Here is a 71,914-nt window from a genome sequence, read left to right as displayed (position 1 = left end):
TGCCCATCTCTAATTACCCAGAGGGTGGTAAAGAGTTACACGAAGGCCAGACCAGGTAAGGGTGGCAGATCTCCTTCCCTGAAGGGCATCAGAGAACCAGATGGGGCTTCTCCAACAATCAGCAACAGACTAATGGTCAGCATTCGACTCTTAATTCCAGATTCCTATTGATTTATCCACCATCTGCCTTGGCAGGATTGGAACCTGGGTTCCCGGAATATTCCTGGGTCTCTGGATTAATAGTCCAGCAACTGGACCTTTGCCTCCTCATATCTCCCCATGTCTTTGCCAACCCAAGACTATGCTGATGCCACTGCAGAGATGAGAGAAAGAGTGAGTGGTGAACAAAGGGCAGAAGCTCATTGAGCGTGTGTTCCGAATGATGGATGAGCAGTGAGTGAGCAGGCAGCAGGGTTAGTATGGCAGGGGATTGGCGGGTGATAACCAGTGAACTTGTGTGCAGCAGTGAGAGAGATGGAGCATGAGCCTTGGTGGGAGGTTGGTGCAGTAGCTGAGATAGAGTGAGTGTGTGAAAGGTATTGGAGAGAAGGGAGAGATTGAAGTATAGAAGGATTTGGCCTTCTTCCTGATCTGCTGGGCATTTCTCTGGAGCATGGGTGGCAGTGTCTGGTGTCATAATTACCTCGGAAAGATAGAAACATCACAAACAGAAGCAGCTGTAGGCCATTCAGCCCATCAAGCCCGCTCTGCAATTCAATAGGATCATGGCTGATGGTCCAAACCGGTCCACAGTTCCCATTTGCTCCACAAACCCTTTAACCCTTTCAGCCCCGAGAGCTATATCTAACGCCTTCTTGAAAAGATTCTGGGTTTTGGCCTCAACCGCTTTCTGTGATGGAGAATTCCACAGGCTCCCCCACTCTCTGGGTGAAGACATTTATCCTCATCTCAGTCCAAAATGGCCTACCCCTGTATCCTCGAATCATGACCCTCGCCCTCCCTCCCCCCCGGTCCTGAACTCTCTCAGCCATCAAGAACCTCCTTCCTGTGTTGCCCTGTCTTAGTCCTGTCAGAACCTTTATTGGTTCCTGTGAGACCGATGACAGTTCTGGGGGAAGGGAATAGAACACCTCTGCACCCCTCCATCTACCTCAAGCGAAGTGTGGTGTCAGATACCCACTGTCTGGGGCAATTGATGCAAAGCCAGAGGGCAGCTGTGGACTCTTGACTGGGTGCACTGCGGTTAAGGATGGCACCCTTGCAATGGAGAGGATTTTGGGTGTAAGGTTGGAGAAGGACCCGATCTCTCTTCTTCTTGGCCTGCCCAGTGTGTTCCCTGCAGATGTGCACGAGAAAAAAATTTTTCAATAAGCTCACATTTTGCTCAAGAAAGAATATCTTGTTAGGTTGGGTATCCCCCAGGCCTGTCGGGTTGGCGGAAGATTGTTATGGAGCATATTCCCTTGGATTTTCTCCCAAGCATGGTACACCACAAAACTGAGAATTTCTATAAGACATGGCAGCCCTTTTTGGAATATCTGGACACAGATTTATCTGCCATATAACAAGGGCCTTTATATAGCCATAATGATTGTGTTTTACAGAGAGGGGGAACTGTCACTTTTGAGTGTCTTTTGGCTGAGTTGAGTTATTACTGTTTATTAGTTTGTTGTTGGCTATTATTTATCTAGTTAAATAGTTAGTTGGGTTTTTTTATTATATATTTTTCTATATATATTTATACATTTGTATATGAGGGCAGGTTGGGTGTTTTTTAACTGTTTTTTCTTGTGTTCTTTTTTTGTACTGTTTTGAATTGTATTGTTTTGTAGTTGTTGTAATATTTAAAAGCTATTTTTTCAATAAAAATATATTAAAAAAAAACAAGATGGCACCTATACCAGGAAGCTGGGATGTCAAAGCAGTGGTGAGGGAAGGCCATTATAAGTGGGGCATTGTGGGTAGTTAATGAGGTAACGGGTGAAGGCGTGCAAGTCCTCACTGAGAGAACCTCTCCATGAAACCCGCTGAAAAATGACACCGAGCTGGTATCCGGCGAAATTCCATGTTTTCCACAAGGGGAAAAGAACATCGCAGCCTGGAACATTGCCACATGAAAGGATCTTGTGCTGGGAAATGTTAAAATTCTATCAGCAATCTTTACATGGCTGTTCCAGTTCCTGCGGGACTGTGATTGGAAACCAAAGGGCAAAACATTGGCAAAAATTATCAGCAAGAAACACATTCAGGGGACCTATTTTTCACTTCAGTACTTCATAGTGAATGTATATATATATATTTAAATACTTATTAAATCAAAAAGAAAATCGCCATAAATAGATTTAAAGGTCAAATGATATTATTTTGTAATCCACCCACAATTGGTGTGAGTCAACTGATTAAATGTGCTTTGTTGTCACAATGCTCAAATTTAGGCACAACCAACCCTTTGTTACAGACCAGACCTAACCCCCTCAAAATACATCAAGAGGGTTACTGAGAAACTAATTTTACATTTTGTTTAAAGACAAGGTTAAAGGCTGTGTTTCACATCTAATTCGATTGGTCCACCACTGGGTTTTAAGTAAAGCGCACTTCAGTTTTGCGTCCAAGTTAAAATACAAACAAAAAAACAAGAATTAGCATAATTCTGCCTTTATTGAAATCCTTAATAAAATAATATATTATTTAACTACTAATCAGGGGCTTATGCTCAAAATGTCGATTCTCCTGCTCCTCGGATCATGCCTGACCTGCTGTGCTTTTCCAGCACCACGCTTTTTGACTCCAGCCTGACAGCTTGCCCCATAAATACACCACCCTTTGGATGAAATTGTTACCCCCTCAGATCCTTTTTAAATTGTTCCCCCTCTCACTCTAAACCTATACCTTCTAGTTTCGCCCCCTCCCCCCCCCTAGGAAAAATACCTTGGCCATTCACTCTATCCATGTCCCTCATGATTTTATAAACCTTTATAAGGTCACCCCTCAGCCTCCGACGCTCCAAGGAAAATAACCCCAGCCTTTTCATCCTCTCCCTAAAACACAAACCCTCCAACCCTGGCAACATCCTTGTAAATCTTTTCTGAACCCTGTCAAGTTTCACAACATCTTTCCGATAGGAAGGAGACCAGAATTGCACGCAATATTCCAAAAGTGGCCTAACCAATGTCCTGTACAGCTGCAACGTGACCTCCCAACTCCTGTACTCAATACTCTGACCAATAAAGGAAAGCATACCAAACGCCTTCTTCACTATCCTATCCACCTGCGACTCCACTTTCAAGGAGCTATGAACCTGCACTCCAAGGTATCTTTATTCAGTAACACTCCCTCAGATCTTACTATTCAATGTATAAGTGCTACCCTGATTTGCCTTTCCAAAACGCAATACCTCGCATTTATCTAAATTAAACTCCATCAGCCACTCCTCAGCCCATTGACCCATCTGATCAGGGTCCCATTGTGCTCGGAGATAACCTTCCTCACTGTCCACATCACCAGTTCGATGGGATTAGTGGCTGTCTTATATTGATACCAAGAAGGTGATTATTTTAGAAACGATTAGAGCTGTTGAATTAAACTCCTGCTGGAGTGAGAACTCACAGCCAGTAGATCACTCAACCAAGCTCGACAAATGTGACACAGCTCACAGCCTCAGCACAGTGCCTGAGAGTAAGATGAATTTTTTTTTGGTTTTATATCAATGTATTTTGTAGCTGAGTTGTTTTATTTTAAGAGCAGTGGAACAACCACAGATGCAATTCCAATTTCAGAGAATTGTATATCAAGTTCACCCTCAGGCAGGAACACAGAAGCACAGTCCACATTCAAACCACTGCCGTGATGTGGAAGAGCATTTGCCATTGGTGTAAAATTATCCATGACTGAAATTATCCGTTCATCTGGAGCTCAGTGGGAATATGGAACTTGCTATCACAGGGAATGGTTTGGTATGTTCCATAGAATCCCGACAGTGTAGAGACAGGCTATTTGGCCCAGCAACACCATACTGACCCTCCGAAGAGTATCCCACCCAGCCCAATTGCTCTATATTCCCCATGACTAATTAACCCTAACCTACACATCCCTGAACACTATGGGGTAATTTAGCATGACCAATCCACCCTAACCTGCACATCCCTGCACACTATGGGTAATTTAGCATGGCCAATCCACCCTAACCTACACATCCCTGAACACTATGGGCAATTTAGCATGGCCAATCTACCCTAACCTACACATCCCTGAACACTATGGGCAATTTAGCATGGCCAATCCACCCTCACCTACACATCCCTGAACACTATGGGCAATTTAGCATGGCCAATCCACCCTCACCTACACATCCCTGAACACTATGGGCAATTTAGCATGGCTGATCCACCCTAACCTACACACCCCTGAACACTATGGGCAATTTAGCATGGCTGATCCACCCTAACCTACACGTCTCTGAACACTATGGACAATTTAGCACAGCCAATTCACCCTAACCTACACCACCCTGAACACTATGGACAATTTTCGAGGAGAAAGTGAGGACTGCAGATGCTGGAGATCAGAGCTGAAAATGTGTTGCTGGAAAAGTGTAGCAGGTCAGGCAGCATCCAAGGAGCAGGAGAATCGACGTTTCGGGCATAAACCCTTCTTCATAAATGAGGAAGATGTGCCAAGCAGGCTGTTGCACATTTTCCTCTTTCCTGAAGAAGGGCTTATGCCCGAAACGTTGATTCTCCTGCTCCTTGGATGCTGCCTGACCTGCTACACTTTTCCAGCAACTCATTTTCAGCACTATGGGGCAATTTAGCACAGCCAATCCACCCTAACCTGCACATCCCTAAATACTATGTGTAATTTAGCATGGCCAATCCACCCTAACCTGCACATCCCTAAACACTATGTGCAATTTAGCATGGCCAATCCACCCTAACCTGCACATCCCTAAACACTATGTGTAATTTAGCATGGCCAATCCACCCTAACCTACATATCCCTGAACACTATGGGCAATTTAGCATGGCCAATCCACCCTAACCTGCACATCCCTGAACACTATGGGGCAACTTAGCACAGCCAGTACACCCTAACCTGCACACCTTTGGACTGTGGGAGGAAACCGGAGCACTCAGAGGAAACCCACGCAAACACGGGGAGAATGTGTAAACTCCATACAGACAGTCGCCCGAGGCTGGAATTGAACCCAGGTCCTTGACGCTGTGAGACAGCAGTGCTAACCACTGAACCACCATGCCGCCCCCAATTATCTTTAAGGGGAAGCCGGAGAAATGTCTGAGGGAGAAGGGAGCAGACCTTCAGGATGAGGAGATGAAGACAGGTGGTCTCAATGGAGCAGAAACGCCAGCATGGACGAGTTGGGCCGAATGGCCTGGTCCCTTCACTGTCCACGAGTTCTGTGCATGGGTGACGCTCCTCACCAGATGGCTTGGGCTTCCTTCCCGGCTGAGGATTTCTGCCCTTGGCTGGCCATGTCCCACAAAGCGAAACGACACTTCCACCATCTGGGCTCCCCCAAACAACCACCTCCCCCACCCCCACCCCCTCCCCCACCGACCATCCTCACACTTGGCCTTATTGGCACAGCCCAGACTCACTTTGCTTCTCTCGCTCTCCGTTGGTCTGATGCTGTCATCGCTGGCTATTAATCCAAAGGCCCAGGTAATGATCTGGGGATCTGGGTTCAAATCCTCCCACGGATTGAAGGCAGTGGCAATTGAATTCAATTCAATTAGAAATCTCTAATTAAGAATCTAATGAGGACCATGAAATCATGATTCGTTGCTGGAGAGGTGCAGTAGGGAGCCCATCAGGTGCCCTTTAGGTAAATCATCCTTAACCCCCCCCCTTACCTACATGTGACTCCAGACTCACAGCAAAGAATTCTTAACCCCGGGACAATTAGGATCGGGTGACGAGAGAATGGGAATTCAATCGAGATGGAAATATGAGGAGAGAGTCGGAGATTGATCCCCAACAGAGTGAGGACATGGCACTCCCACTCACTGTGGACAGTATCCATCAGTTCTGCAGTGGTCTTGTGATTATGTTGCTGGGCTTATAATGTTAGAAAATATGTGCAAATCTTAACCATTGGAGGATTATGATTTTTTATTTGTCATTCTTAAGATATTTATTATTAGTTTAAGATATTAAAAATTGTTTGTGAAGTTGTGGGCTGTATATCAAGGGACCAGGCCATTCAGTCTAACCCATCCATGCTAGTATTTTTTGCTCTATTGAAACCACTCGCCTTCATTTGCTCAACCTATCTGTCCGTTCCCATCTCCCATAAATACGACGCATTCCCTGTGTTGGCAAGATCCACATTCCCACCGTACCCCAGGTCATGGAGATCCTTCTGAGTTCGCTAGTGGATATCTTGGCGGTGGTTTTACACCAATGGCTATGAGTTCAGTGCTTCCACATTATTGCAAAAAAAAACCTAAGAGTTTCCCAAATGCTGTCCAAGGATGGAAACGCTGATAGATGCAACCAGTTATGGTCTCTGGTTGGGGATTTGGGCTTGTGCCTGAGAACGTACAACCCTTGCAGAGCTAGGGTTTGAGGGGAGTGGGTCAGGGGAACATTCCTGTTGTAACCCTGACATCTGAGGGAGCTTTATAAGACATTAGCCAAAGTATGCATTCATACGGAGAGATGTAGCCTGGGCCAGCATTCTGGAACCCTTGTTGCTTCCCAGTAACTTCCAAGTATTTATCTGATGCTTTCTGGGAAGAGTTTATCCCACTTCCTTCATGCCACTTCCGGGCCAGTCCCCTTCAAACCATCAACGGGAAGCAAAATGCTGGAGATCTGAAACTAATTCGCTGGAGAAACTCAGCAGGTCTGGTCAGCACCCGTGGAGAGAGAGAGAGAGAGAGTGAGAGAGAGACCGAATTATTTGCGAAGTCATGTTGCAGCTGTACCAGACGTTGGTTAGGCCAGTTTCGGAATATTGTGTGCAATTCTGGTCTCCTTCCTATTGGAAGGATGTTGTGAAACTTGAAAGGGTTCGGAAAAGATTGACAAGGATGTTGCCAGGGTTGGAGGGTGTGAGCTACAGGGAGAGGCTGAACAGGCTGGGGCTGTTTTCCCTGGAGCGTCGGAGGCTGAGGGGTGACCGTATAGAGCTTTATAAAATCATGAGGGGCATGGATAGGGTAAATAGACAAGGTCTTTTCCCTGGATTGGGGGAGTGCAGAACTAGAGGGCATAGGTTTAAGGTGAGAGGGGAAAAATATAAAAGGGACCTAAGGGGCAACATTTTCATACAGAGGGTGGTGCGTGTATGGAATGAGCTGCCAGAGGAAGTAGTGAAGGCTGCTATACTTATAACATTTAAAAGGCAGCTGGATGGGTTTAGAGGGATATGGGCTAAGTGCTGGCAAATGGAACTAAATTAGGTTGGCATATGTGATGGGCATGGACGAGTTGGACCAAAGGCTTTATTTCCGTGCTGTACATCTCTATGACTCTGTGACTTCATAGCCCTCTGCCTTCAACATAGTGAGGCGTCTCATCTTCAGAACTCAGGCTCTGAGTTCTTCATCCCTCTAGCATTTCTTAGCTAACAATTAAGCCAAGTCAGAAGTGTTCTCCACCCCACCCCCACCACACCTTAAGATCTGCCCCTGCTCCCTCCAAACCCTAACTCGGAGTCAGGGATGTATTTCTGCAGGGATACAGGTGCCAGGTAGTAGCCAATCGGAATTCCAAATTCCTGGGCAAATCCCAACTTCCAAGGAGGTCCAGAAACGGGACTGGATTAATTTAGGATAATTGGTCGGTGTTGGGGCGAATGGTCTGACTCCATGCTGTACATCTACATGGCTGCCTAATGCGCGAGGTGCACCAATCACATTCCAGACTGGGACAGCGGCCAAACTTCCCAATGAGACCCATTGGCTCGAGTCATTCCGTGTCTCTCAAAATGGTATTCCAATCTGACCAGTACACCTCTCTCCCGGTACGGCTGGCTTCTTATTGGTTTCTCCTCTCAGAGATCCACTTCCCAACTGTCCAGATACTGAGAGATCCGGGCCATTCCCACAGGAGGTTGAGGAGAACCACCCCAGGAATCAGAGGGTTCTGCGTCCTTACTAGAAGGATGAAGGGGGGGGGGGGAGGTGTGAGGGGGATCTGATTGAAGCTTCCAGGATACTGAAGGGCCTGGATGGCGTGGACACAGAGAAGATGTTTGCAATAGTACGAGAGATTCGGACGCCCAAGGGGTCAAGGTGACCCTTTAGATGAGGAGGACTGTCTTCAGCAAGTTGAGTCTGTGGAACTCATTGATGTAGAGAGCTGTGGAGGCCAAGTCATAGAAGACATAGAAGAAATAGATAAGGTCTTGATTAGAAAGGGGATCAAAGGTTATGGGGAGAAGGCAGAAAAATGGGGTTGAGAAACATTTCAGCCATAAACACCGAGAGAACTGGGGTTGCTGTAAATCAGAAACAAAAACAGGAGTTGCTGGAAAAGCTCAGCGAGTCTGGCAGTGTCTGTGAGAGAGAGAGAAATCAGTGTTCACATTCTGACCCTTCCTCAGAACAACCTGAGCTTTTCCCAGCAACTTCTGATTTTGTTCAACATTTCAGCCATGACAGAACGGTGTAGCAGACACAATGGATCGAATGGCCTAGTCCGGGCTACCTGCTGAGTCTTGCGTTGTGCGTTCTTCAGCCACAATGTGTGGAACTCATCGCCTCAGAAGAGTCATGGAGGCCAAGTCATAGAGTATACTTAAAACGGAGATAGATAGGTTCTTGATTAGTAAGGGGATGAGGGTTACAGGGAGAAGGCAGGGGATTGGGGGTGAGAAACACATCAGCCATGATTGAAAGGGAGCCAACAAAACTACAGATGCTGGAATCCAAGGTGGACAGGCAGGAGGCTGGAAGAACACAGCAAGGCCAGGCAGCATCAGGAGGTGGCGAAGTCAACGTTTTGGCTCCTGAAGGGTTACACCCACAATGTCAACTTCTGCACCTCCTGATGCTGCCTGGCCTGCTGTGATTGAAAGGGAGAGCAGCTTCTATGGGCTGAATGGCCTGATCCTGCTCCTATCTCTCAGGGTCTTTCGAGGTAACTCTCTCCCAAATCACGGTGCAGAGTGCACACCAACCAGTAAACATGAGGAGAAACTCTTCCACTGTACAGAGTGCAGTGTTAGAGTTCAGACCAGTGTTAACTGCTCGTTTTAATCCCAGAATATTGCACAAATCCACGAGGAGGTGAACACAGCTGCCGGCGACTGACAGGAAGTCAGGAACTCTCACTTTCACACATGCGGAGGCCATTCTGCTCAATTTCCTCTCCGGATAGCCCGCTCACTGCCCCTGCCCTCTCAAACTGACCCCCCACACCTCCCCCACAACAATGTGTCTGCCCCCCACCATTCCCCCAACCCCAATCCTCATGTCAGGGGAGGTAAGTGAGTGGGCAGAGCTGAGCAGCTGCATCTCTGCAATAACAAACCCAGCGAACACTGGAGAAACCCAGCAGGTCTCAGCAGCATCAGTGGAGAGAGGGAGACAGACACAGAGTTAATGGTTCATGTCTGTATGCAGCACTTCTTCAGACCCCTCCTCCTCCCCCCGCCTCCCGCAGACTTTCTGTGCATCTTCCCCAGCTTCTCATCTCTATTCCTCACCTCAGCCTACCTCCGATGGCTATTTGACTGCGTGGGGCTTCACCTTGCATGCCGTCCGCAGCCTGTTTGACCAGCACCTCCGAAACCTGCAGCGTTTGCTTCCTCCAGGGTTGGAGGCTCAGTCACAGCAATGTGTGCCATCTGCAAGGTGTGGGGGGTTGGCTGCAGAAACTCACCAAGATTTCTTAAACAGCACCTTCTCAAAGTGCCACCTCTTGCCCCCTCCACCCCCTTAACAAGAGCCGCACTCACATGGTCAAGCTACCCCCAGTAAGTTCCCCTCTGAGCCACTCGAACCTACTGACTTGGAAATACATAGCAACTCCTTCAGGCTCCCTGGATAAAAATCCTGGAACTCCCTCCCTCCCTAATGCTCCGACACCACGTGGGCTGTTGGAGTTCAAGCAGCTCCCCACCACCTTTCCAAGGACAACTAGGGATGGACAATAAATGCTGATCTAGCCAGGGGTGTCCATACTGCATGAGTGTATAAGAGCATAGTTATCCTTTGATACACAATTGTGGTAGAAAATGTTATTGAATAGATGCTGCACACTGATATACGATTCACCCTTGATGGGCAGCACAGTGGTTCAGTGGTTAGCACCCAGGTTCGATTCCCACCTTGGGTGACTATCTGTGTGGAGTTTGCACATTCTCCCTGAGCCTGCGTGGGTTTCCTCTGGGTGCTCCTGTTTCCCACCTGCCCTAGTCCAAAGATGTGCAGGTTAGGGTGGATTGGCCATGCTAAATTGCCCCATAGTGTTCAGGGATGTGTAGGTTAGGATGGATTGGCCATGCTAAATTGCCCCATAGTGTTCAGGGATGTGCAGGTTAGGGTGGATTGGACATGCTAAATTGCCCCATAGTGTTCTGGGATGTGTGGGTTAGGGTGGATTGGCCATGCTAAATTACCCATAGTGTTCAGGGATGTGTAGGTTAGGGTGGATTGGCCATGCTAAATTGCCCCATAGTGTTCTGGGATGTGTGGGTTAGGGTGGATTGGCCATGCTAAATTACCCATAGTGTTCAGGGATGCGTAGGTTAGGGTGGATTGGCCATGCTAAATTACCCATAGTGTCCAAAGATGTGCAGGTTAGGGTGGATTGGCCAATGAAAATACAGGGATAGGGTGGGCTGTTCTTCACAGTGTCAGTGTCAGTCTTGATGTGTCCACACTGTAGGGCCTCTATGGGGCAATCAATCCATTGGCATTTATCAACTGTTTAAAGGGGACCCGTTTATTTTGGATACAAAGATAACACCTTTGGAAAATTCCAATCCTAGAAAAATTGAGAGGAACTGCTCCACCAGTTATTATGGTAGAAATGAACTTAATTTCTGCTTGATTAAAGTTGAAGTGGTGAAAATTGAATCAAATTAATGCTTAGTATTTAATTGGAAAAACAAAGGAAGTCTTACTAATTAGGTTGATTAGCTTTGGAATAATGAGCTCTTTACTCATTAGAACTCAAGGATTGTATCATGGATCATGTGAGGACTCTAAGTTAATCCAAATATAATTCTCCCCTCTCTGGGAGACTTTGCTCGTTGCTCAGTACAGTTCCATGAAGGGGCATTACCTTCTGAATATGAATTTCTCAGACAGAGGCCATTTTTCACATGTGAATTTGAACAGCGTTGTGTTGCCAGTGTGCGTGAGGAACCCGGTTCTCTCCTGTTGACTGTGTTCCGATTGGTAGCTCTCGTTGCTGAGATCCAAGAAGTGGGATTTCAGAGCCCGAGCTCTAAGCTTTGAGCACAAACTTCTAGGTTGACATTGAAGTACTGAAGGAGAGCGGCCTTGCAGATGCATCGTTAAACTCAAATACCGAAAACAGTTCAGGTCCACGTGGAGGAGGAGGTGCACAGTATCCAAGTGGCAAGTAACATTTGTACCATGCAAATGCCAGGCAGTGTGACCATCTCCAGCAAGAGTGAATCTAAGCACCAGTCTTTGCCATTCAATGCCAGTGCTATCGCTGAATTCCCCCACTGTATTGATCAGGAAGTAAACAGGACCAGCCAGAGGTGGCTACAAGAGCAGCTCAGAGGCTGGGAATTTTGCAGCCAGGACCTCAACCTCCTGACACCCCAAGGTCAGTCCACCAGCTGCAAGGCACAAGTCAGGAGTGTGATGGAGTACTCCCCACTTGCCCTGGATGGGGGCACCTCCAACAACACTCAAGAAGCTCAACACCATCAAGGACAAAGCTTTGACTGACATCCCATCCGCCATATTCAACGTCCACTCCCACTACCATTGACGCTCAGTAGCAGCAGAGTATACCATCTACAAGAAGCTCTGCAGAAATTCACCCTTAGCCAGCAGTTTCCAACCTCTTCCATTCAGAAGAACAAGGGCAGCAGGTGCAAGGGAACACCGCCACCTGCAGGTTTCCCTCCGTCATCCTGACTTGGAAATACATCGTGGTTCCTTCAGTGTCGCTGGGTCAAAACTGCCCCCCCTCCCACCAATGCTTTCTCACAGCAGTGTCCAGGGTCCTACAGGACAAGATTGGAAGGCCAGCAACTCTAAGCTGGCCAATACAGGCAAGGAAGCTAAACACTGACAACCATTCTCGACCCCTTCCTGCGACTGAGAGGTCTACCGTTTGCAACTTACAGTCAATTTTTATTTTACCCTTGAGATAAACTTAGTTTAAAAACAGGAAGCAGTTTTGCCCATTTTTGGGAGGCCATATGCAACCACTGACTCCAGGTGGCAACGGCTTCTAGAGATCACCGATGAGACTTGTGGTGCTCTCTGACAGTGAGCGGGGCGACTCCATCGCTGGTATCAAGGCCAGGAGATGGGGTGGGGGTGAGTCCAGGGCTCAGTCAGACAATCTGAGACGGTTCACTCATCAGCAAATCGAAACAGGCCGGGACTCCGACTTAGAAAAAGGGAACAACTCAGAGGGATGATCAAGTCTGAAAGTTAGAAAGGTTGTTTATTTGGCCAAGCTCATGGGGCAACGTTTCAGCTCACCCTTAATAAAGCTGATAGGGAATTCAGGGTAAACTCCACTCAGCCAGAAGGCAGGTCAAATGTGCATGATCACTAGCACCTGGAGCGTGTGAGTCTCAGTAAGGAGCTAATTCATTATCAAAGAGTTTCGGGTTATCGTAGAGCTCCCAGAGATTTGGTCTCGAGTGTAAAGCGAGAGCAGAAAATGTTGGAGACACTCAGCAGGTCTTCAAAAGAGGAAGAAGGAATTACATCTGTCAGCTGTTCCTCTCTCTCCTCAGACACTGCTGGGTTTGCTGAGTTTCTCCAGCACTTTTAGTTTTTGTTTTACGTCCGATTTTCGTCGTATTCAGTTTCCATTTGGCCTCCGGTGGATCGGTTCGAACTCTCTTGCGAAAACGTAGACGTAAAGAGCTGAAGTGAGGGGAGAGTGATGGCCCTGGATTTCGCTGAAGCTGAGGTCTCCACCTGTTGATGCTGCCTGCCTTGCCGTGTTCCCCCAGCCTCCTGCTGCTCTAACTTGGATTCCAGCATCTGCAGGGTTTTGTCTTGTCTCTAACCAAGTTCCTGAGTGTGTTCTGCAGGTTCTATTGATCTTGTCTGAGGACAGAAGTTTCTATTAAGATCCATTCTGGTGATAATTGACTCAGGGTGAAGAAACAAGTGGCTCAGTGGTTAGCACAGCTGCCAGGGACCCAGGTTCAAGAGTCAAGGGTATCTTTATTTGTCATTTCTTCTATATACGGCTAATATAGTAAAAACGAGACAATGTTCCTCCAGGACCAGGGTGCTACATGGACAGCGCAAACTGCACAGTCATACACAGTTACACACAAGGCAGAACTTAACAATGTAATAAATCCATAACTGTGTGTGCTGGAAATCTGAGGCAGGCAGTGTCTGTAGGGAGAGAAAGCAAGGTCAATGCTTCAGGGCAGACGTCGATGTCCAGTGGAGAGTGGTCGCTCCATGACCTCCTGAAGTCAACAACCAACTCTTTTGCTTAGTTCGATCCCATCCTTGGGTGACTGTCTGTGTGGAGTTTGCATGCTCCCCCTGTGTGTGCTTGGGTATCCTCCCACAGTTCAAAGGCGTGTAAATTAGGTAGATTGACCAACATTTCGAATCCAGAATGGCTGAGGGTTCACCAGACCTGAAGCATTGACCTTGCTTTCTCGCCCTACAGTCACTGCCTGCCTCAGATTTCCAGCACACACAGTTATGGTTTTATTACATTGTCAAGTTCCGCCTTGTGTATAAATTGATTTATTAACACACTTAGGAACGGAACCCATTAGCAACCCAGGGGCTGTCTGCATGACACTGATGGGTTAACCTAGACCAGGTGTCCAACCCCTGAATAGGACTCGGCTCCAAAGCCTCCTGACTGTCTGTGCCAAGACCATAGTGCAATGCTACAATAACATCATTGTTTTGTTCATCACCATGATTATGAATGGTCTTAAACAGGCCAGCCAACAAAAATAACTCATTAAACCTTGTAAATACCTGCAAAGTCATTCCGGATTGAGACCATTCATTTCCCCATATTCCCTGCGCATTGCCAGGAGAGGCGAGATCCTTTTAAACTCTGACCCCAAAACCGGAACGTCATAATTTCGAGCCCGGTGCTTGGTGTTAAGTTAATCAGTGAGGGGACTGTTCAAGGCCATTAACATTTTCGTGTTGTTGATTCAGGTTCGAGCCCAAGAACAAATCAAAGGGGTGAGAGGATCCGATGGGAGAAAAGAGAGGAATACTTGGGAGTTTTCGCAAGGAAATGACCCCTTGTTGTATCAGAGAACATTAACTATATCCCTATATCAGAGTGAGTCTTAGAATGGCTACTTTTATAGTTTCCTGTCTTATTGTTTACTTTCTACCAGACACTGAGGAAATGAATAACAGAAACAACTGCCAAGAACTGATTTATAAAATATATATATTTTATCTTATACCATAGTCACTCATGGAGTTATAAACTAACTCTAGAGAGACTGAGACACTGGTCAGTAAAAATGCAAACATCTGTTGCAGTAAGTTTAAGAATTTTATTAAACATATTGGCAAAAAGGAATATCCTCCTCACTACGCTATTAAACATGCCCATAGTTACTGGTTTATAGTAATGCCATTTGCTATACTCGATCGATATTGAAACAGTCACATCCACCATCACCTTTTCTCCAATATAAGAACTGAGGTAGTCCTATGTAGACATGTCACGTCACAATTACGACCTCCCGCCAGTGGGGGGTGCTGCCAGGTGGAAGAGCGCAGTGAAAAGCTGACGAATGCACCGAGGTGACTTTCATTTTGAATGTAAGTGCGGGGATTTATACGGTAGAAACACATGCAAAAGGAAAGGAGGCCAGACTTTATCAGCTGAAATACATTAGTGAGCCCAAGTCCAAAGTTTCAACCCTTCAGTCCTCAAGTCACCTGAGGGCTACGTTGGTCTTGACCGCCAACTTGCAGGGTTTGGGGGAGTCAGGGGAGATTGAGACACCCTGGAGATGCCATTGGACTAGTAATCTCAGACTAATGCTGTCTGCTCCAAACAGCACTGAGATACAAACAGAAGATGCTGGAAATAATTGGTGGGTTTTGTAGCTTGTGCAGTGAAGCAGATTAATGTTTCATGTTTGCTCTGCTCTCAGCAAAGAGTTAACTATTTCTCTGTCCTCAGATGCTGCCAGTCTGACTGAGTCCTTCCAGCACTAAATAGCAGAACAAAGAGATCTGCAAGTTTCTTTGTGACTTGGGACGATGTTTGACAAAGTGAGGTGGATGTTGGCAATTGTTACTGACAGCTTGCTTCCTCTGAAGGAAGGTCACCCAGCCTTGAAGATGCATGCAAATGGAATGTTTAATTGACTCACTGTACGAGATTCAGAATGAGTTCCCCCCCTCTCCCTATAAATCACAATTTACATGCGGCATTCATAAGAGGGACATAATTGACTCACTGTCAACTCCTAGTCAAAACCTAAACTGGCAGAGGTCCTATTGGCTTATTTAACTCAATGGTGTTCAAGGACCAGACTGGACTTCAACTTTCACTTTGAAAGGAGAACACTTTGGGCCTGTAACATAAGGCTGTTCCATTCTGTCCTCTGTGACTGCATTTCTTGATTCTTCACTCCACCTCCCCGCACCCCCCCCCCCCCCCCCCCCCCCCCACCACCCTTGCCCTCCATCTCACACGAGTTTATTTGGGTACAGAGATAAATTCTCAACGCTCTCCCCCTCTCCGTGCCCCACGGGTCTCTCAGTCGGACTTCTTGCACCTTCATTGACGCCAGCGCTGCGCCATTTTCTGGCTCTGACCTCACTGCATCTCCTGCGTTCTCCCGGAGATCCCATTCCCCATTGCACTCAAACAGAATGATGGAGATTCAACCAGCTCAGCCATTCCACAAGATCACAGGTGGTCCAATAGTTACCTTCACTCCACCTTCCATCCTGACCTTTAGCATGACCCTGGCATCCCTCACCAATCAGTACTCTTGTCTAACTCAGCCTTGAATACATTCAACCGCCCAACCTCCACTGCTAGCTGGGAAAGAGATGGTCAACTTCCTGAGAAAGGAAATTCCTTCTCGTCTGTCTCTATTGCAAGACCATTTATTTCCGAAACTATGCCAACCTCGTTCAAGAACGACCCGCGATTGGAAGTTTCCTCACAGTATCATCTTAGCCTCTCAAGCCCTCTCAGATAGTGCACATGTTTCAGCTGTGCAGGGGAAGGAAGCTTCCAGACCAAGAAATGAGCAAAAATAGAGTGGTAGTGGGTGACGTGAGGGCATGGTGCCAAATGATGAAAAAAAAATCAAGTGTTCCCCAATTTACAAGTTCCCTTTTTTTAAACTGATTGACCAGGAGTGGTAGACCATTGAAACATTTCTCACAGTTAAGAGGGAGTCAGCATGGTTGTTAAATCATGCACCGAATCCAAACTGCAAGGCTGCTCTTGGCATCATGGACAAGGAAGCAGGCAGTGCCCACAATCCTGTGCAATGCCACAGTGGGGTGGGGTAGGTGAGACAGTGGGCGTGTCGGAGACAGCAAAGTGCATTTCAAGGAGGGGGTAGGGTTGCAAACTTCACTGCAAAACCTTTCAACCTACACCCTCCAGTAGCAAAATATATTTAGAAAATATTACATAAGGTTTCCAACAACTCCATAAAGAAAGCAAAGTATTCTGAGAAAGATTACCTCATCGTACAGATAGATGAGTCAGGAGGCCATTCAGCCCTTCCAGCCAGCTCCGCCATTGGCTGCAAAGTGACACTGAGTTAGCCGATGACACAGAAAAGCTGGAATAGCAAGCTGGAAATTCCGCAGAGGCACCCGGAATTTCCTTTTGCACATCCCTCATCATCCCATTGCCTTCTATACTTCAAGCAGGATGTTAAACAGAGAGTACGCCCTCAAACGGGTATGAATTAACATGGCGCCAAAACTGGAAGGAAAGCAGCTGAGTTTCTCCTGGTCTTGGCCAGCATTTGCTCCATAACATTTGTGGCAACGAACAGAAAGAGATCTGATCGTGATCACACCGCTACCTGTGGGAGTTGCTGTGTACAAATCGGAACATTTCCAAAATAATAGCGAATCTTCCAAAGTGTTTCTTCAGCCGCAACACACTTGGCAATTCCCTGACGTGGTGAAAAGCCTCTGTCTCTCAGCTCAGAAGGCATTCCACTGGCTTTCTACCTCTCACTGAAAAGATTGTCCATCCAAGCTCAGCGCCATTCAATACGAATGGTTCAGTGGTTAGCACTGCTGCCTCCCAGTGCCAGGGACCCGGGTTCGATTCCCACCTCGGGTGACTGTCTGTGTGTTGTTTGCACATTCTCCCCGTGTCTGTTTGGGTTTCCTCCCACAGTCCAAAGGTGTGCAGGTTAGGGTGGATTGGCCATGCTAAATTGCCCATAGTGTTAGATGCCTTAGTCATATAAGGTCTGACTGGGTTACTCTTGGAGGGTCAGTGGGCTGAAGGGCCTGTTTCCATACTGTACGGAATTTAATCTGATATGGACAGGGTCAGTAATGACGAGGAGAAAATGAGGACGAGAGACAGTAATGTCACACACTATACAACACGCTGCTCTCGTTTCATCCACATCCAGCACAAACTAAATGGGAGCGGCTAAACCCAGGGGGGCATGGTTTAGGTCCCCCTTTTTAAGACAGAACGTTCCTCGTTTCTCTCCGAGGGTCAGGAGAGTATGAAGAAGGCATTGGAGGCTGGGTTGTTAAACTTATTCAAGGTTAATTCAATAGATTTTTGATTGATTGTAGGCTTGAGGAAGCTGATGGCATTGAGACCATCACCAGATCCGGCGTGATCTTATTGAATGGTGTAGCAGGTTCGAAGGGCCGAACGGCCTACTCCTACCTCAAAGTCTATGTTTCACCCCTCCCTATTAGCCAGTCTAGGGAGCAAGCACACTAACTCTGTCCCTCTCTCCTCACAAGTGCTGCTGAGTTTCTCCAGCATGTTGTGAATGTGAGGGGCTCGCCAACTCTGTGCCGAGGAACGTCTATTCTGGCTCAGGGCTGGAAAATCAAAGCTTGCTGAGTTTTGATGGTCGCCTCTTCGACTTCCTCTTTTTTTCTCTCTATTTTCGTCTTGAGGGAGCCGAAAATGCTGTCGTTACATGTGGGAGACCAGCCGAGAAATGCACTGGGTTCCACAGACACAAACACGAACAGGGCGCTTTTGTTTAATTTCTATGTTTTTTTTAAAATGTGTTTCGGAGGCTTTGCTGCAGTAAAATCATCAAAGCAAAAACTCATTTCTGTTCAACTTCAGGTGAAAAGCATAAGCTTCACAAGTCTATGCAGCTCCTGAAAGCTTTATCGAGTCCGACAAAGACAATTTGCATGTAGATAACAGCTGCAGTTGCCAAGTGGCCTATCCCTGTGTTCTCAAGAGAGAATCTAACTGACTCCCCTTGGTATTACCATCAGTGAACTTTCCAGGCATCAGAAACACAACAGGACCATGTTGGCAGGTTAGACATTGGCGAAAATGTGTTGCTGGAAAAGCGCAGCAGGTCAGGCAGCATCCAAGGAGCAGGAGAGTCGACGTTTCGGGCATGAGCCCTTCTTCAGGATTCCCGAAACGTCGACTCTCCTGCTCCTTGGATGCTGCCTGACCTGCTGCGCTTTTCCAGCAACACATTTTCAGCTCTGACCTCCAGCATCTGCAGTCCTCACTTTTTCCCAGGTTAGACATTGGGAATTCTATGCCAACTGACTCAGCCCGTGACCACCCAGAGCCTGTCCAAGGTATAAGTCAGGAGTGTGACAGAATACTCCCCACCTGCCTGGATGGGTGCAGATCCAACAACACTCAAGGAACTTGATGCCAACCAGGAGAAAGGTGCCTGCTTCATTCTGTAACTTTGACATCACCGCACCCCACCACTCGATGTCCAGTGGCGGTATTGTGTAGCAACTTGGGAGCAACTCACCAAGGCTCCTTCAACAGCATCCTCCAAATCTCCGTACTGTGGGAGAGCATGCATGGGAACACCACAACCTGCAATTTCCTCTCCAGCCCTGACATGAAATATTCCGCTATTCCTTCACCGTCACCGGGTTAAAGTCCTAGACTCCCTCCTGAACAGCAGAGTTTGATTTGATTTTTTTAAAAATTTATTCAGCTGAGATGTGGGAGTCAATGGCTGGGCCCAGTATTTATTGCCCCCGTCCCTAGTTGCCCCTTGAGAAGGTGGGGGGTGAGCTGCCTTCTTGAACCGCTGCAGTCCACCTGCTGTGGGTTGACCCACAATGACCTTAGGGAAGGGAATTCCAGGATTTTGACCCAGCGACAGTGGAGATATATTTCCACATCAGGATGGTGTGTGGCTTGGAGGGGAGTGTGAAGCTGGTGGTGACCCCATGTATCTGCTGCCCCTGTCCTTCTAGATGGAAGTGGTCGTGGGTTTGGAAGGTGCTGTCTGAGGATCTTTGGTGAACTCCTTGTAGATAGTACACTCTGCTGCTACTGAATGTTGGAGATGGAGGGAGTGGATGCTTGTGGATGTGGTGCCAGTCAAGTGGGCTTCTCTGTCCTGGATGGTGTCAAGTTTCTTGAGTGTTATTGGAGCTGCCCCCATCCTGGGAAAGTGGGGAGTATTCCATCACACTCCTGGACTTGTACCTTGGAGATGGTGGACAGGCTTTGGGCAGTCAGAAAGTGAGTTACTCACCACGGTATTCCTAGCCTCTGGTTTGATTTATTGTTGTCACATGTACCAAAATACAGTGAAAAGTGTTGTTTTGTGTGCAGATCGTACCATACAAAGTGCATCAGAAACATAATCCAGAATACACTGTAACAGTGGCAGAGAGAGAGAGGGATCAGAATTAACATTTGAGAGATCTGTTCATTAGTCTGATACCAGCAGAGAAGAAGCTGTTCGGGATGAGAGGGGTCTTTGATGATGTGGCTGCTTTCCCAAGGCAGTGGGCAATAGAGGTGTAGCTGATGGGTGCAAGGCTGGTCTGTGTGATGCACTGGACTGTGTTCACGACTCTCTGTAGTTTCTCAGGAAGAGCAGTTACCATCCCAAGCTGTAAGGCATCCAGATCAGATTTCTATGGTCCATCCATAAAAATTTCTGGACATGCCGAACTTCCTTAGCCTCCTGAGAAAGGAGAGATGTGGTTGTGCTTTCTTGACCATCGTGTTGACATGGGTGGACTAGGACAGATTGTTGGTGATTGTCACTCCCAGGAACCTGATGCTGTTGACCACCCTCCCCCTCAGCCCCATTGATATGGGCAGGGGGTATACCCTCCACTCTGCTTCCTGAAGCCGATGACCATCTCCTTCGTTTTGCTGACATTGATGGAGACAGTGAAGGAGACTTTGCACCACACGGCTCAACACTCTAACTCTTTCCCATATTCTATCTCGTCATTGTTTGAGATCGGGCCTACAATGGTGGTGTCAGCAAACTTGGAAACAGAGTTGGGGTGGAATTTGTCATGGGTGTGTCAGGAGTATAGTAGGGGGCCGAGTGTGGAGCCTTGAGGAGTACTAGCGTTGAGGATTATGGTGGAGGAGGTGTTGTCATCTCCTCTTACTGATTGTGGTGTACAGTCAGTGTGAATGTCCCTGCAGTGCATGATTGCAGTAGAGCAGAGAGACAGCTCACCACCACCTTCCCGAAGGCAATTAAAGAGGAGCAAAAAATGTTAACACAACCAGTGATGCCCGACTAGTAGGAATGAAAAAAAATGTGAATTGTGGCTTGTGATGGTAGCAGAGAAAACTCGGAACACACAAACGATTATTAATACATGCCACTTACATAACATGTTGTAACCATTTGCCACATTCAAAGATCTAAAGGAAGAGGAGAGGTTATCAGATTGTGTTGGTTTATCCTGCTCAGCGTCTGGAAATATATAAGAATTTGTCAGTTTAGAAACTTCTGACACCAGGTTACAACTCACAGCAGAATTTTCATGTACAAATGCATCAGGAAACGAAAGCTCATTTAATTGATGCAGGAGCCAGAATAACAAAAACACTTGATTAATCTAAACAATCATGCTTGGTAAAAAGGGAAATCCTGGGTTTTAGCTGCAATGAGTATTAATTAAACTGCCCTTGAGCGAGGATGGGTACATTAATAGCAAGGTGATGTACAGTATGATGGAGCACCAGCATCAACAGTGACATTCTGAGGAGACTGGAGACTGTATTACAGAGATCAATACCATGTAAAAACAGTCTCTAAAAATGAGTTTGTTACAATCCTTGAGGGTTAGACAATAGTCATTCTTGGATAAGGTGGAGATCTAGTACAATGTGGAGGCAATGTGGAAAACTCTCAACAGTGCAGGACTGAACCCTGAGTCCCTAACCTCATGGCAGCCTAACCCATGACAACTGATCAACCAAGGAGTGCATCAGTAAATTCAGATCAATTTCTCAACAGGTATAGGGGTGGCACAGTGGTCAGCATTGCTGCCTCACAAAATCAGGGACCCAGGTTCAATCCCATCCCTGGAAGACTGTTTGTGTGGATTTCCTCCAGCTCCCCTGGTTTCCTCTCACTCTGCAAATAAGTGGATTGGCAACGCTATGTTGCTCTTTGTGTGTAGGTTAGATGGATTGGCTGTGCTTATTGCTCTTAGTGTGTGTGGATTGAGTAAAAAATGAGGTCTGCAGATGCTGGAGATCACAGCTGCAAATGTGTTGCTGGTCAAAGCACAGCAGGTTAGGCAGCATCTTTCCTGATGTGTGTGGATTGGCCATGCTACATTACCCATACTGTGCAGGGATGTGTGGATTAGCCTTTGGAAATGCTGGATTACAAGAAATAATGTTTGGGGGATGGGTCTGAGTGGGATACTCTCCTTTGGAGGGTTGGTGCGAACTCAAAGGGCTGAATGGCTGCTTCTACAGTTAAGGGATTCTATGAATTCACTTAACTGTAACTAAGACTTGAAGCCACAAAGGGACATTGGGATGATACATCGTCACTTGTACAATGCAATATTTATAACATTCTAAAATACCTAGGCTGGAGTTACCGTGACCAATCTGCGCTCGATATAGTATCAAAAGCATTTGAAAAGAATGAGCAGTCAGCAAAATCGACCTGCAAGCAAAGGGAAATTAACAAATTGCTCCACTTTCACCTCCTACTTGGTTTTTCATGATGCTGATGTGTCCACTGCATGCACAGATTGCAAGGTATTGGTTGAAAAATGATAAATTTGCAAAGCACTTCTTAAATATTCATGAGCCATAATAGGTTGTGTGACTTGAAATGTCTGAAACATTTTTGTCTTGCAGACCAAGTGTGGAAATGTAAATTGCAATCCTGGAGTGCTTGCAAATTTGAAGACGCATTCCCACAATTCTCAGTCCAACTGGGTGCCAGGAATTCCTGGGGAATCTCATAATTGACTGGCAGGTGGACAATTGACGAGGCATGACTGGGTTTGCCCCTGACTCCTCCATCAGAATATTACTGGGAACAAGAACCCACCAGGGACCTAATTAGAATGTCTTTGTTTGAATCATCCATCCAGACCAAGTAAATCCTACTTTTTCACATTTGCTTCAAAGTCAATAGGATTGTGTCAGGAATTGGAGATTCCAACAACTGCACCTTTCTCGGTGTTGCAAGATTGAAAATGGAGGGAAAGCTAGAGATTGGACACAAATGGAGGAAGGAACGAGTTGAATTCAGCCGTTACATTGTGAAATGCAAATATTGTACATTGTTGTTCTGGCTTTTCTGCCACTTCTCCACAGGTTTCTGCAACTGCTATAACTGCAGAAAATACAACATCATTGTCTTCAAGTTTAGATTAGCTACAGTGTGGAAACAGACCCTTCAGCCCAACAAGTCCACGGCGTCCCTCCGAAGAGCAACCCACCCAGACCCATTCCCCTCCATCTAACACTATGGATAATTTAGCATGGCCAATTCACCCTAATCTGCGCATCTTTGGACTGTGGGAGGAAACTGGAGCACCCGGAGGGTACCCACACAGACACTGGGAGAATGTGCAAACTCCACACAGACAGTTGCCTGAGGTGGGAATTGAACCCAGGTCCCTGGCGCTATGAGGCAGCAGTGCTAACCACTGAGCCACCCAAGAGAGAGGCTCTTCAGTCCTCTGTCAATGCCCAAGCATCAGTCATAGAGTCATAGAGATGTACAGCATAGAAATAGACCCTTCAGTCCAACCCGTCCATGCCGACCAGATATTCCAACCCAATCTAGTCCCACCTGCCAGCACCTGATCCATTTCCCTCCAAACCCTTCCTATTCATACACCCATCCAAATGCCTCTTAAACGTTGCAATTGTACCAGCCTCCACCACATCCTCTGGCAGCTCATTCCATACACATACCACCCTCTGCGCGAAAACGTTGCCCCTTAGGTCTCTTTTATATCTTTCCCCTCTCACCCTAAACCTCTGCCCTCTAGTTCTGGACTCCCTGACCCCAGGGAAAAGACCTTGTCTATTTATCCTATCCATGCCCCTCATGATTTTGTAAAACTCTATAAGGTCACTCCTCAGCCTCCCACGCTCCAGGGAAAACAGCCCCAGCCTGTTCAGCCTCTCCCTATAGCTCAAATCCTCCACCCCAGAACCCTTTCAAGTTTCACAACATCTTTCCGATAGGAAGGAGACCAGAACTGCACGCAATATTCCAACAGTGGCCTAACCAATCAATATAGTTCTGATCATCCTGTTATAGGAAGGACATAATTAAGCTGAAGAGATTCACCAGGATATTGCTGGGAATGGAGGGTCTGAGTTACAGGGGGAGGCTGGATAAGCTGGGACTTTTTTCACTGGAGCTTAGAAGGTTGAGGGGAGACCTTTTAGTTGTTTATAACACCATGGTGGGGGTGTGGGGGGTGGGGTGTAGATAAGGTGATTGGTGGTGCCTTTTCCCCTGCAGCAGGGGTTTCCGGATGAGGGGGGGGGGGGCATATTTTTAAGGTGAGAGGAGAAAGATTTAGAAATGACATGAGGGGATTTTATTTTTAACACAGAGGGTGGTTCATGTGTGGAATGAACATCCAGGGGAAGTGATTGATGCAGGTACAGTTACAACATAAAAGGCATTTGGATAAGTACATGAATAGGAAAGATTTGGAGATTTATGGCCCAAGTGCAGGCAGGGTGGGACCAGTGTAGTTTGGGATTATGGTCAGCATGGACTGGTTGGACCGAAGGGTCTGTTTCTGCTTTGTTTGATTCTATGACTCTACAGAGATACTTGGGTAAATTTGAAATTAGCCACAAAATTTCCTAGTATTTATAGAATCTTTTGCACATCAGAGACATTTCAGTCCATCAGGCCCATGCCATTTACAAGAAAAATTCATACCCTGAACAAATAAACATAGCAGGAATGAGGTGCACCCATATTAAGGATTTGTCTTTTGTCTTTTTTCATGAGATAGGGATGCCCCTGACATTTGTTGCCCATCACTAATTGCCCCAAACTGGATGGTTTATCATAGAATCCCTACAGTGTAGAAACAGGCCACTTGACCCAATACAATCCTCCAAAGAGTTCTCAAGGTTTGTAGCTCAGGTTGAGGTCACTTCACTTGGAGGTCACCACTGATGATGTTACCTAGCCAGGTAATGAAACATCTGGATATCAAACCTACACCCTCCGAAGAATATCTCACCCAGACCCATTCCTCTACCCTATTGCACTATATTTCCCCTCACTAATTGCACCTAACGTATACATCCCTGAACACTATGGGGTAATTTAGCATGACCAATCCACCCTAACCTACACATCCCTGAACACTATGGGTAATTCAACATGGCCAATCCACCCTAACCTGTACATCTTTGAACTATGGAAGGAAATCCACAGAGAGAATGTGCAAACTACACACAGACAGTTGCCTGAGGGTGGGATCGAACCTGGGGCCCTGGTGTTGTGAGGCAGCAGTGCTAACCACTGAGCCACCGTGTTGCCCCACAGCCACCTCACAGGGCAATTAAGAGTCAACCATATTGCTGTGGGTCTGGAGTCACGTGTAGGTGAGACTGGGTAAGGATGGCTACATAATATTGACAACAAATCATTTGTAGCTATCATAGTCACCATCACTGAGATTAACTTTATATTTCAGATCTTACAAAGTAAATTTGAACTCCACCAGCTGCCACAGTGGGAATTGAATCCATGGGAGGCCCCGGGATTGGGAAATCCAATGACATGACCAACCCTTTCCCATTCTCAGATCGTTATCCTTGCTACTTGTTAATGAGCGATGAACCAGTTGTCTGCTGTAGTATTTGCAAGGTGAGAGGTTTGATTCCAGAGGTGTGAACACAGTGTGCTCGGTGTGTGGGCACTACATTAACAGAGATGTTGCCTGTTGGACAAACACATGAGACCAAGGCTCTGTTTACCCTCTGATGTGGGCATGAGATGCAGTGACGCTATTACAAAGAGAAAGCACTCAGAGTCATGAATGAAACTTAAAACCTCACCCACTGTCACAGGAAAGCATGGTGGCTCAGTGGTTAGCACTGCCGCCTCACAGTAACAGGATCCCAGGTTCCACTCCTGTCTTGGGCGACTGTCTGTGTGGTGTTTGCACATGCTCCCCGTGTCTACATGGGTTCCCTCCCACAGTCCAAAGATGTGCAGCTCAGGTGAATTGGCCATGGTAAGTTGCCCATAGTGTTAGGTGCAATTTCTTTTTAGATTACTTACAGTGTGGAAACAGGCCCTTCGGCCCAACAAGTCCACACCGACCCGCCACCCACCCATACGGGCAATTTAGCATGGCCAATTCACCTAACCCGCACATCTTTGGACTGTGGGAGGAAACCGGAGCACCCGGAGGAAACCCACGCAGACACGGGGAGAACGTGCAAACTCCACACAGTCAGTTGCCCAAGGCAGGAATTGAACCCAGGTCTCTGGCGCTGTGAGGCAGCAGTGCTAACCACTGTGCCATCGTGCCGCCCTAAAGGGAAATGGGTCCAGGCGGATTACTCTTCGGAGGGTTGGTGTGGACTGGTTGGGCCGAAGAGCACATTTCCAAGCTGTAGGGAATCTAATCTCATACACGTTTGTTGCTATTGTGGGATCTTGCTGTGTGCATTTTCACTGCTGTGACTACACCAGAAAATATCTCATCAGTTAAGAATTGGTTTGGGATGTTCTGTGGGAAGCTATATCGATTCAAATCTCTGGTACGATTGTCTTCCTCGTGTTTTGACTGGGCTTGTGAAAACTTCATGTCTTCCTCAGTATCTTTCCCCTTTTTTAGTCATCAGCTAAAATCACACAAAAATGTCTACATCTAAAGATATACTGTGATCCGTAATCGCACTGCACATCCTTCCAATGTTAGGTTTGCTTTTGTGAGATCCATTTTAAAAATGGCATCATTCAAATGTTTTCGTTCTGCATCAGGGGAGTACCATGTGGGCAAAAGCATTACAGTTAGAGGGTAAACTCCAAACAGGTAGGCAAATCTCTCTTAAATTGCATGGCAAACCCTTATCTGCCCCCCTCTCCTGACTGAGGCAGCACTATGGAAAGGGCACGATCAACCAGATAACATTTATTTCCAATCCCTGACTGTGACATTTAGAAAACTGAATGCAAAACAGGTTCTATTTATATACATTTACATTTTGGGCAAATATTTAAAACGATTGAATAAGTGGACAATGGGAAGTTATCAGAATGTATTTCTGGTAAGTCCAGAAATAAATATTTTGCAATTGTCGGGGATTAAAATTAGATGATTGATAGATTCAATTTGACGTGGGGGGGGGGAGATTTTACTGTCAAAATCTATTGAACTCCCCTTATTTAACAATACCAAACTATAAACGTTAGAATAGAATTGGGGCCCATGGAATTGCAAATCCCAAAGCCTCAAATGGATTCCGTTTGAAAAAAAGAGTTGAGAGAGAGAGAGGGAGAGACAGCGAAGAGAGAGAGAAAAAAAAACACACAGCAGAGCTATTCCTGCTGTAATCGTTTCCTCTTCTGCTTAATAGAACAGCCAAAGAGGTTGGGCTGACCATGTTGCTTCCTTATCACTGTGCAACAGACTGTCTAGATCTCTTATCCGTGACTGCACCTTGCACAGCTACATCCTTTCCCTCTCTTTACATAGGAAATCTACACAATCCAGAGAAAAAAAAACTTTAAAAGCACACAAATGGAGGCTGAAGAAAATGGCTCTGTCCAGATCCCCTCAGACCACAGAGGGTAAGCTCGTTTTTTACCTTCCAAATTATTTTTTTTTAAAAAGAATCTAAAGATCGGGTTAAGATCTACTGTAGCTGCACCATCAGAGTGAAATGTACCAGCTTAAAACAAACGAGAGAGAATTAAACAACGCAGAAACTAAACTAAGACAATTGAAATATATATTTTTAATTATATGACTGAACGTGAAACGGTTTGAAGGCACCGCTCTCCTCCTGAATTTCAGGCTCACTGGAACTCTTAGGTTTTTAGATATTTTAAACTTAAATCAGCGTGCAGCAAATTGGCTAACCGATTTCGTGAACTAGGTATGCGGAAGCGTTAGAAAAAAAATTAATTTTGCAAGTGGTATATTGGGGGTTTGGGAGATTAGGTTAGAATACAACCAATGTGCTGGTTGGTGAAAAGGGAAATAAACGTGTTGCCCGATTCTAGGTTTCAAGTCTGAAGTAGAAAATAGAATCTATTCTCCAAGCAATAAATTTCGTCGGCTGGTGTGCAATTTTTTTTTTCTCGTTTTGCAAACTGGACACGACCCCGTTATTTTATCAACGTTAGAAAACATCATGTTGTGAAAGAGGCTGAACTTCTATAGAAATCCCAATCTCTTTCTCTCTGGACATTTTGATGCGAATTGGAAAGTGTATTCCTGGTGCTAAACGGGATTGGGAGCTAATTCCCCTCGTTTAGCCGGAGGAGTTAGTGATGGTAATTGTATAGCAAAATATTAATGTGAATTGTGTGGAGATTTGCCTCATTGTGATCCCCAGGGCGAGGGTTTTGATGCTAAAATTCAATGGATTTTCTTTTTTTGTTTTTCGAAATCTAATTCTCCTCTTACTTATTTAATGTTTGAAGAATTGGGGTTATTTTAACCCTCTGGTTAAATCCTGAAATCTCTCTATCATGAGGAAAACTGTGTTGCATTAATTTCGTTTTGATAACATAATTCCAAGCGAGGTAACACACAGTACCCTGCTACAAAAGAGGAATTGGGTATTTTGAAAACCAAACACTTTGCTAATTGAAGCATGTTGCAATTTTCACGCACAATAATTTACAAACACTCCTTGGTGAACCCCCCCCCCCCCCCGAACTTCAGGAGAGTCGTGTCTAATTCCAAATGCCTTATTTGAAACTAGACAGCGTCCCTGGAGAATCAGGAAGCGTTAGACCCGTCCAGAGCGAGAGAGATAGCACTCAGTTCAGTTCATCAGTTGTTTCAGAATGGATTAATTCTGGGTGAAATCAAGCTCCCCACGTGAGCACTAATCCTTGAGGTCAGAAATTATTAGGAGGACTGAACATCAGCGAGAATACATTTTCACTTTGTGTATTCATAAGCTACAGCCAATTCAAGAAATAAAGTAGGGAAACTGATGCTGTTACTTGGGAAAAATGAACCCAGGAAGCGGACCCCCCAAACATGTTCATGGAAAATTATGCTTGCTCCTGGAAACCTGGCTACAAACGATCCCTCTCCCGCCTTAGGAAGCAGGATCTGCTCAGTAAACTGGGACCTGAAATTTCCCAGTATTTTATCACCCAAGCCTGCAGATTCGTTGGATTTTTTATTTTTGCTTATTTGTCAGCAATGTTTCCAATGTTTCTACCTTTCCAGAGATAGAAAGCTACGTCTGGTTAACCTGGGGTCGCCATGGCTCTAGTGAGGGGGAGAGGTTGAGAAGGTGTGATCTTCTTGATAAATTCAGCTGTTGTGGGAATTGAACCCATGCATCGCTCTGCGTTCAAAGCAGCCCCTACCACCCCCTACCCAAGCAAGTCATGCAGGATCGATGTTGTGGCATTAAACTACAGCATGAACCTCGTCTCTGTCAAACGTTTGGAAAGTGTTTCACCCTCACAGTGGTATATATGTGTTACATTTAACCCGTAGCTAAATCCCACTGAATAAAAGGCATTGAATTCCATCCAGGGACTAAATTATTCCTGTGTCAGGTGGAAAAAGCCCAGGTTGGACCTACCCTATTACATTCAGTCTTCTACACAACACTCTATTTTGCACATATTTGTCCCCCAATCAACCTGCTCAGAGCTTTTATTACACATATCTGCTGCACATGGTTTCCAAAGGTAGCACATTACCACTGCACTACAAGAGTTCCCTCCTCAGAGCATTATATTAAACTGAGGGAGGAGTGCCTAGTTCATTTCCCAATATGATACCTGACCCCCAACCCCCACCCCTCCAACAAAGAGCCAGGTTGCTAGAAGTTTAATTTGAAAACAAAAACTCTGCAGTTTAGGAGGTTGACGTGTGACTCAGAGTCATTCTGCATAAAACCAGGCTGTTCGGCCCATCTTGTCTTTGCCCTCCTGTCCTTAGTTCCTAGCCTGCTATTACCTTGCTCATTTACATAGAGTCATAGAGATGTACAGCATGGAAACAGACCCTTCGGTCCAACGCCGACTAGATATCCCAACCCAATCTAGTCCCACCTGCCAGCACCTGGCTCATAAACCTCCAAACCCTTCCTATTCATATACCCATCCAAGTGCCTCTTAAATGTTGCAATTGTACCAGTCTGCGCTCATTCCATACCCTTAACACCCTCTGTGTGAAAAAGTTGCCCCTTAGGTCTCTTTTATATCTTGCTTCTTAAAAGAATCCACCTCCATCACCCACTCTCACAGTCCACTCCATATTTCTCTGGGTGAAAGAATTATTTCTCAAATTTCGTCTTAACCACCTGCTTGATCAAAGCGTGACAAGGGGAACAGGTAAAGTAAACGATAGACACTATTTCCAATTGTATGGGAGGAGACGGCATGGTAATTTTGAGGTTTTGCAAGCCAGATCTTTCAGGAGTGGATTAGGAATTTCAATGCTCTTTCTTAGAATAGTCGAAGATTGGAATTGCTGCACTTAATTGTATATTTAAAATTATGTTTTTTTTTTAAAAAATCAAATGGCTAAGGGCTATGGGACAAAGACAGAAATGGAGTTAGATCAGGGATGAGCTTTGAGGGTTGAAACAGTTCCTATGTTCCAGTGTTCAGTCCATGTACAAATACCATGCTACAGACATGTTCCAATGTAATTAAAAAAGAAAATGGCTCGCTGATCTATTGTTATCACAGTAATCGAAGTTTCTAATGAGGAACAGAACAAGTGCGAACTGCAAACGATGTAAGTAATTGTGGCCTGTCAAATAACTCCAGCCGTGTCTTGTGGCTTCCTTGTTTATTCGGCTTTGTTTTTATGTAGTTCAAGATTTCTTTTGTTTTCCTTTTGAGTTTTAATAGGGAGGGGAAGGGACTTGCATTTTTTCCAAACTGGGGTTTGCAAAACTAAAAATATAAACTGAAAATGAAACCCGGGCACTAAAGGCTGATGTCGAAAGTGCCTTACTTTGCAGTGTGCTTCGGCAAGCCTGCACTTTCCGGAATAATTGCTCTGACTAGGGATTGTATTGGCCACAGTGAAATGCTGGGAAAGGAAAATGCGTGCAAGTGCTCCCAGATTTGTTGGAAGTGGGGAGCTCACTGAAGGGTACAGAGAGAAAAAAACCCATCCTCTGTTTTAGTTGGGTCTAAAGCTTAGCTTTTAAGGAGGGCCTTAAATAAGGGGAAAGGGTGAAGAGGTTCTGCCAGTATTTATAGAGCCTGGGCAGTTAAACTCATGCAGTGGTTAAAATTGGGAGGGGGGAGGTAACAAGGAACAAGGAATGAGTCAAGGAATGGAGGTATAGAGAGGCCTGAGTGGGATATGAGGCTGGTCAAGATTGCCAGAGAGTAGGAAAGGGGCTCTTAAGGTGCAGTGCTAGTGTTCCTACCTCTGAACCAGCAAAGGCTTAGGTTCAACTCTCTCCTGCTGCATAGTATGTGATGATACCTCTGAGAAAGTTGATTAGAAAGCATTTAAAGTGCTCTTGGGGCGTAGTGCCCCTACCTCTGGCCCAGAAGTATGGGGTTAAGCCTGACCTGCTCCAGAGGTGTGTCATAACGTTCTTGGAGAGGCTGGTTTTCAAAGAAAACAAAACATTTCCAAAGACTCAGAAAGGCAAGGATGTGGAGGGATTTGAAAACAGGGTTGATCATCTTTAAAACTGAAATATTAACGAGGCACTTTGAGGATCTGTATATGAGCATGTTAATCAGTGAATTTGTGGAGGGAATGTAGCCACAGAATATGATTGTTTTATGACATTCCAGTATTGACAGGAGGAAGAGTCCTGAGCAGCTTCGACCCTAGAATAGCATTAAGACAAATTGACTTTTGTCCCACATTATGGTCACTTCACAACAGAAGGGAACTTAGTTGACCACTTGAAGCCAGCATGCCTAATCTAGGACATGATGTGTCTTTGTCAGATGTATCCTGTACTTTTAACATAAATAAACAAGTCAATAGATGCTTGAATTCTTGAGGAGTTGAGAGCAATGAGGTGTTGTGGCCTGGGACACATTACCCATGATCTAATAAAATGCCAGGGCAAATAAGAGGGGCTGGATGGCCAACTCTTAGTTCTTATAATCCTATGGTTGTGTCTGTCTGCATGTTAGAAGCGGCCAAAAATTGTGTTGCTGGAAAAGCGCAGCAAGCCAGGCAGCATCCAAGGAACAGGAGATTCGACGTTTTGGGGATAAGCCCTTCTTCAGGAATGCATGTTTGACGCATTCATATCTTCAGTGCATTCCAATGGTGACTGAACCTCAAAAGGATTTCATTGAGTAGAACACCAAGGAATGTTTCAGAAGGATCTACTCAATAGAGAAATTAGGAACATTAAAAGATGCAGAATTATATGTAATTGGTTTGGAGATTGGACACAAAGATTAAGAAGGGCTTAAGAAGAAGGGTTCCTGAAGAAGGGCTTATGCCCGAAACGTCGATTCTCCTGCTCCTTTGATGCTGCCTGACCTGCTGCGCTTTTCCAGCAACACATTTTTAAGCTCTGATCTCCAGCATCTGCAGTCCTCACTTTCTCCCACAAAGATTAAGAACAAAGGAAAGATTCGGAATGTGAGAAAAACCCCAGTCTCTTAAGATAACTCGTCAATTTTATGGTAAATAATTTCAATACAACAACTATCCCTTTTTGCTTGTATTCACCCTATTAACTAAGTATATAACAAAGCACATGGTACATGAACCAAGCTGTATGAACATACATTAAAATTGTCAGGTATGATGTTGTGGGTATTACATGGACATGACTGCAAAAGGGATTAGACCTAAAGATTAAATATGGGGGTCGAGAGGGTGGTGCTGGAAAAGCGCAGCAGGTCAGGCGGCATCCGAGGAGCAGGAGAATCAATGTTTTGGGCATAAGCCCTTCATCAGGAATCTATTCCTGGTGATGGGCTTATGCCCGAAACGTCGATTCTCTTGCTCTTCGGATGCTGCCTGACCTGCTGCGCTTTTCCAGCACCACCCTCTCGACTCTGATCTCCAGCATCTCCTCACTGTCTCCTCCCTGACAATTAAATATCCCCAAGGATACACATTCTATTGAAAGGACAGGCAGATGGGCAGAGGTAGCAGATTAGCTCATTAGGAATAAATGAAATTAAATTGTTAGCAAAAAGTGTGGTGCTTTTTTTTCCCTGGAGCATGGGAGGCTGAGGGGTGATGTATAATGTATGAGGGGCATGGGTGGGGTGAGTAGTCAAGGTCTTTTCCCCAGGGTAAGGGAGGCCAAAACTAGAGGTCTAAGATTTAAGGGGAAAGATTTAAAAAGAGCCTGAGGGGGCAACTTTTATATAACTCTGTGACTAACTGTAAAGTGCTTCGTGATGTCTTAAATGGTGGTATATAAATGCAAGTTCTCTCAGTTCTGTATTTCTAACTTGTCAGGTTAGACTCTCTAGGTATGAGCGAAAGTGAACATTAGCCTCACATGACCCGATGCACAAGTGAAAGAATCATCATTTTAATTCGGACAGAATTGAAGTTAACTAATGGAACAATAACAGAAATTGTTGGAGAGACTCAGCAGGTCTGGCAGCATCTGTGGAGAGAGAAAGCAGAGTTAATGTTTTGAGTTCTTCAAATCTTAAACTTACAATTTGGAGTAACTTCACCCTTTCAGATGGAAGACTGCAAACATACTTGAACGTTTGACCACTTGTCTCTCTTTCAAAAATGCGGCTTTATTTTTAAAATGAATAAATTTCAAAGCAATGTGCTTTTTTGAATATTTCCCCCAGTCTCTGTGCAGGCTGTCTCCCAGCAGTACCAGAGAGTTTAATCTTTTAACTGGTGGAAATGTCAGGGCTATCCATAATTGCCTGACCAGGAATAGTTGGGAGTGCAGTGTTAATAACACTGGGCTAGTGAGGCAGACATTAACATGGGTGGGAGCAATTTGAGTTCAAATCCCCACCAAGATAGGATTTAAATTCAACATAGTCTGAGTTATAAAATTAGTCTCAGTGGGTGGCACGGTGGCACAGCAGTTAGCACTGTTGCCTCACAGCGCCTGAGACCCGGGTTCAATTCCCGACTCAGGCGACTGACTGTGTGGTGTCTGCACGTTCTCCCCGTGTCTGCGTGGGTTTCCTTCGGGTGCTCTGGTTTCCTCCCACAGTCCAAAGATGTGCGGGTCAGGTGAATTGGCCATGCTAAATTGCCTGTAGTGTTAGGTAAGGGGTAAATGTAGGGGTATGGGTGGGTTGCGCTTCGGCGGGTCGGTGTGGACTTGTTGGGCCGAAGGGCCTGTTTCCACACTGTAAGTAAACTAATCTAATCTAAAAAAAAACACTTGCAATGGAGCCATCATCAATTGATGTAAAAAGCATTTGGTACAGTTTTAAGGAAGGGAATCTGCTTTCCATACCTGGTCTGGCTTACAAGCGACTCCAGACCCACAGCAAGTCAGTCAATGCCTACTTGACCTCAGAAGAGAGATTGGACAGACTGGGGTTGGAGCAGAGGAGACTGGGGGGTTTGGGGGAGTCATGGTAGTAGATGACTGAGACCTACTCAGACATAGACAGTGATGAGTAGCTCTCAAGTCACTCAATCCAAGAAAGATTCGAAATACTAACTCTGTTTCTCTCTCCACGGATGCAGCCAGACCTTGCTGAGTTTCTCCAGCAATTCCTGTTTGTGTTTGCTTCATGTCCTCTGCAGGGCAACCAGTGCTTCGCCTCCCATCAAAGAATTGTGTAAAATGCCACTCTGTTCAGCTTCTTTTGTCTCTGAGCTGTTCTCGAGTGAGCCTGTCTTCATTGTGGGGCCTAGGCTTTCTTGGAGTACAGTGTTATCTCGAGCATTTGAATGTTGGTTGCGTATTGCTGTTATGTCACCAGGGTTAGTTTATCGCCTTGATCTCAGAGAGAAACCTTTTTTATGTGGAATAGTGGTTTTGCCCTGTTGTGGTTAGAAGTCATGAAGGTGTCAAGCCTCAATTGCACTTTGATAGACTGTGCCACAAGACATGCAGATATCCCTATCTCGTTCTCCCTGCCTGTCGTTTGGCGTTTTATTGTGAGTCAGCAATTTAAACCCCTTCCCTGCAAACACTTGCAGATGGCTTTAAAAAAAAGGCAAAGAGAGACCGGTGAAAATGAGGGACTGGCAACTTTTTCAAATACTGTTTCGAGAACAGATGGTAACACGTGTAATAAAGAATGATGTTGTGCAGAAGAGGCTATTCAGCCCATTGTGGGGCCAATATCCAGAGGCTGTCCTTGGACTGAGAAGCCTTTCCATCCCACTATGGCTGAGTGACTCTGTACTAGTCAAAAACAGCCTACTAACTATTTTAATCCCATTTTACAGCGTTTGACATGGCAAGTGCCTATCTAACTACAACTTCAGTGTGATGAGGGTTTCTGTCTCAGATAGACAGAGAGTTCCAGAATCCCACCACCCTCTGGGTGAAAAATAATTCCCACAAATCTCCTCCCAACTTACCACCTCTTACCTGCGATCTATGTCCTCCGGTCATTGATCCTCTGTCAAGGATGTGGGAGTGCCAGTGTTAGACTGAGGTGAACCAACACCAGGTTATAAACCGACAGGAAGCACAATCCTTTCGGAGTGCCGTTCCTTCATCAGGTTAGCTGTGGAGCAGTGTCATAAGACACAGAATTTACAGCAAAAGATCACAGCGTCTTTGCCACTAAAACGATATACTGAGCAAACCTGGTTGCTGTTAAATCTTTCATCTTTTAGAATGAGGATGCAGGGAAACTGATATGTAAATCCCAGAACTTCTTTCAAATCAGATTCTCAAGATAACTTAAGGTTTTATTTTTTAAAAAGTGACATCTCAGCTCAGTTGCATGCATGACACTGTAATTTTTTTGCTATAAATTCTGTCTTATGATCCTGCTCCATAGCTACCTGTTGAAGGAGCAGCACTCCAAAGGCTAGTGCTTCCAAATAAACCTGTTGGACTTTAACCTGGTGTTGTGTGGTTTTTAACTCTGTCAAAGGGAAATGTTTATTCCTGTCTACCGTGTGTATGCCCCTCCTAATTTGATACATCTCAGTCATTATCACCTCGTAATCTCCTCTGCTCCAGAACAACTGCATTCTGTCCCATCTCTCTTCATCACTGACACTCCCCAGCCCAGGCACCATCCTGGTAAATCTCCCCCTGCACCCGCTCCAGTGCCATCACATCCCTCCCACCATGTAGACTCCAGAACCCTGCACAATACACTAGCTGTGGTGTGAGAAGCAGTGTTTGGAAGATTAAAGATCTGGCTGAGGTTTGGGAGGGTGAAGTGACGCTTTGAGCTGGGACATGGGTCACTGAGCTCTGCACTGGGGTGGCTTTTCCCCAGCAAATTGCAAGCACTTCATTAGGAAAGTTAGAGGAAGGATTTGAATTGAAAGGAAGGTCCAGTACACGTGAACCACAGAAACCTTTCCTTCAGTAAAGTTGGGTGTTCTCAATCAAGACATCTTCCTCATTATTTAAACCTCTCCCTACCTTGGGTAATTCGGTTTCATTAAGAATGCTTTTCACAACTCAGTAAGGGGAGGTGACGGATGAATAATTTCATTGCTGGGCTGTTAATCCAGGTAATGTTCTGGGGACCTGGGTACAAATCCCACCATGGATGGTGGAGTTTGAGTTCAATAATAAAAAGGATCTGAAAAGGACCATGAATTAATTGAATGGAAAAACCCATCTGGTTCACTATTCTCCTTCAGGGAAGGAAACTGCCATCCTCACCTGGTCTGGCTTACATGTGACTCCTGACCCACAGCAATGTGATTGGCTCTTTAACTGCCCTCTGGGATGGGTAATGATGGTTACTGCAAGTTCCCATGGTCTGCAATGTGTTCATGTGGTAAAGGGATAATTTTATTTTTGTCAGACAGATGTCCATATGTGGAGTTGGCTTCAAGAGACTTCCAGAGATTTATAAGGATTTTATTGGAAATGGATAGAACATAGAAGAGTACAGCACTGTGCTGGCCCTTCGGCCCTCGATGTTGCGCCAGCCTTTTATTCTACTCCAAGATCAGACTAACCTGTGCACCCTTTATTGTACCATCATCCAAGTGCCTATCCAAGAGTCACTTAAATGTCCCTAATGTATCTGACTCTACTCCCACGGCTGGCAGTGCACTCCACATACCCACCACTCTCTGAATAAAGAACCTACCTCTGACATCTCCCCTAAACCTTCCTCCAATCAGCTTAAAATTATTCCCCCTCATGAGTGACATTTCTGCCCTGGGAAAAAAAATCTCTGGCTATCCACTCCATCTCTTCCTGTTCACCTCTATCAAGTCACCTCTCATCCTTCTTCGCTCCAATGAGATAAGCCCTAGCTCCCTCAACCTTTCTTCATAAGACATACCCTCCAGTCAAGGCAGCATCCTGGTAAATCTTCTCTGCATCATCTCTAAAGCCTCCACGTCCTTCCTATAATGAGGCCATCAGTACTGAACACAATATTCCAAGTGTGGTCCAACCAGGACCCTATAGAGCTTCAGCATTACCTCGCGACTCATAACTCAATCCCCGTGCTAATGAAAGCCAACACACCATACACCTTCTTAACAACCCTATCAACTTGGGTGGCAACTTTGAGGGATCTATGGACATGGACCTCAAGATCCCTCTGTTCCTCCACACTGCCAAGAATCCTGCCTTTAACCATGTAATCTGCATTCAAATTTGATCTTCCAAAGTGAATCACTTCACACTTTTCCAGGTTGAATTCCATCTGTCACCTCTCAGCCCAGCTCTGCATCCTGTCAATGTCCCACTGCAACCTACAACAGCCCTCTACACTATCCACTACTCCACCAACCTTTGTATCATCAGCAAACTTAATCACCCACCCTTCCACTTCCTCATCCAAGTAATTTATAAAAATCACAGACGACAGACATCCCAGAACAGATCCCTGTGGAACACCACTGCTCACCAAGCTCCAGGCTGAATACTTTCCGTCTACCACCACCCTCTATCTCTTATGGGCCAGCCAATTCTGTATTCAGACAGCCAGATTTCCTTATATCCTATGTCTCCTTACTTTCTGAATGAGCCTACCATGGGGAACCTTATCAAATGCCTTGCTAAAATTCATACACACCACATCCACTGCTCTACCTTCATCAATGTGTTTTGTCACATCCTCAAAGAATTCAGTCAGGTTTGTGAGGCATGACCTGCTCCTCACAAAGCCATGCTGACTATCTCTAATGAAACTATGGTTTTTCCAAGTAACCATAAACTCTGTCTCTCAGAATCCTCTCCAATACTTTGCCCACCACAGACATAAGACTGACTGCTCTGTAATTCCCAGGATTATCCCTATTCTCTTTGTTAAAAAGGGAATGACATTTGCCACTCTCCAATCATCTGGCACCTCTCCAGTGGACAGTGAGGACACAAAGATCATCACCAAAGACCCAACAATCTCTTCCTTCTCTTCTCATAGAAACCCAGGATATATCCCGTCTGGCTCAGGGGACTTAACTATCCTTAACATTTCTCAAAATTTTCAGCACATTCTCCATCCTAACATCAACCTGTTGTAGAATATCAGTCTGTTTCACGCTGTCCTCTGAAACATCAAGCTCCCTCTCAGTAGTGAATACTGAGGCAAAATATTCATTAAGGACCTCCCCTACTTCTTCTGATTCCAGGTGCAACTTCCCTCCACCATCCCTGTTTGGCCCTACCTTCACTCCTGTACCTCACATAATTGTAGAATGCCTTAGGGTTTTCCTTAATCCTACCTGCTAAAGCTTTCTCGTGCCCCTTCTAGCTCTCTTAAGTCCCTTCTTCAGTTCCTTCCTGGCTACCTTGGAACCCTCTGAAGCTCTGTCTGATCCTTGCCTCCTCAACCTGAAGTACGCTTCCTTCTTCCTCTTGACAATGTTCTACATCCCTTGTCACCCAAGATTCCTTCACCCTACCATCCCTTCCTTGCCTCAGTGGGACAAAGCTGTCCTGCACTATCAGAAAGTGCTCCCTAAACAACCTCCACATTTCTGTTGTGCATTTCCCTGAGAACATCTGTTCCCAGTTTAGGCAGCCCAGTTCCTGCCTAATAGCATTGTGATTCCCTTCCCTCAGTTAAATACTTTCCCATTCTGTCTGTCCCTGTTCCTCTCCATGAGTATAGTGAAGGTCAAGGAGTTGTGATCACTATCACCGAAATGCTCTCTCACCGAGAGATCTGACACCTGGCCTGATTCGTTGCCAAGCACCAAATCCAATATGGCCTCCCCTCTAGTTGGCTTATTGACATATTGAGTCTGGAATCCTTCCTGGATACACCTGATAAAAACTGCTCCATCCAAACTATTTGAACTAAGGAGGTTCCAATCAATACTAGGGAAGTTAAAGTCACTCATGACAACAACCCTGTTACTTCTGCCCTTTTCCAAAAGATAGATTGGCACAAACAGCAATCTCCACCTTTCTCTGTCCAAGACCCCTTTCCTTCCTTCCTCCTCTCTTTCCCAACCCTCCCCCCAACCTCCCGCCCCAGCTCAACCTGTTTGGGCATGTTATGATATACCCTCAGGACCAGTGAAACATGAGACCAAGTCTACTAGCCCTACTAACCCAGAGGAGAGGACAATACACTGTCCCACAGGAGCCCGTTTGGGATTCAGTCTTCTTATTTGAAGAGCCATTTGTGGAATCGAATAAACCCCTTTGTTTTTAGCTGTCACTAAATTCCCAAAATACCCAATTAAACAATAAGCCACGTTCAGCATGAAAACCCAGTTCTTAAACACAAAGTCTAAAGATCCTCTGCTCACAGTCAGCTGTGGTTCTGTTCTGTTTGAACTTTAAAGGAACCTGCATTTCTAACGCTGACTATCACTGGCCCCAAGACACTGGGGAGAGCTCTCCTATTCCTTATTAATGTGCCATGGGATCTTTGACATTGACCTAAGTGACCAGACCATGCCTAAACCCATCTGAAAGACAGTCCCTCTATTAATGTAGCACTCCTCCAGTACTGCACTGAAGTGTCAGTCTGGATCAGGGGATCCCAGATTGTGGGCTGGGGTCACCAAGGGGTCACGGCCATCCCCAGTGGGAGTCACCGGGAGTCATGGCCATCCCCAGTGGGGGTCAACAGGGGGTCACAGCCGTCTCAGTGGGGGTCACAGCCATCCCCAGTGGGGGTCACCACACAGGCATGGCCATCCCCAGTGGGCATCACCAAGGGAGACAGCCAATCCCAGTGGAGGTCACCAGGGGGTCACGGCCATCCCCAGTGGAGGTCACCACAGGGTCATGGCCATCCCCAGTGGGGTTCACCAGGAGGTCATGACCATCCCCAGTGGGGTCACCAACGTGTCATATCCATCCCCAGTGGGGGTCACCAGGGGGTCACATCCATCTCCAATTGGAGTCACCAGTGGGTCTTGGCCATCCCCAGTGGGGGTCACCATGGGGTCATGGCCATCCTCAGTGAGGGTCACCATGGGGTCATGGCCATCCCCAGTGGGGGTCACCACACAGTCATGGCCATCCTCTGGGTGGGCCAACATGGGGTCATGGCCATCCCCAGTGGAGGTCATCGCACAGTCATGGCCATCTCCAGTGGGGGTCACCACGGGGTCATGGCCATTCCCAGTGGGGGTCACCAGGGGGTCACGTCCATCCCCAATGGGAGTCAACATTGGGTCAATGCCATCCCCAGTGGGGGTCACCAGGGGTCATGGCCATCTCCGGTGGGCGTCACCATGGGGTCACGGCCATCCCCAGTGGGGGTCTCCATGGGGTCATGGCCATCCCCAATGGGAGTCACCAGGGGTCATGGCCATCCTCAGTGGGGGTCGCCATGGGGTCATGACCATCCCCAATGGGAGTCACCGGGGGTCATGACCATCCTCAGTGGGGGTCACCAGGGGGTCATGGCCATCCCCAGTGGGGGTCACCAGGGGGTCATGTCCATCCCCAGTGGGGGTCACCAGGGGGTCATGTCCATCCCCAATGGGAGTCACCAGTTGTTCATGGCCATTCTTAGTGGGGGTCACCAGGGAGTCACAGCCATCCCCAGTGGGGGTCACGGCCATCCCCAGTGGGGGTCACCATGGGGTCATGGCCATACCCAGTGGGGGGTCACCATACGGTCATAGCCATCCCCAGTGGGGGTCACCACACGGTCATGGCCATCCCCAGTGGGGTCAAGAGGTGAGATTCCGACATTGTGCCCTAAGGCAGCAGTGGGCTGATTGGTGAGACTCCTTTTACATCCTTGGGGTGGTTCGATGGCAGCTACACACTCACGCATATGCACTTCCTGAACTCTCTCAGGGGCGTGGTGGGGGGGGGTTGGTGTGCACAGCCATTTCTGAGCATCAGAAGTGGGTTCATGGAGGGGTGGGTGAGGACAGTTTGGGAAGCAGAGGCCTGTTGCCGCATTCCCTGCCTTAAACTCTCCAGTCAACGTCAAATAATGTGTGGTACAGTTTGGAGTGCGTGCCCTTCCTGGTTTCCCACCAATATGTATCCCTCACGTGCGCCCTAAAGATAAAAGCTCACCCCGTCGTCATTACGGGGCTACCCATGGGATCTTGCTGTGCTCAGAGCGGCCGCTGTTTGGCCTATGCTGTGAGGTTTTTATTTCCCCTGCCCACAAGTCTCTGGTGAGATGTGGCATCATTGGCGAGCCCGGCACTTGTCCCTATTTGCCCCTTGACGTGCACGGCTGACTCAGGTTGAGGCGGGGGTGGAGTGGAGGGCAGTTGAGAGTCGGCCGCGGGCCTGGAGTCACGTGTAGGCTGCACTCATTGAGGAAGGCAGGTTTCCCTTCCGTACAGAACTTCAGTGAAGCACATTGGAATTCTTTTCATATCAACACTATCCGGGACGTTGAGACTTGCTTTCAGTTGGAGATTTTATGCATCGAATCAAAGTGGTGTCAGGCCAGGCTTGTAGAGTCCATAGAGCAGTACAGCATGGAAACAGGCCCTTCAGCCCAAACTGGTCCATGTTGACCATGGTACCCACTCAGCTTATTCCAATTGCCCTCGTTTGGTCCATAAACCCTTCCCATCCATGAGCCTATCCACATGTTTTTAAAACGTTGATGTTGTACCCATCTCAACCACTTTCTCTGGCGACCCATTCCATCTACGCACCACTCTCTGCTTGAAGAAGTTGCCCCTCAGGTCCATCTTAAACCTTTCCCCTCTCACCTTAAACCTATGCCCTCTAGTTTTCAATTCCTCACCCCTGGGAAAAAGACAGTAAACGTTTATCCTACCTCTGCCCCTCATGGTTTTATACACCTCAGTAAGGTCACCCCTCGTTCTCCAATGTTCCGAGGAAGAAAGGCCTATCCTGGCCAACCTCTCCCCCTGTAACTCAAGCCTGGCCCAGTCACAGTGGTACAGGTCTCCCTCCCTTCTAATGTTGGGCTAAATTAAGCTTTCAAGATGAGGCTTTGGCAAGGGGAGTGGTAACAGAGTTGGGGGGGAGAAAATCAAGTGAGGTGAGCTCCAATCTGAGTGAACAGGACAGGACCGAGGGCTGAGTGGCCTCCTGTGTCTCCATTTCATCTTCGAGTGCAGCATCCTCAGAGAGAGGCCACAGTGGCACGGTCTTCAAACAGTTAAAGTATTTTCTTCCACTTGTTGACCCTCTTTCTGAAGTCACTTTGCATTTCTCTCTCTCTCTCACTCTCTCACTCTCCCTCTGTCCTCACCACAGCTAACCCTGGACCGCTGCCTGTCTGACCCACTTGGATTCGGAGAGCGGGGTAGACCAGCTGACGAGGAAAGATGATGGAGAAGTTCGAGTCTGGTCCCTCCGCGCGTCGTGAAGACGCTCACAGTCCCGTCAAGACCGAGCCGGGGCGTATCAGCGACTCCCCAACTAACGAAGGAGAAGCTAAACAGGTCTCGGCCCGAGCTCCTGACTCTACCCCCGGGGACGGCACTCCGACAAACAAGCAAGGCATGTCTGAGCCCGTTTCCACGGAAACCCCCTTGAGCTCCTCGGGAAGCCTACCATTGGAGATGCCCGTCATCAGTCTGGGTCACAGTAAGTTCCCCCAGAGGATGGAGAGCCCCCAGGTTAACGGGGGGACCAGGATGGTGCAGACCACAGAGTTGACGACTTTACACCCCATCCCGACCCTCGTCCAGTGCTCCGACAGCAGGATGGTGCAGCTCTCTAACCACCCGGTGGGCTCCCTGCCAATTCCCGGCTCTCTCCTGGCCACCCAGTACCACCCTCACAGCCTCATCAACAGGTAAGTCTGCTCTCAGAGTGAACCACTCAGCTCCTCCGGTCCAGTTAGTGACGCTCCCCATTCCTCGGTCAGGACATGCTCTCGGCCTCCCAGATGGGAAGTACCCAGCGCTAGTCAATGCTTAATGTTCAGAAAGAGGCCATGTTGGCCCTCTGTGAGAGCAACTTCACCAGGACCCAGGCAGTTTGCAAAATGTGCTTTAACTACCTCGGGGCTCCTGAGAGGCATTTTCAATACAGAAAGCTAATCCAGCAGCCCTCAAACTGAGGGTCTTTTGTTCATGTCCTTGGGAATTGTCCTTCCTTTCAATTTTCTATTATTTTCTTTTTCTTTTCTTTTTTCACATTACCGCCTAACTGTGGTGGTACTTATTTTTTCCCCCAGCACCCATGGTGTCTGTGTGCAGGCGTGAGACGCAGTGAGAGACACAAGGCGCATGAATCTTTATTCAATTTCCACCACCAGGAAAATAGGAAAACACCCGAGTGGCCTGTGACAAGCAGTGCCCTTCACATCAAAGGGCAATGCTGTGTGATCAAACAGTGAAGGGGAGTGCAGGGACTAAACTAGAGTTGGGGGGGTATCCTTCCTTTCAAAGGAACAAATTGGATTTTTTTATTCGTTCATTCATGAGATGAGAGTGTCACCAGCGACACCAACAATTATTGCCCAAGAGTTAACCCCATCACTGTGGGTCTGGAGTCACATGTAGGCCAGACCAGAGGTTTCCTTCCTTAAAGGACATTAGGGAAATACAGTAGATGGGTTTTTCCAACAATCAATTCACAGTCACCTTACTTTCAAATTTTACTGAGTTCAAATTAGGTCCTCGGAACATTACCTGGGTCTCTGAATTAACAATCTAGCGATAATATATGGGCCATTGCCTTTCCCTTAATAAATTGTGGCATGTATTCCTGAAATAACTGGACAGAGATTGGTATCCCCTCAATAAGTCACCCTGTATTTATGAGTACACAGAATACTGGGCAGCTCAGAGTCAGGCCCTAGACTGGGGAGGCTGTCTGAATCTGCTGTTTGCACATTTATTTTAAACACCTTTGTGAATAGACTTTATTACCAACAGCATTTTTTTTTTGAAGATTTTAACTTATCAACCATTCAGAGATGTTAATCCGCACTCTGATTGGCCCAGGTTAACAGACCCAATCAAGGATCTCATAGCCAGTAAGATCCACCTGGCCCTGGTTCCAATCTACGCAGTCACTCATCCCCAGGGAAGTCGATGTGGATTGTTGGTGTGGTTAGTAAAGCTCAGGAGAGTGGGAATGAGCTGGAGGAGGGCCAGGGGAGCGAGGGTGAATATTCAGCTTGCTGTCTGTCAGTGGGGCACTCACAGAAATCCCTGGAATGGGGGCAAACTGGTGAAATCCACATTGATGCCATGGGGTTGGAGGATCCCTGGGCCCTCTCCCTCGCCACTCCCTAACCACCAGATGCTTGGAGGAAGAACGCCTCATCTTCCGCCTTGGGACCCTCCAACCCCATAGCGTCACCAGTTTCCTCATTTTCCCTCCCCCCATCATATCCCAGTCCCAACCTTCCAACTCAGCACCGCCCTCATGACCTGTCCTAACTGTCCATCTTCCTTCCAACCTATCTGCTCCACCCTCCTCTCTGACCTATCACCATCACACCCCACCTCCATCTACCTATCGCTGTCTAAGCTACCTTCCCCCAAGCCCCACCCCACCCATTTATCTTTCCAACCCCCTCGGTTCACAGCCTAATTCCTGAAGAAGGGCTTTTACCTAAAACATCGATTCTTCTGCTCCTCGGATGCTGCCTGACCTGCTGCGCTTTCCCAGCACCACACTCTCGGCTCTGATCTCCAGCATCTGCAGTCCTCACTTTCTCTTTAGAAGAGTAAGTGGCAACTTGACTGAAACATTTAAGATCCTGAGGGGGTCTTGGCAGAGTAAAGATTAAGAGGATGTTATCTCCAATGGGAGAATCTAGACTTCAGGGTCCCCATTGAAAACAGGGACGCGGAGAGATGTTTGCCTCAGACACACAGTGGCTCAGTGGTTAGCACTGCTGCCTCACAGCGCCAGGGACCTGGGTTCGATTCCACTGTTATTGCACATTCCTCTGGGTGCTCCAGTTTCCTCCCACAGTCCAAAGGTGTGCAGGTTAGCTAAATTGCCCCTAGTGTCAAGGGATGTGTAGGTTGGGTGGGTAAGCCAGGGGAAATGCAGGGTTACAGGCGTAGGATGCGTCTGGGTGGGATGAGTTCTTTTGAAGGGTCAATATGAACTCAAATGGGCTGAATGGCCTGCTTCCTCGCTGTAGGGATTCTATGAGGAGGTCATTCAGCCCCTTTAGGGGCAAGGAGAGTGGAGTTGAGATGATCAGGTCAGACACGATCCCATTGAATTAAGACTCGATGGGCTGAATGGCCTCCACCAGTTTCATACTCTTAAATAGTATTGTCATTGTCATGAAATCAAGTCTGATGGTTACGTGTACAATATGATGCCGATGTAATAGGGATTATATCGTATCCTTTATAATTCAGGCAATTTATCTGGAGCCAGTAACAGCTTGGATGGTGATGTAGTCGGGGTAGGTTAGAGGGCAAGTTTCCTTTTAATTTTGTAATCTGATTACAGACCCAGATCGAGAATTTTCCTTAAGTACCATGGTTTATTTCTTGGGGGAGCTATGTGTGATGGCACCAAAACCCATTGATCCTTCCAGGTTAAGAGTATTATCCGTGTGGAGCCATTTGGCATTGAATATTCAATTTCACCACTGGCACCAACCCACCAGCAGATGGGCACAACAGTTTCCATTATCGGGACTCGTAGAAAGTCGCAATCCAACTGAAGGTTGGAGATAACTGTACACAAATTTTACTTTTACATTCATTGCACGTTTTCATTGTTTCTTTTCTGAGAGACCTCACACGTAATTTCCTTTTGGCTTGGCGGATATTTACTGGCATCCATTACCTCACGACAGGAAAATGCAACAAGACTCGAGTGATGCCAATATGAAAGTGTGGGCTTCTGTGTCAGAGAATTGCCAGAGTTGAGACAGAAGAACGGGCGCAGGATTAGGAGGAGTCCGTTCAGCCCCTCTAGCCAGTTCCACGTAATCGTTTCATATCTGATCAGACAGTATCAAGGGCTGAGCTACTGACTTGGGGTTCGGAGGAGGCTATAGCTGGTTGGAAGAAGGGAAAGTGTCAAGGAAATGGCAAACTGAGGTCCTTTCGTGAAACCGGAATACAGTGGAAACACAGTCTGCTGAGAGGAATGAGGGAGGTCGGTGGGTCAGCGCTGGTGGTGGAACTCATTGAAATAGAGAGGCCGAAGGCTTAAAAAGAGAAAGCAAGAGCCGAAAGGGGTTAAAGACAGACAGAACAATCAGACATCCCGTTCCGTTTTAGGACCTTGAGAGAGTTTCCAGAAGAATTCGGGCTCAATTCTGGGCAGCACGGTGGCACAATGGTTAGCGCTACTGCCTCGCAGCGCCAGAGACCCAGGTTCAATTCCCGCCTCAGGAAGGTGTGGAGTTTGCACATTCTCCCCGTGTCTGTGTGGGTTTCCTCCCACAATCACAAAGATGTGCGGGTCAGGTGAATTGGCCATGTTAAATTGTCCGTAGTGTTAGGTAAGGGGTAAATGTAGGGGTATGGGTGGGTGGCGGGTCGGTGTGGACTTGTTGGGCCGAAGGGCCTGTTTCGACACTGTAAGTGATCTAATCTAATCTAATTCTTGAGCAGACTCCACCTTCTCTCAGAGGTAAAGGAAAAGGGCAGCCCCTGGGGACATCCCAAAATACTTTTGAAGGGTGCTCACTGTTGTTCCAAGTGGGAAAAGCAGCAGAGCAATTTGAGCACAGCAAGATCCCACGACCAGTAAGGTATTTGTTAAAAGCGATGGGTGCTGATTGAGAGAAAGTTTATTGGTCGGGCCACAAGTGACGACTTCCCCGCTACTCCATGGACTAGTCACCTAGTCACCTCACTGAGTTCCCGATCTCCAGGGTAGGATTTACAAACCCTGCAGCTAACGCTGAACGGGGAAGTGAGGATTATATTAGCGCCGAAGGATCCGTGTTTTGTGTGAGATCCACGCGGTCGCCAGGTTTTATTTTATTAAACAAATTATAAAAAACAGTTTACAACAAAGAGTTACATTTACAGCTGCAGACAAGAGACAGCAATTTTACAAGGGAGAGGAGCAGCAAAGCCAGGCCCCAAACCCTACCGTTCAAACAGTTTACAGGGACACGAGGACAAACCTCAAATCCCAGTTTCACATAAAAATGTAAAGAGACATCAACGATGACAATACTGTTACATACGAAAGTGCAGTCGCTAGGTTTTATAATATAGCGACGGTGAACGCTGCTGGCTTTCGGAAAGTGAGCTGGGTGGGGCAGACACTTTGTAAGGGAGCTGGGGGGGGAGCTGGATGTTTCAGGGGAATTTATAGAACCACACAAATTGGTTTACTTCACCAGCAGAAGCTTCGATATTGACAAGTGCATAAATAGTAATGATTTCTGGGAGCCGGTGGAGATGCTGATGAATTGGAAAAGGCTTGGGAAGTGATTTAGATTTCCGTGACATGTAAATAGACAATGATCGAGGAATGTGAGTGGGCCATTCAGTCTGCTCCGCTATTCTGTACAATTGTGGCTGATCTCCATTCAACTCCATTTCCCAGTCCGCTCCCTGTAACCCTTTCATAGGGTGCTCCTTAAATAGGGATGGCACACTGGCTCAGTGGTTAGCACTGATGCTTCATAGGTCCCAGGTTCGATTCCAGCCTCGGGTGACTGTCAATGTGGTGTTTGCATATTCTCCCTGTGTCTGTGGGGGTTTCCTCCCACACTCCACAAAGATGTGTAGGTCGGGTGAATTGGCCAGGCTAAATTGCCCGTAGTGTTAGGTGCATTAGTCAGGGATAAATGTAGAGAAATGAGTCTGGGTGGGTTACTCTGCGGAGGGATCAGTGTGAACTTGTTGGGCTGAAGGGCCTGTTTCCACACTGTAGGGGATCTAACTAACTAATTATGTGTCTACCTCCTTTAAATGTGCTCGGTGTCCTAACCTGGGTTCATATCCAACCCATCCCAATTGGCTACTGATTGAATTTTTTAAAAGTCTCAGTTTTAGAACATAGAACATTACAGCGCAGTCCAGGCCCTTCGGCCCTCGATGTTGTGTCAACCTGTGGTACCAATCTGAAGCCCATCTAACCGACACTATTCCATTCTCATCCATATGCCTATCCAATGACCATTTAGATGCCCTTAAATGTTGGCGAGTCTCCTACTGTTGCAGGCAGTGCGTTCCACACCCCTACTACTCTCTGAGTAAAGAAACTACCTCTGACATCTCTCCTAGATCTATCACCCCTCGATTTAAAGCTGTGCCCCCTTGTGTTAGTTGGCTGAGTGATGCTTCACTTCAGAACAGGGTGACAGGAGGACATTAACTAGCAGCTATTGGAAATGCGGGAGGGAGCCTGAGAGATGTCACAGCAAAGAGGAAGGCCATTCGGCCTAACAGTCCAGGCTAGCTCTCTGGAACCCAGTCAGTCCCATTCTCCAGCTTAGTCCCTGCCAAGTGCCCATCCCATTTTCCTCCTGGATCATTGGTTCTGTTTTCAAAACCTTTTCCACTCATTCTGAGCAAAAAAAATCTTCCTCACCTTCACCCTCTTGTCCAGATCCTGAAATCTGCATCCTTTGATCTCTCCAGCCTCAGCTAACGGGAAGTAATTTTACCTCTCTACCTTTATCGAAGCCTCTCATCGCTTTGCATGAATCTCAAATCTCCTTCAAGTCTGAGCCCTGTCCAACCCAAACTTTCTGCCGAAATTCCTCGTCCCTGAAACCACTCTGGTTAATCTTCCTCTGACAGAGAGTGCAGAGACCAGAACCGAACCACAGCACTGGGCCACATTGGAGCTGCTGAGACACGCCAGTGCGTCCTCGCTGGTTTTTGTACACTATTTGTGGAGACATGATCCCATCTGCTTTGCGAGCCACTCCCTGACTATATCCTGCCACGCTCACACCTCGTTGCACATCAGTCCCCGCGTTGTTCTGTTCCTATAGTCTCCTGTTAGAGTTGTTATTCGGCCCAAAATGCAGAATCCCTCCAGTGCGTAAACAGGCCATTTGGCCCATCACGCCCCACACCAAATCTCCGAAGAGTATCCCACCCAAACTCACCCCCCTATGCTATCCCTGCATTTCCCATGGCTAACCCACCCCCAACCCTAGATTTACCCCTGAATAATGCACCTAATCTACACATCCCTGAACACTATGGGCAATTTAGCATAGCCAATCCACCCTAACCTACACATCCCTGAACACTATGGGCAATTTAGCATACCCAATCCACCCTAACCTACACACCCCTGAACCCTATGGGCAATTTAGCATGGCCAATCCACCCTAACCTACACACCCCTGAACACTATGGGCAATTTAGCGTGGCCAATCCACCCTAACCTACACATCCTTGGACACTATGGGCAATTTAGCATGGCCCATCCACCCTAACCTACACACCCCTGAACACTATGGACAATTTAGCATGGCCAATTCAACCTAACCAACATATCTTCGGACTGTGGGAGGAAACTCCACACAGACAGTCACCCGAGGCTGGAATCAAACCCAGGTCCCTGGCGCTGTGAGGCTGCGATGCTAACCACTGAGCTGTTCCAATATATTTAAAGCAATGCCACAACTTTCCCTACTTAAAGTGACATGTGACTTTATTGAAAGGGACTCAGCTGTTCTTATGTCACAGCAGCCTCTCTGATTCCCACTCTCCCAAAGTTCATTACCATTCAGTAACGTAAAGGAAGGGGTGCTGGCTGGGTTTGGAGGGAAGGAAGAGAAGCGAGGAGAACACAGGAATAGGCCATTCAGCCCTTCAACCCTGCTCTGCCATCCAATACGATCATGGATGAACTAATTGTGGTCTCACCTCCCCCATCATTTGATATTGACTAACTAATATCAAAGTGACTTCCATGTTTGATCACATTCACTGACCCAGTCTTTACTGCTTTCTGGGGAAGAGTAATCAGGGATGACACTTTCTGAGAGGTTTGATCATTTGGGCTCCATTCCCCTTCCTAAGAGGACTCGTTCATAAAATAGAATCCCTACAGTGTGGAAACAGGCCCTTCGGCCCAACCAGTCCACACCGACCCTCTGAAGGGTAACCCACCCAGACCCATTCCCTTATATTTACCCCTGACTAATGTCCCTAACTTACACATCCCTGAACAATTTAGCACAATGAATCCACCCTAACCTGCACATCTTTGGACTGTGGGAGGAAACCCACGCAGACACGGGGAGAATGTGCAAACTCCACACAGAGAGTCACCTGAGGCTGGAATCGAACCCAGGTCCCTGGCGCTGTAAGGCAGCAGAGATAACCGTGCTGCCCACTCCTCATGGACTGACCTGATAGCAAAGCATGTAGATGCCTTGTCAAACGTTAAAGACGTTAGACGTGGTTATATCTTAGTAGAAGTGGAGTAGACCCCTCGCATCTGCTCCAACATTCAGAAAGATCCTGGTTATTCTGCTTTGTTTACAATCCTTGTGACCTTTGGGTCCAGACACATACACAATCTGTGGGCAGTGTGAGTTGGGGGGGTGGGGGGGTGTGCTTGGATGGTTTCACTCTGACTAAATGCACAGTGGACTAAGACCAGACTCCACTTCTCTCTGGTAAAGGGGAATCCTGCAGCTTTCCTCCAGCGGTCATTTGCAAAGCGGTCGATTGAGGTTGAGGAAACTGAGGCAAGGGAGTGGGATTCTGAGGGGTTGGGGCTGGGGGAGGTAGGTGCCTGCTCCTATTTTAGCTGTCGTCTGCCACCTTCCTGCAGTTCCCCCAAATTGGCCGGTTACCACCAGGGTGGTGGGGCGGTGCGTGGGGCTAGGGTGTGATTGGGGGGCGGGGGTGGGGGTATTGGGGGGGGTGGGAGTGGGTGTATTTGGAGGGTTAGAGTGGGTTGTAAAGGGGGAGGGGGTGGGAGTGGGTTTGGTAGTGGGGGAGTGGGATTGGGGAGTGGGGTTGGCAGAGAGTGGGGGGGTATGGGAGATTGGGAAGTGGGGGGTGGGGTTGGGGAGAGTGGAGGGTGGGGGGATTGGTGGGGTGGGGTGGGGAGCATTGAGGGGGTGAGTGGGGTCTTGGGGAGGTAGGTTTGTGGAGGTGGTTGAAATTAAGAGCATGAGTCAGGTCTCTCTGGAATGATGAGGAGATGCCGATGTTGGACTGGGGTGGACAAAGTTTAAAAATCACAGATTATCGTCCAACAGGTTTATTTGGAAGCACTTCCTTGTGTTTTGGGTTTTGTGTTTTGTTTTTGAGATGGATCTCGAATTGAGCTTTTTGTTGTCATTGTAAGGAGCTGACAAGTAGGAAGTGTTGGGATTCCGTCTGGGGAGAGGGGCGATTTACTCCAGGCCCTGCTGCTAATTCACAGGATTCGAAGGAGGTGGCCGTTCAGCCCCTTTGAACCTGCCTGGGTGCTCCATGAGACCAGGGCTGAGCTCTATCTCTCCTCCTGTTTCCCACCCCTTTGCTCCACAGGCCTTCGTAAACTTGGCCAGCAAACGTCGCTGGAGCAGTAGCTGAGTCCCATGGAAGACCATGCAGTACCTCAACTTGAAAACCCAGCCAAGTCTGCCTCAGGCCGTCTTGCAATGGGTGACTTGAGCACTGCCTGAACATCTTTTTGTTGCTGTAAGCGTCTTATTTTCTACCCATCAGAAAACTTCAGTGGAGAGAGCACCAAGGAATGCAGCAAGCCAGCACACAGGCCCAGCAGGTAGTCAGGAACGCTAATGGAATATTGGCCCTCATTCCAAGAGGGTTGGAGTATAAGAGTAGGGATGTCTTACTGCAAGGGTACAAGGAGCTGGGGAGACCACATCTGCAGGAGTTTTGCTCCCCTTATTTAAGGGAAGATATGATTTCCTTGGAGGAAGCTCAGAGAAGTTTCACTTGAGTGACCCCTGGGATGGAGGGATTGTCTTGGGGGGCAAAATCTAAACAGGTTGGGGCTCTACTCACTGGGGTTTAGAAGAATGAGAGAGCAGGGAAGGGGATGTGAGGAATCAGGTCAAATGGAATAGCAGGCTTGAGGGGCCGAATGGCTTACTCCTGTTCCCATTCCTTATGATCCTACAGCATTAGGCTAAGAAACAAGGCAAACATATCTACAAATACAAAGGGACTATTGACACTGCTGTAGCAACTAAAGAGTTAGAGCTAAGGGCAACACTTTGGCTAAGCATTTCCAATCAGTCAAACACAGTTAATTTATGCAGCAGCATCTGTTTAATTTGAAAGGAGAGGCTCACTGTAAAAACCAGGAAAATGCAGCGAGCAGAGAATAATTCAACAAAACTGGAAACAGTGGCAAACTCTCCACTGGTTGGAGTCATACCTGGTACAAAGGAAGGTGGTGGTGGTTGGAGATCAGTCATCTCGGCTCCAGGACACCTCCTGCTGGAGTTCCTCATGGCTCAACCATCTTCAGCTGCTTCATCAATGACCTTCCCTCCATCACAAGGTCAGAAGTGGGGATGTTGGCCGGTGAGTCTTCAGCACCATTTGTGAGACTTCAGGTACTGGGGGCAGCCCGTATCCAATTGCCGCAAGACTTGGACAGTATCCAGGCTTGGGCTGACAAGTGGCAAGTAATATTCGCGCCACTGTTGTGTCAGGTCATGACCATCTCCAACAAGAGACAGGATTAGTGGTGCTGGAAGAGCACAGCAGTTCATGCAGCATCCAAGGTGCAGCGAAATAGACGTTTCGGGCAAAAGCCCTTCATCAGGAAGGGCTCCAACAAGAGACAACCTGACCATTGACCCTGGACACCAATGGCAGTACCATCACTGAATCCCACGCTGGTGAATGGGATTGGTGGAGACGGTGATGACAGCTGAGAGCTAGTGGTCTGCTGATCTGAATCATGCAGTACCTCAACTTGAAAACCCAGCCAAGTCTGCCTCAGGCCGTCTTGCAATGGGTGACTTGAGCACTGCCTGAACATCTTTTTGTTGCTGTAAGCGTCTTATTTTCTACCCATCAGAAAGCCTGATAAGGTCCATTTATCAGGCCCAGCCTCCCCGATGGGATAGTAACTCTGAAGGAAATATGAATCAATTTGCCCTTGGTATTGTAGGCCTATCATGGAACATGGACTGCAATCTTTAAGAGTATTACAGGTGAACAATCTTTGTGGAGGATTCTGAGTTTGAGCTCTGGTTGAGGAGAAGCCAATGTTCAGAACTCCCTTCAAATGTGCACCTTTTACAATATATAAATACTATCTACTGCTATATAGTAATTGCTGATAGACTAGGCTCTGCTTTGTGGTTACATTAGGTAAGGAATAATCTATCTTTGTGTGTTTTAGATTAGATTAGATTCCCTACAGTATGGGAACAGGCCCTTCGGCCCAACAAGTCCAAACCGACCCTCTGAAGAGAAACCAACCCAGACCCATTCCCCATTTTTACTCCTAATGCACATAATGAGCCTGAAGAAGGGCTCATGCCCAAAACGTCGATTCTCCTGCTCCTTGGATGCTGCCTGACCTGCTGCGCTTTTCCAGCAACACATTTTCAGCTCTGATCTCCAGCATCTGCAGTCCTCACTTTCTCCACGTAACACTATGAGCAATTTAGCATGGCCAGTTCACCCTACCCTGCACGTTGTTGGACTGTGGGAGGAAACCAGAGCACCTGGAGGTAACCCACCCAGACACGGGGAGAACGTGCAAACTCCACACAGTCACCCCAGGCTGGAATCGAACCTGGGTCCCTGGCGCTGAGAGGCATGTGCATTTCAATCAGATTCTCTCTTACCTAGAACACTGTAGAATGAGGGTATTATAGTCTGCTGTAGTTTCAGCTAACAGCTCTGAGATATCATTGTAAGGTAGCTCTGGGAGCCTGATGCCATTATAATGACAGCACCCAACAGTGGGAAGTGTTGTGTAGAGACAGGTTCATTGCACTTTTGTGTAACTTTCGACTCGCAATGTTTCGTACGTTTACGATTTTTATAAATAAAACATCTTTTTAGGGGTGAAAGGGTGATGGTGGGGGGAAGGGAACAGAGTGTAACACTTGCAGCTTCTGAATATCCAAGGCTGCAGTGAGACCTCAGTGGAAATGTGAACCTTGGAATATTGAGAATAGAGTTAGTATTCTGTCTAGATTAGAGTGGTGCTGGAAAAGCACAGCAGGTCAGGCAGCATCCGAGGAGCAGGAAAATCGAGTCATTCATTCCCGATGAAGGGCTTTTGCCTGAAAAGTTGATTTTCCTGCTCCTCGGATGCTGCCTGACCTGCTGTGCTTTTCCAGCACCACTCTAATCTAGACTCTGATCTCCACGCATCTGCAGTACCCACTTTCGCTTAGTATTCTGTCTGCCTCTCTCTCAAAGTTTGCAGGGAACTTAATGGGGTGGGGGGTGGGGGGGAAGGGGGAGCAAAAAGCAAGGAGCTTAGCCTGTGACCTGATCAGTTAAAGATGCAGGGTCACCGTGGCAACATGCATTATCGTCCTCACTGACTTACCTCAACCTTAATTTCATCATTTGCTTCCAGTGGTGTCCTTATGCCGGTTGAATACAATATCCTTCCATGATGCAGACTGTCGTGTCTAATATATGAACTTTGTTTATTTTTTCATAAGATTACAAGGGTGTCTCATTCTGCAGGAGAGAGCTATCCAAACAGTTGTAGCTGCAGAAGCCAGAAGGGAGGGAGCAAGACTTACAAACAATGCGTACCAGACCCAATTTTGCCATGTGCTTCAGTCTAACTAGTACATCCATCTCCAAGTGTTGCTGTTTAACTGTGGAAATGCAGTAACGCCTGATGTCTGCCCAGGCTGAGGGAAGTTTTGTTTTTGCTCGTTATTGGGTTTGAAGCACATCTTCCTGCGTTTTATGCGGCTCACTGGACAGAATTCAAGCAAATGTGGGCTGGCTTGACTCAAGGTGCCGGAGTGACCCAGAGACTAGATGAGAATTGCAAGCCCCTTTATCAGAGAGGCGCTGATGTTACCACAGACGCGCAGGGACATCTGTTAGACTCGGGATTGCAAGATGCCGGGTTGGAATCGATCACACAGCATGCATCAACTCCAGTCTCTCTCTCTCTTCAATTGGAATGGTTTTTGAATATTTTTAAAACATTTAGCTCTTAGCCAAGAAGGTAGAAGCCAGCGCAGGAGCCCCCTAAAAGAGTTGACATCGATGGAGGAAACGGCAGAGAGTTCAATTTTGCTGCTGGTTTTTAAAAAGGGGACAAGGGAGGTGAGCGAGGGGGTCAGGCAGAGGGGAAAGGAGGAGGAGGAAAATTGGCAAGAGGAAAGGGGGTGGGGGGGGGAGGTGAGAGAGATGAAAGAGCGAGACAGACACAGCAATGAAAAGGAGAGGAACAGGTGAGGCTGACAGCAGGAAGCGAAAGACGCAGGATGAAGGAGAGGGAAATTGAGGGAGATGAAAGGTGGACAATTAAACTAAATGTCGCAGAAGAGAGATAGAAAATGATGGGAATAACGGAAGGAATATTTGATCTAAAATATAAACAAAAGTGGCTTTAAATTGACTCATTACATAGAGGAATCATACATTGCCATTTATTAGGGAGTTAATAGATGTCATTTGGGTTTGAATTGAACGTGGGAATAAGAGGAACTCATAGATATTTTCTGATACTATTAATTGTTTCTCACACACGGCATGGCATGGTCTATTATCATAACAGCAGGGACCCATGCAAATTGAATTTACAGTCAATCTTGTATTGGATGGAGAATCGGGATTGTTTTTTCACTGACAGGCTGTACAGATCACTTGGAGCAGAAATATGACTGTAGGCAGGCAGTCTCAATCTGTGAGCTTTATTTCTTTCTGTCTTTCTCTCTTCCCCCGTCTGTCTCTCCCTTAGTCTGTCTCTCCCTCTGTTTGTCTCTCGCTCTCTCTCTGTCTCTCCCCCTGTCTGTCTTTCGCTCCCTCTCTCTCTCTCTGTCTCTCCCCCGTCTGTCTCTCACTCTCTATCTGTCTCTCCCCCCGTCTGTCTCTCCCCCTGTCTGTCTCTCCCCTGTCTGTCTCTCGTTCTCTCTCTGTCTCTCTCCCTGTCTGTCTCTCCCCCTGTCTGTCTTTTGTTCTCTCTCTGTCTCTCTCCCTGTCTGTCTCTCCCCCGTCTGTCTCTCGTTCTCTCTCTGTCTCTCTCCCTGTCTGTCTCTCCCTGTCTGTCTCTTGCTCTCTCTCTGTCTCTCCCCCCCGTCTGTCTCTCCCCCTGTCTGTCTCTCCCCCTGTCTGTCTCTCCCCCAGTCTGTCTCTCGTTCTCTCTCTGTCTCTCCCCCGTCTGTCTCTCCCCCGTCTGTCTCTCGCTCTCTCTCTCTGTCTCTCCCCTGTCTGTCTCTTGCTCTCTCTCTCTCTGCCTCTCCCCCTGTCTGTCTTTTGTTCTCTCTCTGTCTCTCCCCCTGTCTGTCTCTCCCCGTCTGTCTCTCGTTCTCTCTCTGTCTCTCCCCCTGTCTGTCTCTCCCACTGTCTGTCTCTCTCTAAAGCTGGATTCATGCCCTGCTTCACCTGTATGCATCCTTTCCAAAAAGGATATTGGTGCAGGGCTAGACAAAATGGCCAGTTATTTAACTGTGGGAGCCTTCCCTTTGGGGACAGAGCTTGTTCCTGTCACAAAACCCAGGAAAAAAAACAACAGGGAGACATTTATTTACGTATGGAGCTGTCACGGTTCTGTAAGGCAATATCTAACAGAGAGGGAGGAACTGATTCAGAGTCATATAGCATAGAAACAGAGCCTTCATTTCAGCCTTGAAATTGGTCAGCACATTGAATTCAGGGGTTGGGAGGTCATGTTGCGGCTGTACAGGGCATTGGTCAGGCCACTGTTGGAATATTGTGTGCAATTCTGGTCTCCTTCCTACCAGCAGGACATTGTGAAACTTGAAAGGGTTCAGAAAAGATTTACAAGGATGTTGCCAGGGTTGGAGGGTTTGAGCTACAGGGAGAGGCTGAACAGGCTGGGGCTGTTTTCCCTGGAGCGTCAGAGGCTGAAGTTTATAAGATTATGAAAGGCATGGATAGGCTTAACAGACAAGGCATTTTCCCTGGGGTGGGGGGGGTCCAGAACGAGAGGGCATAGGTTTAGGGTGAGAGGGGAAAGATATAAAAGGGACCTAAGGGGCAACTTTTTCTGCAGAGGGTGGTGCGTGTATGGAATGAGCTGCCAGAGGAAGTAGTGGAAGCTGGTACAATTGTAACATTTAAGAGGCATCTGGATGGTTACGGAAGGGTTTGGAGGGATATGGGCCAAATGCTGACAAATGGGACTAGGTAAGGTTGTGATATTTGGTCGGCATGGACGAGTTGGACCAAAGGGCATCTCCATGATTCGTTCATGCTGTCCTGGTTTCCCAAGTCAATCTAGCCCCATTTCCCAGCATTTGGCCCATATCCCTCCAAACCCTTCCTATTCATATACCTGTCCAAATGTCGGGGGGGTTTTTTGTTGTTCAGTATGAACTTTGAAAAGAGAATTGGGTAAACAGTTGAAAAAGGAAATTGTTGAGGAGCGATAGGGAATGAGCAAGGAGTGGGGCTAATTAGGTAATGCTCTCATGGGGCTGGCACAGACCCTAATGGGCTGAATGGCCTGTGTCTGTGCAGCTTGGTTCTAGAACATCTGGACATGGACTTTCCAGTTGGGAAACGCTGATGGACATTTATCCTTCCATAGCAAAGGCACATTGAGGCCAGACTATAGACATCCTGGGGGCTATCTTTGAGCAGAAACCGAATTGGATCAGCTGTATAAATACTGTCTACTGGGTCAGAGACTAGGAATGCTCCAGCGAGTAGCTCCCCTCCTGACTCCCCAAGGCCTGTCACCATCCTTAAATCACAAGTCAGGAGTGTGAAAGAATACTCCCCACTTGCCTGGATGGGTTAGCTCCAACACTGCTCAAGAACCTGGCATCATCCGGGGCAAAGCAGCAACCACTTGCTTGGCGCAATCTCCGCCAAGTCACTCAGTAGCAGCAGCGGGTACTCGTTACAAGGTGCGTTGCAGAAATTCCCCAAAGACAGCACTTTCCAAATCCATGACCGTTGCCAATTCAGAGGGCGAGACACATGGGAACACCACTCCCTGCAAGTTCTCCTCCGAGTCCTTCCCCATCCTGACTTGGAAAAGTATCGCCGTTCCTTCACTGCCGCTGGGTCAGAATCCTGGAATTCCCTCCCTGAGAGCATGTGGGTCAACCCACAGCAGGTGGACTGCAGCGGGTCAAGAAGGCAGCTCACCCCCACCTTCTCAAGGGGCAACTAGGGACGGGGCAATAAATACTGGGCCCAGCCAGCAATAGCCACGTTCCAGGCATGAATTGATTGAAAAGAATACTCCCTTTATAGAACTTGAAGGGAAGATTGTGACGTGCTATAACTGATAGGATTTGTACTTGGGGACACCTTAAATCTCTGCCTTCATGAATTAGCTGATACAAATTACATAGAACTTGCAGCAAGGAAATAGACCATTCTGAGTAGTTTTGTTAACCTGTTTTGCCACTTCTCCCCAGGTGAGGGTGGGAGGAGTGCGGGTATATCTGTTACTCTACTCGATTGGCTGCTGACTTTGTAAAATGAAGGCTTTGTTGGGTAGCTAAAACACAGGAGGCCGTTTGTGTGTGTCTAATTGGAGTGAGGGAGCCTGTGCCACGTAATGTTTGTTTATCAACCCATTTATCATGAACTATGTAGGTGCTGGAAATCTGAAACAAAACATAAAGTGCTGGAGAAAACATAAAGGTCTGGCAGGAACCATGGAGAGAGAAAGCAGAGTTAACATTTTGAGTTCAGTAACCCTTCTTCAGCACTGATAGTAGCTTGGACAAGCTGAATACAAGGTGTTGGGGAGGAAGAAGTGAGTGGATAAGGGAACATGGAGCTCTGAGAAAGTTAGGCAGATAAAGGGATAGTTGATGGTAACCCAGTGAGAAAGTGAGGCTAATGATGTGGGGAATGAGGAGGTGGAAATGGGTTGGCTGTGCTGAAAGCAGACCATGTCATTCCAGGGCCTGGGGTATGGGGTGGTGGGTAAAAGACATGGTGTAAGATGTTCAGATTCAAAAATTATTGTTGAGTCCTGGAGGTTGCGGGGTGCCCAAGAGGAATATGAGATGTTCTTCCAGCTCATGCTGAGCTTCACTGGAGCACTGCAGCAAGCCTGAGATGGAGATGTTGGCCATTTACCCCACCGCAAGAAATGGGGTTGATGCATGAAGGAGGAACTGAGGTAGCAGATTTGATGTCAATTGTTGAACTGGAGAAGTTAGGTGGGAGACAGTGGGGTCTGCAGATGTTGGAGGGCAGAGTTGGGAGAGAGTTGCTGGAAAAGCTCCTATTCCTCTGATGCTGCCTGACCTGCTATGCTTTTCCAGCACCACACTCTAAACTCGAGAGGTTAGATCGCCTATCTCTGTTCCTACTTCTCATGATTGTAATTTGCACAATTTAATTACACAAAATGTCGGTTCTTGGATGACATCGCTCCCCCACCACCAAGCTGTTTCTATACCAGTGTAACGAATGATTGGGAAAGGCAGGGTATAACCTAATACCAAGGGCTAGTTGATGCACTGAGATACTGCTTTCTGCTAATCTTCATGGAGCCCGTGAACAAACCTCCAGAATTATTCTCTTTTTAATTAAATGAAAACTAAAATGCACAAGACTAAGATGATTTATGTAGGTGGATTACCAACAGAAACTGAAGGGTGAATGATCACACGATGATGGTTCCTGCTAACTTGCTCAGTGTTAACCATGTGACACCAACAGAGGCCTAGACCAGGCAATGTTTCCAGCATTCAGTGAGGTCGTGGCTGACTTTCTATCACCCCATCACTTCTTTTAAAAAAGAAGGATTTGTTTACACGATGTGGATGTTCTGGGTCAGCGTTTCTCTCTCATCCCTCTGGAGGACGTCACAGTGAGCTGGCAGACAGTGGTGGGGAGATCCAGGATTTTCACCCAGCCGGGGACACACACTTCAGGAACAGCAGCCACCTGGGCCCATTATCGGTGGTCTCTCTTGCACATGTCCGTCTGGGTGGGAGAGGTTGTAGGTTTGGTAGGAGCTGTTGAAGGAGCCTTGGTAAACTTCTCACTGCTCCCGCTGGGTAGAAGCAGTGGAGGAAGTGGATGTTCCTTTGATTGGAGTAATCTCCTCTGTTTCGATTCTAGTGCGTATATCGGAGCAGCCAGCACTTTCGGTATGTTCCCGGCGAACAGGATCAAGAGAAGACTTTCGAGCCATTATGAAATGGAGGTGCATGATGGTAGGCTATTGTCCTCTGCCCATATTGAGCATGCAATGCCGTGACTGTCCCGGCCTGGGCTTTATTGGGAGGGATGGTTGTGGACTGGCCCCACCAAGATATTGGGTTTGTCCCTGAAGTTCCGCGTGTTGGGAGTTGCGCAAGATAACAGCTCAGAGTGCCAGCGAAGGCACGTGCAGTTCACAATCAGATAAACCTCACCTTTCAATATGGTGGGCACGTGCTCATCTTCCCGGGTGGATGTGGATCCCTGTTGGAATGGGCCGTGTGATAGTGGGAAGGCTAAAGGTCCAGGAATCGGCGTAGGTCATAGAGTCCTACAGCACGGAAACAGACCCTTCGGCCCAACCAGTCCATGCTGACCATTACCCCCAAACTAACCCAGTCCCACCTGCCTGCCCCTGGCCTATATCCTTCCAATCCTTTCCTACTCATGAACTTATCCAAATCTCTTTTAAACATTGTAACTGTCCCTGCATCCATCACTTCCCCAGGCAGTTCATTCCACACATGAACCACCCTCTGTGTACAAAAGAAATTGCCCCTCAGGTCTCTCTCCTCTCACCTTAATAATATGCCCCCAGCACGAAAATCCCCCATCCTAGGGAAAAGCCATTCTCTATACCCCTTACTATGTTACAAACCTCTATCAGGTCACCCCCTCAAACTCCAACGCTCCAGGGAAAAAAACTCCCAGCCTATTCAGCCTCTCCCCATAACTCAGACCCTCAATTCCTGGCAACACCCTGGTAACTCTTTTCTGAACCCTCTCCAGTTTAATAACACCCTTCCTGTAGCTGGGAGACCAGAACTGGATAGTTATCAACTGGACAGTCCTTAGGTAAACTTCACCAATCCACTCCCCACAGTAGTCACTCGACGTTTAATTCCCTATTTGTATTGAATTCGAGTGACTCCATTTGCCATGGTGGGCTATCAACATGGGCCCCTGGGGTCTCTGGATGAATTGTCTAGCAATAGTAGCACTCGGACATTGCCTCCTCCTGTCCCGTGCTGTAAACAATGGTCAGGATTTTGGATGGATAACCAGGCAGGTGGGTTAGGAACAGGAGGAGGCCATTCAGCCCCTCGAGCCTGTTCCGCCATTCAATGAGGTCGGGGCTGACCTGGGGCCTGACTCCATTTCCCTGCCTTCAGACAGGAGTTGGAGAAATGCTTGAGCAGGGATGGGAGAGACTGCAGGGAGGTGAGGGGACAAAGCAGGGACTGGGTCCTTACTGGGTTGCCCTTTGCAGAAGCTGAGGCAGCAGCCTTCTGTCCCCCGTGTGGGTGTTGTGGGAGGGGGGAACTCGAATTCCACGAGCCGCTTTCTCTTCCTGACTGACGTTTCTCTCTCTACCCCCCTCCCCCCACTCTCTCTCTCTCTCTCTCTCTCTCTCTCTCTCCCTCCACCACTCTCTTCTCTCTCCCCCCTCTCTCCCTCCCCATCTCTCTCTCCCCTCCCCATCTCTCTCTCCCCCCTTTCCCTCTCCATTTGTCTGTCTCTCTCTCTCTGTCTGTCTCTGTCTGTCTCTCTCTCTCTGTCTGTGTGTCTCTCTCTATCTCTGTCTGTCTCTGTCTCTCTCTCTCTCTGTGTCTCTCTCTGTCTCTGTCTGTGTGTCTCTCTCTCTGTGTCTCTCTGTCTCTCTCTTTCTCTCTGTCTTTCTGTCTCTCTCTGTCTGTGTCTCTCTGTCTCTCTCTGTCTCTCTCTCTTGGTCTCTGTCTGTCTGTCTCTCTCTTTCTCTCTGTCTCTGTCTCTCTCTCTCTCTGTCTGTGTCTCTCTCTCTCTCTCTGTCTATCTCTGTCTCTCTCTCTGTCTGTGTCTCCCTCTCTCTCTCTGTCTCTGTCTCTCTGTCTCTGTCTGTGTGTGTGTGTCTCTCTCTGTCTGTATCTCTCTCTCTCTCTCTCTCTCTCTCTCTGTCTCTGTCTCTCTCTCTCTCTCTCTCTCTCAGGGCCTCCCCAGAAAGTGGTGCGCCGGATGTTCACCAACAGCCGAGAGCGCTGGAGGCAGCAGAATGTCAACGGGGCATTCTCGGATCTGCGCAAGCTGATCCCCACCCACCCCCCAGACAAGAAGCTCAGCAAGAACGAGATCCTGCGGCTGGCCATGAAGTACATCAACTTCCTGGTCAAGCTGCTCGGGGACCAGGCGGTGCAGGAGGACCCTGAGCTGGGACTACGGCCTCCCCTCAGGACAAACGGCCTGTGTGGCTCCCACAGCCCGGACGCTTCCCGCCGGGGCACAGCGACAGACGCAGCGCCTGCTCCCTCATCCCGAACTCTCCCCCAAAAGCTGGGCCTGGTGGCGATGCCCACCCTGGCCCTGAAGAGGCAACTGTCGTCCGTCACCACCGCCTCACCTTCATCCAGTTGCTACGGCGACGGAGGGAGCCCAAACACAGAGGAGGAGGAGGAGGAGGATCGGGAACATTTGATAAAGACAGAGCCGGAAACGCAGGAACCGACCCTGGCTTCCGTGTTGGCCACAGCTCATCGGTGATGAACGGAAATGAACCGCGGAAAGAGAGAGAGAGAGAGAGAAAGGGAACATCACGCCCAGACTGTGATCCCCTCCGCCATTCTCTCATTCCTGCTCCGACTGGGGTCAGAGAGTTGAACGATTAACGCCAAGTTGTGGAAACCGGAAGCTAGTTTGAACTCCCACCCTGACCTGGTGCCTCAGTTAGTTCGAAGCCCATCTCTGTCAGTCCAGGGGTCGGTTCTCTTCTGAGTGAACAAGCCATTGACAGTCAGGTGGGCCCCACAGACAGGGGGGGTGCCACATGGAGAATGTTACACGGCGGTTTGATTCCAAGACAACGCTGCGTGTTTTGTTGACAAAGTGTCTTCTGTGAAGGTGAAACCATTTAGCCAAAAAGCTGAAATGTTCCAGTGTGTCAGGAAGTGGTGTGTTGCCCTGTCCATTAACACATAGAGGATATTAGGTCATTGCAAGTGTGATATTGGAGGATGAGCCACCAATACGTGATTGTGTGAGGAGTGTCATTGGTGGATAACCTCATTTGACTCCCCTCTCCCTGCACTTTGAGTTTCAGGAGGTAATGTCCCTACCTCTGAGTCAGTAGCACTGGATATGACCGACTTAATAATGCGGCCAATCAGGTATAAAAGTTCAGGTGTTTCCTATTGACAGCAGTAGCGGGTGCTAAGGGTCGGCCAGAAACTGAAGTCTCGAACATCACCATCTTGTTTATATAAAACAAATTGCCAAAGCAACATTTTGAATGAACTGGGAGCATACCACCTCCACCTCAGCCCATCAATATTGGGGGGGGAGGGGGAGGGAGGGAAGGAATTCCTCCACCCACCATGAGAAATGATCCCCTCCTTCTCTCTGAATGTACCTAAGGTGCAGTGCACTGAGAAAATTTAACCCCGGGCTCACTTGTTGCCTCCTACAGTCAGTTGAAAATGTGTTGCTGGAAAAGCGCAGCAGGTCAGGCAGCATCCAAGGAGCAGGAAATTCGACGATTCGGGGCATAAGCCCTTCATCAGGAATCAAGGCTTATGCCCGAAATGTCGATTCTCCTGCTCCTTGGATGCTGCCTGACCTGCTGCGCTTTTCCAGCAACACATTTTCAGCTCTGATCTCCAGCATCTGCAGACCTCACTTTCTCCTCCTACAGTCAGTTCTGATATAACGCGATAGTTTAGTTCCCGCGTTGTAATAAAATCGTGTAAGAGCTGTGCAATTTACACCGAATGGGACCAGGATCGCATTGTAGCCAATACAGGTGAGGAAAGTTTGTGGTGATATGCAAATCATGGTCAAAATTCTTCAATTGCATTATCGCCAATTTGTGTTGAAGAAATGCAAGTTATGGCAGAACTGACTGTAATCTCCATAAAATAGACAAATAAACTCTCACACTGCGTCACAGCTGACATCATTCCTGTGCAAAGTATTTATTGGAATCAATGTCACACTTGCCATCGCCTACTGTTCTATTTATTATGCGTGTGTGTTTTAAAAATAAAATGAAAACAATTTCTACGTAATATTGGATCTCATTTTCCTTTTACCAAATTCCGTCTTGTGGAGGTCATTGTTGCAAGATCAGATCGGGCAGATTTGGAATTTGGCAGGTCTTCCGTCTAAATTCGCTTGTCGAACGTCATTCACGAGTCATCAAGACGGATGAAGAGAGATTGTACATCAAGCGTAAGACTGTAAGGTGTCAGAGCCGATGTAGACCATTCAGCCCATCAGAGTCTGTTCTGCCATTCAATGAGATCGTGGGTGATCTGATCATCCCCAACTCCACTTTCCTGCCTTTTCCCTACAACCTTTGACTCCCTCGCTGATTAAAAATCTCTCTCAGCCTTGGATATATTAATAACCCATCCTCAAAGTCCTCAGATTCACCACCCTACAGAGAACAGACTCCCCCTTATCTCTGTCCTAATTGGGTGTCTCCTCACTTTGAGATGATACTGTCAGGTCCCTGGGAGAACAATCTTTCCACATCTCCCCTGTCAATCCCTGAGGAATCATCTGTGTTCCTTTACTCCCATCACTGGTGGCCATAGTTGCAGTTGCTAGGCTCTGAGATTTCCTCCCTAACATCCCCCCCACTTCTCCCCGCCCTCGCCCCACCTCCCCCCACTTCCTCTCCCCCCCCACACCACTTCTCTCCATTTTCTCACCCCCACCTATCATCCCCCTCTCTCACCCACCACTCTCCCCCTCCCCCCACCCCCCCAACCACCCCCATCTCTCATCCCCCTCTCCACACTCTCCCCCCATCCCCCAACCTTCTCCCACCTCTCTCACCCCTCTTCCCATCTCCAACCCCACCCCTCTCAATCTCCCCCCACCTCTACTCCCACCTCCCTCCCCCCTCCCCGCCTCTCTCTCCCCACTCTTCCCCCCCCTCCCGTCTCCCCCCACATCTCCCCCCCTCCCCCCGCATCTCATCTTTCCTCTCTGAACCTCGAGGATGTCATCAAGTGCAGCCTGGGATTATTTCCACCTGATGATTCCCTTCAGTAATGAGATGAAATGCTATGGGGGTGAGGGGGAGCGTGTGGGAAGTCACTAGGAATTGCCACATCGTTGAAACCTCCATATCTCACACAGCGGGTGGAGGAAGGGGGTCAGTACGAGGTAATGGTGCTGATTTGATGGGCCTCCGTCCACACTCTAGATTTTGTTTAGAAAGATGTTCCCAATTGGTCTGGAGTGATGGGATGTGGGGACAGGGGTGATTGGCAATTTATAAAGTGTCCATTCTGACCCACCAGCACCTCCACCTGCCTTTGTAGTCAGTAAGATGGGTTCCAACACTTGGAAACAGGGATAGCCCAATGTGTAGGCCGCAGACTCCCACAAACATCAAGTGATGGTGCCCAGATCACCAGCTTTCAGCCCTGTTCATTTGAGGGCTTAAAGTCTGGCCAGGACGTTGCAGAGGAACCCAGAGTTAGTGCCCTGAGATGGCAAGTGAGCTTTGGGTTAACGTATCTCCCGCAAGACCAAGGTAACGACAGTGAGAGCAGCCAGCAGGACCGACACAGTTAATGCTCAGGCCTTGGAGAGTGGTGAGGAATAGCGAGACGTAGGGGTTCAGCTGCAGAATTGTTTGAAAGTTGTGTCAAAGGTAGACAGGGTGGTAAAGGAGGCATCGGGCAGGCTTGCCGTCATTGTTCAGACCACATGAGTGTCGGAGTTGGCTGGTCGTGTACAGGACATTGGTGAATATGGTTCTGGTCACCCTGCAATAGGAAGGACATTATTAAATTGGAGAAGGTTCAGAAAAGATTTACCAGGTGAGAGAGAGAGAGAGAGAAGGTGGGGGGAGGGAATATAGAGAGAGAGAGTCAGAGAGAGGGGAGAGTGAGAGCGGGAGAGGGAGAGAGGGAGGCGGGAGGGAGAGGGGGGGAGTGGGATTGCGGGATGGGGAGAGAGAGGAGGAGAGGAAGGAGAGAAAGGGATGAGAGAGAGGGATGGAGGAGAGTGAGAGGAGGGGGAGAGGAAGGAGGGGGACAGAGAGGGAGCGGAGTGGGGGAGGGGGACAGAGAGGGAGTGGAGGGGGGTGAGGGGGGAAAGAGGGAGGAATTGGGGAGAGAATCTGGTGTATTTGAGTTATAAGGAGAGGCTAGACAGACCGGGACTTTGTTCCCTGGAGTGTCGGAGGCTGAGGGGTGACCTTACAGAAGTTTATAAAATCATGAGGGGCATGGATTGGATGAATAGATGAGGTCTTTTTCCCGGGGTAGAGGATTTCAAAACTAGAGAGCATAGGTTGAAGGTGAGGGGGCAAGAGGGACTTAAGGGGCAACTTGTTCATACAGAGAGTGGTACGTGTGTGGAATGAGGAAGTGCTGGAGGCTGGTACAATTACAACATTTAGAAGGTATTTGGACAGGTAGGTGAATAGGAAGGGTTTAGAGGGATATGGGGCTAGTTTAGTTTGGGAAATGTGGTCAGCACTGATGAGTTGGACCAAGGGGTTTGTTTCCATGCTGTACAGCTCAGTGTGGCAGTAACAAATCAAATCAAAATTTAAAAAATCCAGTGCTTGAGTTATTAAAATGTTGATGCAGTGCAGGGACAGCATTAAGCTGGCAAGTAGATGCTCTCCTTTATGATGAGTGGAATTGAACGTGGAAATAAGGATGGGGCTTTCGCTATACTGAACATCATTGAGACCGAGTCATGAATACAGTGTGGAGTTTTCCTCTCCTCGGTTACGCTGTAATTGTGTGGGAGGAGGTTCAGAACAGCATTGGTGCCTGGAAGAAGGGGGCTGTCTGATTGAATAGACTGGGCCTGTTCCCCAGGAGTCTCGCAGGGGGAGGGGACGGGGTGAATTGTTTGAGAAGTATAAGATTCTAAAGGTGGACGTGAGAAAGATGTTTCCGCTTATGGGCCAGTCCCAACCTAGTGGGCTCTGTTTAATAATTGAGAGCCTCCTGGGGGCTGAGGTGAGCTAATAATTTCCCCACTCTCTGTGTCTCTCAGCAGGGGTGGTGGGATTAAATATTGGTAAAGCTGACGATAGATTCTCATTGGGCAGTGGGGACTCGAGATCACTGGGGATAGGTGGGAGTGTGGGATTCCAAACAGCAACAGATCACCCATGGTCCAAGATGAGTCAATCCCGATGGTCTCTGTTTCCTCTGTCAGGAATTGAGGGGGTTGTCTTATGAGAAGAGACGGAGTAAATTGGGATTATATTCATTGGAATTGGGAAGAATCTGTGGGGGGAGGGGGTGTGGGGGGCGGGGAGTCAGATACAGAATAATGAAGGGAATGGATAAGGTAGATGTAGAGGGAATGTTCCCAGTGGTGGGTGGAACTAGGACAAGAGGGTATAGCCTCAAGATTAAAGGGAGCAGATTTAGGATCGAATTGGGAAGGAACTTATTCACCCAGAGGGTTGTGACTGTATAGAATTCCCTGCCCAATGGAACAGTTGACGTTATTTCAGTGAACGTTTTGAAAGCTAAGGTAGATTTTTTTTATGACGAATAAAGGAATTAAGGGATAATGGATTAAAGCAGATAAATGGAGCTGAGGCCATAAAAAAGATCTTATTGAATGACTAGAGCAGGTTGAAGGGGCCAGACGGCCTACTCCTGCTCCTGCTTCTTCTGTTCTCCTGTTGTCTGTGTATTGGTGGGTCCATCCATTCCCCAGCCCCAGTGTGCTACATACTTCATGGTTCAGGCCTCAACAGGGGACAGGGAATGGTGGAGCTTGCTTCGATGCAGGAAGAGGAGTGTAAAATCCAAATGACCCCCACCTCGAGGTGAAATGCTGACTCAGTGAAAGCTTGAGATTATCTACGGTGTGGAAACAGGCCCTTCGGCCCAACAAGTCCTCACCTGACCCTCCGAAGAGTAACCCATCCAGACCCATTTCCCTCCGACCAATGCATCTAACACTGCCGGTCAGTCAGTCAGGAGAGGAGATGGGAGAACGGGATGGAGATGGTGTCACCCCGGATTGGTTGGGAATGGGAATGTCCCACATTTCCCTCCGACCAATGCACCTAACACTACGGGCAATTTAGCATGGCCAATTCACTTGACCTGCACATCTTTGGACTGTGGGAGGAAACTGGAGCACCCGGGGGAAACCCACACAGAGACGGGGAAAATGTGCAAACTCCACACAGGCAGTCGCCTGAGGCAGGAATTGAACCTGGGTCCCCGGCGCCGTGAGGCAGCAGTGCTAACCACTGTGCCACCTTGCCACCCTTAAGTTGGGTTTGCCTGTGCTGCCTCAAGTAGGCGAATAGCCTGTCAACATCTACTGGTTGTGCAGCAAGGGGCTGCCGGTCAGTCAGTCAGGAGAGGAGGTGGGAGAACGGGATGGAGATGGTGTCACCCCGGAATGGTTGGGAATGGGAATGTCCCACATGAACAGATGCTGATGACAGTCCACAGCCCACTCCTAGCTCCGGGTTTTGTAACTTGCTGTAAACAGGATTGATCCACTGACATATTCCTCATTTTGCAGTAAAATGAACAGGCACTGCTTGAATGTGGCCTCTCCCCCCATCCCATTCCCAAGCTCGGGGGGGTACAGTGGAATGGCCAGGAATATGGATTTGGCCAGGGATAGTCTTCCCCCTGAGGGCCAGTGCACTCAGTGTAGGTAATAAGGAGCAGCCTTAAACTAATCAGCCGATCGTTGTCATCAAACCCCATCAGCAGGAAATCTGCCATCCTTTACCTGGTCTGGCCTACACATGACTCCAGACCCACAGCAATGGGGGTGACTCTCACTGCCCTCTGATTGGACGCCTAGCTGCAAACTCATAGGCCAGTTCAAGGTGCTGGCCCAGACAGGGACCCGAGTATCCCAGAGAGCCCCTTCCCCCTCCCTCCCTGTCCCAGAGAGACCCCTCCCCCTCCCTGTCCCAGAGAGCCCTTCCCCCTCCCTGTCCCAGAGAGCCCCTTCCCCCCCTCCCTGTCCCAGAGAGCCCCTTCCCTCCCCTCCCTGTCCCAGAGAGCCCCTTCCCCCTCCCTGTCCCAGAGAGCCCCTTGCCCCCCGTCCCAGAGAGCCCCTTCCCCCCCTCCCTGTGACAGAGAGCCCCTTCCCCCTCCCTGTCCCAGAGAGCCCCTTCCCCCTCCCTCCCTGTCCCAGAGAGCCCCTTCCCCCTCGCTGTCCCAGAGAGCCCCTTCCCCCCCCTCCCTGTCCCAGAGAGCCCCTTCCCCCCCCTCCCTGTGACAGAGAGCCCCTTCCCCCTCCCTGTCCCAGAGAGCCCCTTCCCCCTCCCTCCCTGTCCCAGAGAGCCCCTTCCCCCTCCCTGTCCCAGAGAGCCCCTTCCCCCCCTCCCTGTGACAGAGAGCCCCTTCCCCTCCCTGTCCCAGAGAGCCCCTTCCCCCTCCCTGTCCCAGAGAGCCCCTTCCCCCTCCCTGTCCCAGAGAGCCCCTTCCCCCCCTCCCTGTCCCAGAGAGCCCCTTCCCCCTCCCTGTCCCAGAGAGCCCCTTCCCCCTCCCTCCCTGTCCCAGAGAGCCCCTTCCCCCTCCCTGCCCCAGAGAGCCCTTCCCCCTCTCTCCCTGTCCCAGAGAGCCCCTTCCCCCTCCCTGTCCCAGAGAGCCCCTTCCCCCTCCCTCCCTGTCCCAGAGAGCCCCTTCCCCCTCCCTGTCCCAGAGAGCCCCTTCCCCCTCTCTCCCTGTCCCAGAGAGCCCTTCCCCCTCCCTCCCTGTCCCAGAGAAACTCACTCCTCTCTCTCTGACCCAGACTGACACACTCCCTCTCTCTCTGTCCCAGTCTCACCTCCTCGCTCTCTCTCTCTCTCTGTGTCCCAGTCTCTCGCTCTTTCTGTCCCAGTCTCACACCCTCTCTCTCTCTGTCCCAGTCTCACTCCCGCTCTATCTCTGTCCCACTATCCCCCTCTCTCTATCTCTCTCTCTGTCCCAGCCTCACTCCCTCTCTCTCTCTGCCCCAGTCCCACACCCTCTCTCTCTCTGTCCCTGTCTCACTCCCTCTCTCTCTCTCTGTGTCCCTGTCTCACTCCCTCTCTATCTCTGTCCCACTATCCCCACCTCTCTCTCTCTCTCTCTCTCTCTCTGTCCCAGCCTCACTCCCTCTCTCTTTCTGTCCCAGTCCCTCACCCTCTCTCTCTCTGTCCCAGCCTCACTCCTTCTCTCTCTCTGTGTCCCAGTCTCACTCCCTCTCTCTCTCTGTCCCACTATCTCCCTCTCTCTCTCTCTCTCTCTCTCTCTGTCCCAGCCTCACTCCCTCTCTCTCTCTGTGTCCCTGTCTCACTCCCTCTCTATCTCTGTCCCACTATCCCCACCTCTCTCTCTCTCTCTCTCTCTCTGTCCCAGCCTCACTCCCTCTTTCTCTCTCTGTCCCAGTCTCACTCCCTCTCTCTCTCTGTGTCCCTGTCTCACTCCCTCTCTCTCTCTCTGTGTCCCTGTCTCACTCCCTCTCTATCTCTGTCCCACTATCCCTCTCTCTCTCTCTGTCCCAGCCTCACTCCCTCTCTCTTTCTGTCCCAGTCCCACACCCTCTCTCTCTGTGTCCCTGTCTCACTCCCTCTCTCTCTGTGTGTCCCTGTCTCACTCCCTCTCTCTCTCTCTCTGTCCCAGCCTCACTCCCTCTCTCTCTGTCCCAGTCTCACTCCCTCTCTCTCTCTGTGTCCCTATGTCACTCCCTCTCTCTCTCTGTGTCCCTGTCTCACTCCCTCTCTCTCTCTCTCTCTCTGTCCCAGCCTCACTCCCTCTCTCTCTGTCCCAGTCTCACTCCCTCTCTCTCTCTGTGTCCCTGTCTCACTCCCTCTCTCTCTCTGTGTCCCTGTCTCACTCCCTCTCTCTCTCTCTCTGTCCCAGCCTCACTCCCTCTCTCTCTGTCCCAGTCTCACTCCCTCTCTCTCTCTGTGTCCCTGTCTCACTCCCTCTCTCTCTCTGTGTCCCTGTCTCACTCCCCCTCTCTCTCTCTCTGTCCCAGCCTCACTCCCTCTCTCTCTGTCCCAGTCTCACTCCCTCTCTCTCTCTGTCCCTGTCTCACTCCCTCTCTATCTCTGTCCCATTATCCCTCTCTCTCTCTTTCTGTCCCAGCCTCACTCTCCCTCTCTCTCTCTGTCCCAGTCTCACTCCCTCTCTCTCTCTCTGTCCCACTATCCCTCCCTCTCTCTCTCTGTCCCTGTCTCACTCCCTCTCTCTCTCTGACCCAGTCTCACTCCCCCCCTCTCTGTCCCTGTCTCACTCCCTCTCTATCTCTATCCCATTATCCCTCTCTCTCTCTCTGTCCCAGCCTCACTCTCCCTCTCTCTCTCTCTCTGTCCCAGTCTCACTCCCTCTCTCTCTCTCTCTCTCTCTGTCTCACTCCCCCTCTCTCTCTGTCCCTGTCTCACTCCCTCTCTATCTCTGTCCCATTATCCCTCTCTCTCTCTGTCCCAGCCTCACTCCCCCTCTCTCTCTCTCTGTCCCTGTCTCACTCCCTCTCTCTCTGTCCCAGCCTCACTCCCTCTCTCTCTCTGTCCC

The 71,914-nt window shown here is 48.1% G+C and overlaps 1 protein-coding gene across 1 annotated transcript; it reads left to right on the top strand.

Moving 5' to 3' along the window:
- Nucleotides 1-27,243: 27,243 nt before the first annotated feature.
- LOC132835922 (protein lyl-1-like) lies at nucleotides 27,244-63,886 on the top strand. The gene is made up of 4 exons (XM_060855032.1): nucleotides 27,244-27,373; nucleotides 42,499-43,042; nucleotides 60,354-60,448; nucleotides 62,401-63,886. The coding sequence occupies exons 2-4, from the start codon at nucleotides 42,570-42,572 to the stop codon at nucleotides 62,946-62,948; spliced, it is 1,116 nt and encodes a 371-aa protein (XP_060711015.1). The 5' UTR covers nucleotides 27,244-27,373; nucleotides 42,499-42,569; the 3' UTR covers nucleotides 62,949-63,886.
- Nucleotides 63,887-71,914: the final 8,028 nt, after the last annotated feature.

The sequence above is a fragment of the Hemiscyllium ocellatum genome, chromosome 45 (genome assembly GCF_020745735.1).
Source record: "Hemiscyllium ocellatum isolate sHemOce1 chromosome 45, sHemOce1.pat.X.cur, whole genome shotgun sequence".
NCBI lineage: Eukaryota > Metazoa > Chordata > Chondrichthyes > Orectolobiformes > Hemiscylliidae > Hemiscyllium > Hemiscyllium ocellatum.
The sequence above is the reverse complement of the archived record's forward strand: the minus strand, read 5'-3'. Positions and strand labels throughout refer to the sequence as shown.

Coding starts and splice junctions, on each gene's coding strand:
- LOC132835922 (XM_060855032.1), top strand. CDS start 42,570: ATGATGGAGAAGTTCGAGTCTGGTCCCTCCGCGCGTCGTGAAGACGCT. Junction 43,043..60,353: donor CCTCACAGCCTCATCAACAG/GTAAGTCTGCTC, acceptor TTTCGATTCTAG/TGCGTATATCGGAGCAGCCA. Junction 60,449..62,400: donor TGAAATGGAGGTGCATGATG/GTAGGCTATTGT, acceptor TCTCTCTCTCAG/GGCCTCCCCAGAAAGTGGTG.